Genomic DNA, 70,334 nt, shown 5'->3' with positions numbered 1-70,334 from the left:
TGTTTTGTGTTTAAAAGTTGGAGTTACTTCAAGCTTTTTTGTTTTAATTAGTTTCCAAGTTTAAGCTTTGAAACTCCTCTGCTAAAACTTTACACAAAGAGAAGCAAAACCAAGAGCAGCCACAATACACTGCCCCTGGACACGACTGGGAAAGGGACGCTAAGGACTTTGATCTGTACTTTTACATGAACTGTGAACATTTAAAAGGAATTTAGGGGTTGGGGTTGTCAAGATGGTTCTGAGAGTAAAGGCACTTGCCACCAGGCCTGGAGACCTCAGGCCAGTTCACAGAGCCACATGATGGAAAGAGAATACTGACTCTCAAAAGTTGTCCTCTTAACTAACACGGGGAGGGAGGGAGAGAAAGGGAGAGGGAGAGAGAGTGTGTGTAAATTAAATGTAATTAAAAATATTTATTTAAAATAGCAACTAAATGAAGCCAAAGAAAGACTAGTCTATAATGTGTTGACCTAAACTTGATCCTCCATAACCCTCACTTTAAAGAAGAAGAAGAAAAAGAAGAAGAGGAGGAGGAGGAAGAGGAAGAGGAAGGAGGAGGAGGAGGAAGAGAAAGAGGAGGGGAGGAAAAGGAAGAGGAAGAAGAGGAAGAAGAGGAAGAAGAGGAAGAAGAGGAAGAAGAAGAAGAAGAAGAAGAAGAAGAAGAAGAAGAAGAAGAAGAAGAAGAAGAAGAAGAAGAAGAAGAAGAAGAAGAAGAAGAAGAAGAAGAAGAAGAAGAAAGCTGGCCCCAGCAGTACTGGGGAGGTGGAGAAAAGAGGATCTCTAGAACTCTCTGGCGGGCTAGTCTAGCTGAATCAGTGAGTTTCAGGTTCAGTGAGAAACCATGTCTCAAAAAGTAAGGCGGGTAACAGTTGTGGAGGGCACCTGATGTGGGCCTGGCTGCCACACACACAGTATGCACCTGGACTCACACACGTATGTACGCATAAGTACACATACACACAAGGTGATAGGGAGATTACTATAAGTTATCCTATTTATTGATTTAGGGGAGATACAGCCTCCCTATATTGTCCAAAGTGATCTTGAACTTCTGGAATCAAGCCCTTCCCTGTCGCAGCCTTCTTGTGCTAATCCATGGGTACAAATCACAGCGCTCAGCCCGAACTGGCTCTTCAGAAAAAGGAAACGAATGCACTCTCGTCCTTTCTGTTCTTTCATATTAGACAGTTATATTCTTACTGATGCCAACGTGCGTCCTCTGGCCCAGTATTGTCGTACTGGTGGGAAATAGAAATGAAGGAATGAGGGCGTCTCCTCATGGGCTGTGGATGCAGAGTGAGCGGTGCTAAGGAGAGTCCAGGAGAAAATGGGGCCTTGGGCTACAAAAAGGCTTTTCATTTCGTAACAAAAGTCCAATTCAAGATACAAATTAACCTTTTCTTAGGCTAGGAAGTAAAAACCACTCAATTAAGAAATTAAAAATACCAATATGAACGAAGGACTTTCTGATGGTAACTGTATAATAGTTCCTTTGTTGGTTTGTAAAAATAAGTCCAGGAAATATTTTTGATAGATTAATACTCAAATGAGCAGCAACTTAAATTTTTCCCTCACAGTAATACAATCTGTTTTATTGAGCACCAAACAGAAAGTTGCAAAAAAAAATATCCACTGGAAAACAATCTCTACAGTGTTACAGCTCAGCAGGTGGAATTTCAGCTGGCCAGAGACTCCATATTGGGAAAGCAGTCTTCCAAGCATCTCCAGGCTGCTTCATTTTGTGAACGAAACACTGTGAGAAGACTGGTACTTAAGTACGCAATGGGACCCTGAAACCATCTTTTGTTTCCTGCCACATTCCAAGAAGTCTTTATGTGGGTAAATAGTTCGAGGGTACATTCTAAGCTGGATAGAGGAGAAACGACGGAATGTCAGTAAACACTTAATCTTGAGATTCATGGAGATTAAACCCCGCTTCTTCGCAGCCATCCCATTTATCTAAAAGGCAAAAATGAAAATTACTAGGCACATCAGAGAGAGGAGGGCCCCCTCATTGGAGAAAATAAAAATAACTAAGCAACAAATTTAGATTTTTTTTCCCCCTAAGACAGGTTTACGTGTTTTAATTCAAATGTTGCCTGCCACTAAATGATATCAAGAATCGTTTAACCCTCTTGGACACAAAAATACCCTCAAGGGCTGTAGAAATTCAGTGAACCAGGAAGAGATGAACTGGGAAAGAATTCTTATAAGATCACAGTGGTTATTCACAGCTGAATAATGAATTACATGTCATACAATATATGATAGCTATCTACATTTCTGAATTTATAGCTGAGGAATTATTGGCCTCCCTTATCTGAAAAACCAAACACAGTATGAGATCAAAGGAAGTAATAATGGTACAGGAAATATCTTTTTCAAAAAAAAATTCCTCTGAGGATGAGAAACTGATTTATAAATTTGAAGATTAGTAAGCACTTGTCTCATCTTAGATTTCCCAAGTTGAATGAAATATTTTTGGCAGTATTTTGAACAGACTACTTGCAGCGGAAAGGAGTTTAAGAAATCAAACTGGCAAACCAGAGATCCCTCCTGAGAAATGAGCAAACAAAACCAAAAGTACATGAAGTTATTTTTCAGATCCTTCTCTGGCATGGATTCTATATAATAAATTCACAATTGCATCGAGTCCTTCCATTGAGAGGAGAAAATGACCCTTGAAATCTTCCCCAGAAGCCCCCGCAGATGAATCAAGTTTCCATAGCCTCTACACCAGGCCAGTTCTGACCCTACCAGTTCATGACCTCGGAGTTTTATGAATCAGCGGTTCTGACAACTTCAATCGGAGCACAAGAAGGACTTGGAACAAACTGATGTGGAATTCAAATCAGTGAGTCCCTGCATCGAGCTAGATTAGTTTTCTTCCTTATCAAAGCACACCTACAAAGCACATTCGGAATTGGCTGGCACCTGATTGCATATCTCACCACTAGCCTTTGAGAACCACAAGGGCAGAAGATGTCATGTGAGTTTTCCCAAGGGCTTCATTAGAGAAATGTTTTCCCTCACAAAATCAGTTCACAGGCTAGAGAGATGACCAGGAGGCTGAGACCATGGGCTGCTCTTCCAGAAGACCTGGGTTTGCTTCCCAGTATCCAAGTTTGTTCACAACTGTCTGTAATTCGGGTCCAAAGGATCTGAATGTCCTATTCTGACCTTAGTGAGCACCAACTGTGCATGGTTTGCACAAGCATACAATGCAGGGAAAACACCCATACACATAAAATAAAATTTTTAATTAAAACACAATAATAAGACTCAAGGGTGCTGGTGAATGTCAAAAGTACCAGCACTTGAGATGCTGAAGCAGAAGGATGGGAGCTTTAAAGATATCCTGGGCAACATAGCAAATCCTTATCTCAAAATAAATAAATGTAAATAAGAAAAAACATCACTCAATGTTCTAACTAATATTAACTGGGTAAATAGCTTTAAAACTAGATATTTGCAAAAAGGAAAAAAAGGAGGTTTCACAATGGGGGTATAAGACAAAGATGTATTTTCAGTTCTTTTTCTTGGCCTAGATGGATACAAATACACATAATGAAGCCGGGTGGCGGTGGTGCATGTCTTTAATCCCAGCACTTGGGAGACAGAGGCAGGTGGATCTCTGTGAGTTTGAGGCCAGCCTGGTCTACAAGAGCTAGTTCCAGGACAGGCTCTAAAAGTACAGTGAAACCCTGTCTTGAGAAAAAGAAAGAAAGAAAGAAAGAAAGAAAGAAAGAAAGAAAGAAAGAAAGGAGAAGAAAAAATACACATAATGTAACTTCCCCTTATAAATGATAAAAGCTAAAAAAAAAAACATTATAACACATTCTCAAAAGGACTTCAAGTACAGATGAGAGGAAACCTCTTCCCCATTTTATTTCCGTCTATGCCTTCCTTACCAAACACAGACATGAGTCTAACACTTTCTGTTTCATTCTGTTGACTCTTTGGAATGTTCTATGAACACAAGACACTCATTTATCTAGACTAAACTGGGGGAAATATCTCTGGAGATCTGGTCATGCAGTACTAGGTTAAGGCTGCAGCAAGTCAAGTGAAACTCTGATCTCCCAGCTATCCTTAAAGAATTGTAGTAACTAGTTCCTTCCTCCTGATTCTTAACACGGTTGTTTACCTTTCTGTGGCTAAGAATCACAGTTTAATACAATTGAGCTTATTCAATTGCCAGCCTACAGGAAAACAATTCTGAAATGAAACTACTTTCTATTTATGTTTTACGACTTTAGACAAGATAGCTACGTAAATCAACATGTACAAATATAGAAAGCAAAAGTAAAAAATCAGCTATGGAGCGGGACGTGGTTGTTCACATCTATGATTCCAGCACTGACAGGTGCTGAGGCAGGAGAACTGTCAAGAACTTTAGGCCATCGTGGGATCCATGGTGGCCATGTAGATCATCCTGGATGACAGAATATCTCAAAAATTAGTCAACTAAGGGACTGCTTGTCTAATGCAGAGTGGTCAGCCTTGAAACTATATACAAACAACAAAAACAGCCTCAGCGGGTTGTATTTATGTCAAGTTGTGCATACACAATGCTGAACCATCTATTGCTCCAGTCCTTATACGAGACACTTTAATATAGAATGAGAACATAGGTCATGTCTTGGTTGATCCTCAGCTATAAAGGAGGGGGAGATTAAGCCTTGCTTTATCTCTGAGGCTCTCCCAGACAGCTTACCCTTAGCTGTTTCCTAAATTTTTACTGTTCAGTCTGAGGTCTGCTCACCTGGCCATATGGACTACTTTGTACCAACAACATATATACTTTATACTGGGGAGGGGAGCATGGTGAAGATATAGTTGTTCGTACAACCTACTTCTATTCTGTTTTCCCAAATAATCTGTAGGCCCTTTATGTCATTTTGAAAACCCTTCCCTCCAGAAACCTCCTTTCTGTTTTTGTCACCTTATACCATATCTAGCAAAGATCTCACAGACGGATGTTTTGTGGATCTATCTATGCATGGCTTTACCTTTTAAGCTACAAATCAACCATCTTTCACTGAGTCTAGCCACAGTCCTGCAGGCATAAGTGTGAAGGCAGGATAGCAGAATTGTGGTCATCCAGCAGAGAGTCAAAAGATGGCAAAGCCGAGCTCCTGTCTGCTTATTATTACGCATGTACTCTTGAATAAAGTCTTTCACTTTCTAGAATTTAGTCTCCTCACAGGTAAAATCACAGTGCCACACGTGGCAAACTTTAAGCTCTAGTCTAATGCTTAAATGCTATGATTCTGTTTGTTTCAAAAAAAAAGCTTCACTGAGCAGAAGCTAGTTCATATGGGTCACTTAAAGTCAAATCTAAGATATTTTAAATTAAACAAAATTTAAAGTCCACTTGCTCATTTGCATGATCTCCATTTCAAGTGCTCAGTGTCTACATGTGACTAGTGGCTACTATATTGGAATAACAGAATTATTTGGATTCAGATTTCTTTTTTAAAGAATATTTATTTATTATGTATACAATATTCTGTCTGTGTGTATGCCTGAAGTTCAGAAGAGGGCACCAGACCTCATTACAGATGGTTGTGAGCCACCATGTGGTTGCTGGGAATTGAACTCAGGACCTTTGAAAGAGCAGGCAATGCTCTTAACTGCTGAGCCATCTCTCCAGCCCCCTTGGGTTCAGATTTCTATTGATACCAAAGTTTAATTGAATAAAACTAGACTACAGTGATATCTTAAATACCAGCATTGTCCTTCTGAGATGTACCAATCAATCCAATTAGCTTCTATTAGACAGATTATTTTTATTGCATCACTAGTTTTAACTGTTATAATTCATATATGACACATAAAATGTGCATTTTTGAAAAAGTCACTTACAAATATTCTTTTCTCTAAAAAAAAAAAATACACCAAGTAGCATGATTACAAGCAGCAAACAGAAAACCAGAAGAGTGGGACCCACCCTTCCCATGGAAATTCCCATGAGGTGCACTGACCTTGTTCTGCGTTCCTCACTTGTTGAAGTGAGGTGCAGAGTAAGCTATGAACGGAAGAGCATTTGGAATACTAGCAAAGTGAAGAATCCATCCTTTGTGTCCATCTGGAGAGACACAGGTTACCTGCCCAACAGGCCACTCGCCACCAGTGGACAACGTGGAACCAGATTGTGTGGGGTGCAAGTTCTAGCCCTGTGCAAAGTTGGCAGGCAGTGTTCCCTTCGCCAGCTTCCGACTGACTGTTCCCTAAATGAAACCACCAACATTACCGCCCAATAAATCACCATATTAGGAACCAACTCTGTTATTATATTGCTTGTCTTGCTCCACTTGCTTTGTTCTCCAGGACAAATGCCATTGTCACTTACCTAATGAAAGCATGTTGCCCTCCCTTGAAGCTGCCAGGCACCTTATGTCAATCAAGAGGCAATCCGCCTACACTCCTACCCATTGATTAGTTCCTTTCCAAGATGATACGATACGACCTGTATCTTGTAGTTCATTTTCCAGCTGTTAGCACAATAAGTAGTATACTTATAGCCAAAACAGTATTACCTCTGACTAGGAATGAATAAACTAATAAAGTAAATAAATGTATTCATGAACAAACGAATAGATTTTTGGATGTATGCCTGAATAGCTTTACAATGAGCTACAACATCAAAAGCGGCAAATACTCATAGTGTCTCTCATTTACTCAGTCTTTCATCCAGGGCTCCCTTAAATCTCCTCTCATTAAAAGGAATTACCTGGTCACTTGTAGTAGTAAATGCCCAACGCTATGGTAACTTCAGAGCAAGGGAGAACTATTTTCAGCCATGCTTTTAGGCCATACTCTCTGGTGTGCCCCTTCTTTTCCATTTATTCGTCTACAATAAATCCTGCAATCCTTGATAACATATGTGACTGGATTCAAATACAATAATCTGTAAGTAGTACTTTCTGTACATTGTGTGTACCGATATGAATCAGCATTTTTATCACTAACTTACCTTCTCATAAGATTTCTATCATAGTGATAGAGCTTTTCCCCAAAATTAGCAAAGAATGTATCTGAAAATGACAACCGAAAACTGTTTACAACTGACTATTCCAGTTCAGTGTGTTCATGAACTCACATTTCCATGTCATTTTTCTATCATTACATCCAGGCAGCTTTAGCTCAGCATATTATTCACATTGCATTGCCAGTTTTAATTGTCATAATTCATATGTAGCACATAAAACATTGTAGTGGTTTGAAAGACAATGGCCCCAAAGGGAGTGGCACTATTAGAATGTATGGTTCTGTTATAGTAGGTATGGTCTTCTTGGAAGAAATGTGTTACTTTTGGGTGGGCTTTCAGGTCTCTTATGCTCAAGCTACACCCAGTGACTTCTTGCGACCTTCAGATTAAGATGTAGAATTCTCAGCTCCTTCTCCAGCACCATGCCGCCTGCACGTCTGCCTGCATGATACCATGTTCCAGTTTGATGATAATGAACTAACCCTCTAAACTGTAAGCCAGCCCCAATTAAATGTTTTCTTTTATAAGAGTTACCATGGTCATGGTGTCTTCACAGCAACAGAAACCCTAACTGAGACACATGTACATTTTAAAAAATTAATATTTTTCTTCTTAGAAAAATATAACAAGTAGTATGATTGCAGAAGCAAGCTGCTCCATCAGTAAGGGGATAAATAAATAAATCATGGTATCACTCAAAGGAATGCTATGCAAATATTTTGAAAGATAAAAATGCTTTCTATATATTCCAAAGAAATTAATTCTATCCCAAAGAAATTAATTATATTCTTTTCTACAGCAGAAAATACACCAAGGTTAATCATTAGGGAATCAAATAAGTTGTAGTCCATCAACTCAACAGAAGAACGTACAACTATGAAAATGAAGCCACTCTGTTCAATGAAAGATTTTCTAGTTATATAATTAAGTAGAAAAATAAAAGTTAAGAACTATGTGTGCAGTGTGTTCCTTCTATTAAAAGAGGAAAGAGGCTTTTGGCTCGTCAGCCGTCAGTGAGGCAACATGGGTCACCAGCTGCTCTACTGGAGTCACCCTAGGAAGTTCGGCCAGGGATCCCGCTCCTGCTGCGTCTGCTCAAACCACCACAGTCTGATCTGGAAATACAGGCTGAACATGTGCCGCCAGTGTTTCCAGCAGTACACGAAGGACAACGGTTTCATTAAGTTGGACTAAGCGACCTTGAATGGATTCTTCAAGATTCTACCCAGTGAAACAGATGAATGCCAGTCTTCCTACATAAGAATAAAAAAAAGTGAAGACCTTCAAAAAATAAAAATAAAATAAAAGAGAAAAGAGTTTAAGATATTTTGGGGGCAATTTTCTGGAATAAAATACAAAAAAATTAAAGTAAATGGCTGAATAGGAAGGTAGATAAAGTTGGATGTTGTAGGAGGCAGGAGAAGAAGCAATTTTTTTGACAATGTACCAATTTGCTTTCTTATTTTTTAACGCATATGACTAGATTACCTACAAAAGAATTTTTAAGATACATATCTCCACTCATGTGACTAAGATAGTTCATGAGTGATTTTTGGTGAATTTCCTTCTGCTCTCTGTCCTCCCCTTTTCCACATCAAATTACTTGTTCAGTTCTCAAAGAGACCCAGCTTCAGGAAACAGCTAAGGTAGTAGAGTTTGAAATAGAGTTGGTTTTGATCCAATTTGAAATCTAACAAACCTTAATGTTAACTAATGAAGTTGATAAAAAGGCATGTTCTCCAAAAAAATAAAAGCTAAATTCTGTTGTCTGAGTAATCACTAAAAATTTAGGGGGTTAGAATTAATTATATCTGTTCTGCTGGCCTGTGATGGCTTGATTAACAGAAAGTTCAATTAAAATTTTCATTTGGGGGTTGGAGAATGCAGCTCAGTGATGGACTACTTGCTAGGCATGCACGAGCACCTTAATTTGACCCTCAGCATCACAACAAAAGGAAACGCTTTCATTCCTAAACAAAATCAGTGGTTTTCAGCCACTGCCTGAAGAAGCAGTTTTGTTTTTATTTTTTCAATGTCACTGACCTGTTCATATTTGAAGAAAGAAGGAAAGTCATTATGTTGTCAGACTGAACTATCTTTTTATTAACATTAATCCAACATTTTAAATATTTATAAGTCATTAACCTATATATTGGAACCTGTATTCATCTCAGGACTTCTACAGCTTTTCATTTATTAGAAATGAATTCACACACACACAAACACACACATACACATGCGCAAATGCCCTTAACTTTGGCATTCAAAAGACCTCCTCAGCAAGAGGTAATAAAACGTCAACTTCATTTAAATGAAACATTATTGACCCCCATTAGCAGGACATGTGCTTGGCTTGGCTTTCCCTAATGCTGGCAATGGATTTGGTCTTGTCCATCCACACACGCCTGCCCTGTCCTCTTATGACCTGGGGCAGACATATGCTAGACAGCTGGCTGGACCAAGTCTGTGGCCACTGAACAAAGCAAGCCTTGCTGGCCCACACAAAGATTGAACCTGTGACCTTGCTCTCATTAGCTTGTGCCCTAACCACCTGAACTGAACAGCCGCCAAAAGAGAATAAATTGAGCTCGGTTTAGATCAATGTCTGTGTGCGGGCATCAAAGTCAGGTATAAAATCGTATATAACAACGGTCATAAAGCTGGTGTGTAGGAGGGTGTTACACCTTCCTCTTACATTGTGTCTTGAGCCCTAGACACCAATGACACCTTATAAGCTGATAACCAAAATATGATCACCTTAAAGAGCAATTTGAGTTCAATTCTGACTTATAACTGTGTGTGGCACTCACTCCGAAAAAAGAGAAATTAGGCACTGAAATTAGTGGTTGACCAATCCATGCTAAGAGTTTGTTATGTGTTCTGGGTTCTACTGACCTAATGGGGAAAGAAAAGAGAAGAATAGTTAGACCTAGAAGTGAAGACATGCAAGATGCAACTCCTGTGTGAGATCTAGAAACTGTCCGAATGGACCTTCATCAAAAAAAAAAAAAAAATGCCTATGTTCAGTCATTCAGTCTAGAACTTCGGGCATGTTTCCAGTGTTTTGTGTGTTTTAGGACCTCTGGTTGAAGAATTCTACCAACAAGGTAGGAATGTCTACTCACAGCTCATCATCAGAGCATCTCTGGTATAGAGACATCTAGATGTCCGTGTTGCCCCTGAGATTGGAATAAACAGTTATTGGAGTTCCACTTCCTAATGATCACCAAGCTGACCCCAAGGCGGTAGGGTGTATGGAAAATTCCAAACTAAATTAGAGATTCCACCGCAAGTGTGATAGTCGGTTCAAAGCCAGGGCTTTGTTTCAAGGGTTGAAACAAAAGCCTGCATGCAAGCCCCCTTCCACGTACAATTGAGTGGATTGTCTCCCACAGGAATGAGCTGCGAGATCTGATCACGCCCAGCATGGCATATATGCCCAGTCTCTAGGAGACAGCAAATGTTTCTATATTTTACATCATGAGAACAAAATCCTGGGCTAACCACTGAAAACTACCAAAACAAGTAGTCCCCCAGGCTCCTCCCTTCTTGAAGAATTGTTATGAGCATACAGTCCCAGTTTCTTGACACCTGACAGAATTTCAAGGCAATGTATTCCTTATTATACATTCACCTCTATGTATAGCAGAAGACTTTTGACATAAATAAGCTCAATATTAGTGAGGGGAAAAAAATGAATGATTTCAGCCAGAACTAGTTTATCTCTCTACATCATCAACTCTGTTTCTCTAGAACATTCCTTTCCTCCATACATAATCTTCTCACTATCCCATAAATACAGCCTATTCCCCCTTTCTTCTGTTTATTCAAAATGTTCTCTCAAATGGAAAAGGCTATCATTTATTGAACAACTACAATGTTACCATCTAGTATGTGCTACATCATTTAATACTGAAAGAAGGATTTTCACTGTTGTCTGCATTCATAGAAGGTGCTTACAGAATCTAAGTAACGCCCCCGGATTATAGAGCTGAGAACAGTGAAGACAAAATTTAAACAGAGATCTATCTGAATCAGGATGTTTTCTCAGAATTCCCCTATTGTGTGCCCGCAAATTCTACCTTTCCAAAATTGGTCTCTTTCAAAATTGCTTTATCACAGGCTCCCAGGAGAGAAACTTGTTCAGTCTATTCTGTAACACAGTGGGCTCTTTATTTTGTTAATTTAAAGTGCTTGACGTCTCAAAACATAATCATGACTGCCTATATGTTCTACCTCTCATCTCCTTCCTGGTAACTTCACTAATCCATTCCTTCTCGGCCTCAGCCAAGTGTAAGCACAGTAAGAGAAGACTCTACAGGTTGAAAATGGCTGTGCAATTAAACACTCTCTTAATATCAACAAAATCCATATTGACTGCTTCATAACTGCATTCAGACCCTTGAGTGTCAATTCCGAAAGTTACAAACAAATAATTTGTTTATCTCTTACGGTTTTTGAGATAAAAGGGAGAAACTGGAAAGCTTTGAAAATTAGCATATTTTAAATATTTTAAGGTGTTGGTTTCTGGGTTATAAATCAGTGGTAAAGCACATGTCTGAAATGCACAAGATCCTGTGTGTGATCCTGAATTATACTTCATTTCCATTTATCAAAGCCTGTAACTATTAAACTTCTAGAGCATCTTTGCTTAAGAGGAGTCCACCACACCAGTATCAGTGAGATCACCTTGAGTTTTCCCTTGTTTCAAGTACCCTCATTTTCACAGGTTAAATACATGGTTGTAAAAGTGCACTCCAGAAAGAAATTTAACCTGGGCTCTCCATCAGGAGTTGACTATTCTTGCCATTTTTTTCTCACAAGTAGAAAGCCATCTGTTTAACCAATTTAAATACATACTTACAGAGGAATTAGAAATTAGGAATACGAAGGTTGGTGGACTTTAAGCTCTTCTGAGTTATTTGTAAAACACATGAAGACTTTGAGGCTTAGAATAAAACATGAAGGCACGCTCTCTGCTGTAAATCAACACTAGCAGCTAAAACCAGGCGAGAAGAGGGGATATCCTTAGGATGAGACTGTGTTGATGATCTAAACTGTTGTTCATTTGTGTGCCTTAGAGAAGAAGGATTTATTGTTTCTAAACAGCTCTGCTTCTTAGAAAGATAAAGAGCATATACTTCAGAAAAAACATCAAACATCATACATTTTTTTTTAATGTTCTATATCCTTCCCTGAAAAACTTCACCAGGGTAACTCTCACTAGAACCGACTTGAACATGTTGACAGTGACACCATGCTAGGAAGGTGTTAGGCCAACGGTCTCTCCTTTTGAGAAGCTATAACATTGATTCGCTGTCACTTGACTAGTTTTTCTCCATGAAACAGACTCTGTTGGAGACAGACTCTGTTCTTCAGGGCTTGATCACACCGAAGTACCAACAACCAAAGACTCCTCAACAAACTCAACCCCTAAGCGGTCAGGCCCTCCTCAGTCATGGACTGGCTTGAGGCATGTCACTCACATTTTCATTGTGAAAATAAAAATCAGAAGAGGTTCGATTCCAGTGCTTGTGGTTTGGTATGCCCTCACAAAAATCAAACTGTGTTCATATATATCTCATATGCCTTGAACTGGGTATTTTCTGGGGAACAACGCATAATACATTAGAGGGGTTTTCCCCCTAAACAATCTTTGAATTAATTTTTGTCCTTGTCCTAAAAACTAGCATGACCCTAAGATTAGTATTTCCTTTGTAGAAATTTTTGAGAAATTCAGTGAGGAGTCTGTGACTCAGTGGCAGAATGTTTGGTTATCTAGCACTCATGAGACCCTGGTTTCGAAATCCAATGAAAAAGTGGGACCAGGGAGTGTAAGGAGAGAAGGGAGGGTGATATAAAGGAAGAGAGAAAAGAAAGGAGAGACTCAGTACACTCCAACATCCCGGGTATACTTTATTATAGATCTCCAGATACATTTATAGAAGAACTAACAAATATCAACTTTCTGAACTTGGGGGCTCAACACAGAACTATAAAAATGTTAAAGAAAATCACACTAAAGTCCTCTTTCTTTGGCGGAGGTGGATCGAAACAGGGTCTCTCTACATAGTCCTGACACTCACTCCGTAGACCAGCCTGGCTCCAAACTCACAGAGATCCCCCTGCCTCTAACTCTGCCTCTCAAGGCATTCACCACTGACCCTGCTCAAGATAAAAGTCTTAAACATAAGCTCATATCTACTTTATAGAGTTGAGTCCACTCAATTCTGAGTTTGATCTAGTAAAGAAATTGCCTGAAGTTTTTAAAAGCTCTAGACAGAATAAGTTAAGAAGAGATGTGAGCTATAGGTACAACTATTTCTCAGAAAAGGTTATTTGGCCCTTCTTTAGTATAAAAGAAGAAAGCTGCTGGGGCCACTTCCCAAATCCCTTCCTGAGTCCACGTGTCAGTTAGAGAACTCAGAATCATATTCCGGAGTTGTATAGCTACAGAATACCAACAGAGCCCCCTGAGACCACTATCCCTGACCGTCTTCCCCTACTGTCAATACGACTGCACTGTGTATAGTGATACCTGTTATTGATACAATTCTATCCATGCAAGAGACAAAAGAGAAGAAACTTCACCTGGAGAATTCATATGGAATAAATCAACCTTCCCACCTCCTCGTAATAGAGAGCAAACAAAAGGCTAGACAAGAGGGCTGCAGAGATGGCTCAGCATTTAAGAGCACTGGCTGTTTGTTCTTCCAGAAGTCTTGAGTTCAATTCCCAGCAACTACATGGTGGCTCACAACCAACTGTAACAGAATCTGATGCCCTCTTCAGGCATGCGGGTATACATGCAAAGCACTCATACATAAAATATAAATAAATAATTTTTTTAAAAAAGCCATATAAGATCCAGCTCTGGAATGTCCCAGGCTCCGAGGAAGACGAGTGTTCCTGCCCACACACAGCCCTGGCCTGGGCTTTGAGGAGAAAACACGGGCCCACCCGGTGCCAGGCAAATGGAGCACTGTTATGGTGAGCAAATGTACGATGTGTTATGAGACAGGCAGAGAGGCAGGCAGGCAGGCAGACAGACCGACAGAATGGCACATTTCCTGTGGACAGAGTCATAACCGAGGAAGAGAAAGCGGCGAGGAGCAGGCTGACATGGACATAGCGGCTTGATTGGCACTCAGTGACGTGGTGCTGTCTGAGCTTAGGCTGCTGATGGGGCCCATGTCTAGGTTCATGGCCCTGACACAGACGCAGACACGGTCTACATTAATGTCCGACATCCTTAACACCACCGAAGGCTGAGAGGATAGTTCCGTACAAAGCGGGCCCCACACCTCACTGACTGAAACCCTAGGGAAAACTGGCCCTGCCCCTCATCAACTGAAGCACTCAGGAAAGAGGGCCCTACACCTCACCTGGGCAGCGCAATAGAGCTGACCCTGTTGGCAGGGCCATAGGCGAGCTGGCCCTGGGGGTGTGAGAATGGGAGAAGCCGTGCCCCTCTTGTCTGCCATGTGGTAGCACGGGTGTGGGAAAGATGCCCTCCTCTGCTCTCCCTTCAACACCTGCAAGCAGGTAAGGGACCTGACCCAACCTCTCGCCTGCTGTAGCGCTTGAGACAATGGGCCCCATGCCTCACCGGGACAGCACGGTAGAGTTGACCCTGTAGACAGGAACACAGGTGAGCCAGCCCTCAGGGCATGAGAGGGGCATCCCTGGTACTGCCTTGGTGATGAACGCCTGGTACCAATAAAGGGGTTCACTGTGTGACTCACTATGTCACACTGCAGCTTCCGTGACAAGATTTTCCCCTTTTTCCTTTTTTTTCTTTTTTCCTTTTTTAATCTTAAATTTTATTTTGTTTTATTTGTGGGCGGGGGGAGGTTGCAGGGGCAGAGGGCGGATACAAGGGAATGGGAGAAAGGTGGAATCTGGATGCATGATGCCAAAGACACAGAGAATAAATTTAAAAAAAAAATCCAGTTCTGTGGTTTCATTCAGGAGTTATCTTGGGGTTTCTGTTGCTGTAATGAAACACCATGACCAAAAGCCAGCAGGAGAGGAAAGGGTTTATTTCGGCTTACACTTCCATATGGATGGCCATTAGCGAAGATAACCAGGACAGGAACTCAAATGGAAAGGGAGCCTGGTTGCAGGAGCTGATGCAGAGGCCATGGAGGAGTGCTGCTTACTGGCCTGCTTCCCCTGGCTTGTTCAACCTGCTTTCTTATAGTATGTAGGACCAGAAGGCCAAGGATGGAACAACTCACAAAGAGATGGCCCCTCCCCGGTCGATCGCTAATTAAGAAAATGCCTTCCAGCTGGATCTTATGGAAGCATCGTCTCAATTGAGGTTCTTTCCTTTGGATAACTCTAGTTCATGCCAAGTTGGCATACGATTAGCCAGCCTAGGGGCTTACATCAATACTAACTTACATACCATCATTGATTCATTTTCAATATCGTCTCATGAAACCCACTTATTACCTTTATGTTCAACAAGTTATGAGTTCAAAGAAAGTACAGATGGCTACCTAGATTCACTAACAGTTTATCTGAAATGTCTTTCATGTACTAGATGATTGTCTTAATTAAGGTTTCTAGTCCTGAGATGAAACACCATGACCAAAACAACTTGGAAAGGAAAGGGTTTATTCGACTTATAATTCCATATCATTGTTCAATGTTGAAGGAAGTCAGGACAGAAACTTAAACAAGGCAGGAACCTGGAGGCAGGAGCTGATGCAGAGGCCATGGAAGGGTGCTGCTTCCTGGCTTGCTCATCATAGCTTGTTCAGCCTGCTTTCTTATAGAATCCAGGATGCCCAGAATAAGCTTGGCTTTCCTACATAAATCACTAATTAAGAACCTTGCAGGGGCATTTTCTCTTCCTCTTTTCAGTTAACTCTAGCTTGTGCCAAGTTGACACAAAACTAGTCAGTACAATTGATTTCATGTCAGCTTAACACACAAACACATCACTGTTAAGATGCATCCCTTCTTTTCTTATTCTCTCCCCCAAGACCACACGTTAATATTAATGTTACAATATAAGCTTTCCAATTTTCAAAAATCTCACAGTCTTTAAAAACTCAGGCTCTTTAAAATAGCCTAAAAATTTTTTAAAGTGACAACTTTTAAAATCCAAAGTCTTTTAAAATTCAGAGTCTCTCAACTGTGGACTCCTGTCAAATCAACAATAAATTAAATACTTTCTTACTTTAAGAAGAAAGAACCACGGCACAGCTACAATCTGAACCAAGCAAAAGCAAACTCCAAAAGTGTAAAGAAATGTCCAGCTCTCTGGGATTCACTCACGATCTTCTGGGCTCCTCCAAGGGGGTTGGGTCACTTCTCCAGCTCTGCTTCTGCAACACACACAGCTTGTCTTCCAGTCTCTGGCTGGTCCCACTTGATTCTGTTCTTGAGGGCCATCCCCCGGTTCTGACATCTTAAAAACTGCTAGGGTTTCTCACTGCAACTAGGCTTGCACTTTTACCAATAGCCTCTTCTAGGTTCTCTTCAGGAACTCCAGCCCTGACACACAGTGCCGAGCTTCAACTGCTCTCCATGACCCCTTTTCATGTCTTCAACACCAATACCACCTGAGTGACTTATGCTACCAAGTTCGGCTGCCAACAGGAGGTACAAACTTGGCCAAGTCTAGAACACAGATTCTGTGTACTGACCCTGGGGTGTGGGGACACTTCCCAGAAGACTTCACCTCAGTGGTGCTGGTGTCTTCTTAATTACAGCGGATTGTCCATTTCCAGCTGGCCAGAACCCATTGTCCCAGTAAAGCGAGGCTTTGCTTTAGTAGTTCTGGTGTCCTATGAATCACAGCCACTTCTTCAGTTCTTCAGCTCCAAATGACCAGACACCACAGATTCTTCACACAAAAATCCTGGCACAGTCTTTTTTCACTCTGAAACTCCACAGACCAGGCCTCCACCATCTGCACAACCCTGGGCATTCTTGTCTTCCCAGCTCCCCCAAAACACCTCACTGTGCTCTTAATACTCAATAACTTCTCTAGCCCAAAGTTCCAAAGTTCTTTCACAATCCTTCCAAATACAATGTAACATGGTCAGATCTGCCACAACAATGCCCCATTATCCTGGTACCAACTTGTCTGTTAGGTGGGATTTCTATTGCTGGGATGAAACACTATGGCCAAAGCAACTTGGGGAGGAAAGCGTATATTTGGTTTACACTTCCGTATCACCATTCATCATCAAAAGAAGTCGGGACAGGAACTCAAACAGAGCAGGCACATGGAGACCATGGAGGACTGCTGCTTACTGGTTTGCTCTTTATGGCTTACTCAACCTTTCTTATAGAACCCAAGACCAGCAGCCCAGGGTTGGCACCACCCACAATGGACTGGGCCCCCTACATCAACCATTAATTAAGGAAAATCCCTACAGCCAGATATTATGGAGGCATTTTCTTAATGGAGGCTCTCTTCTTTCAGAGAACTCCAGCTAGTGTCAAGCTGACATAAAACTATCCATGTTCAATGAGTTATGTGCTGAATGAAAGAATGAAAGCAGATAAAACTCTATGGAGTCACTCTGTGCTTTCCAGTTCTGTGCGGCTTTTTGATTCTGGTTACACGTTTGTGCTTTGAGTGTTCTACAAAACAGGGGTAGTAGCAGCAGCTTTTGTGATGAATTGTGAAAAATAAGAATCCATATGAGAAGCACACTCAGAACAGAGCATATAATAAATGCAACTGTTGTTGTTGCTCTTATTATTATTATTATATTATTATTATTATTGTTATTATCCTTATCTCATTTCTGGTGTGGGGTAGAGCAGGGTTCAGTTAACATCCATAACTTTGTGCAAAACTACAGGTGCTCATTACCAATAAATCATATTTGGGATTTTTGTTTTGTTGCTTTGTTTTTGTTTCTTGAGAACAGGGTTTCTCTGTGAATTCCTGACTGTCCTGGAACTCATTCTGTAGACCAGACTGGCTTCTGCCTCTCAAATGCTGGGATTACAGGCATGCACCACCACTGCTCAGCTCCAATAAATCATTCTTTGTGAATGAAAGCATAAAACTCACCAAACAATAAAATGAGTTCCCCGAAAGACTTAAAGTTTCACAATAATCTAAAGACTGTCCAAGGCTGAGTGTGGTGACTCTTACTTATTCATACCTATTCCCAGTACTCAGAATTCAATGAATTTCAATGAATTTCCAGCCAGCCTAGGCTATGCAGTGAAGCCTATTCTTCTTTCTCTCTTTCTTTCTTTCTTTCTTTCTTTCTTTCTTTCTTTTTTCTTCCTTTCTTCTCTCTCTCTCTCTCTCTCTCTCTCTCTCTCTCTCTCTCTCTCTCGATTCTTCGGTAATTTCACATCATGCACCCCAATCTCACTCATTTTCCCGTCCTTTCATGTCCACCCTCCACCAATGTAGCCTCCACCGAAACAAATATAATTTTTAACAAGATCTCTCCCTTGTCTCTCCCACCTCTTTATCTCACATTCATTTGTTGTGGTGGCCTTGGGAGCTGCAGTGTGTCATGCAGTAGACCCTTTTGCCTGAACACCTTTACTTGCAAAAGTTCATTGCAATGAGTTGTTGATCTGGTTCAAGGTTTCTGGCGTCTAGTACACCATCAATACTGGACCCTCACCGAGACTCCTCTAGGGCATCCTGCTGTTGCCCTGAGTCATGGAGATCCTGTGACTACAGTTCCGCAGGACCAGTTCCTTTATGAGCTCCAGCAGATGGGGTCAATGTTGGAATGGACCAACTCCTTTAAAGTCCTGGATGTAGGTCTGAGTTTTAGCTGAGTTGGCCAGTCTGGGTGTCCACCAGGACTGCCTCCCTCAAGAGAGGGTCAGGATTAGCTCTTGAGTGCCTTCAGGGCCAGTTCTTCTAATTATATGGTAAGGGGTGGAGCCAACTCTCCCACTGTTGTGGTGGTGAAGGGAGGCAGTTCTCCCAGGGCCATTGAGGGTTGGGACCAGTTATCTGGTGCCAAGGTCACCGGGGTGGTAACACAGGCCAAGGACATCAGCACAGACCCCAGCTGCAGTAGGGCCATGAACCCAAACAAGGCCCTGGGCCCACAGTACCGTACCTCTGAGTGGTAGCACAGGCCTTCCAGATTGGTATGACCCTGGAGGCAGCAACGTCTGGACATGGACATCAACATGATCTCGGATGGTGGTCCAGACCATGGGCATCTGTATGTCCCTCGGCAGTAATGAGCCATGAGCATCAACACAGACCCCAGAGATGGCCCTCAGTGGACATCACACCACCCCACGTGGCAGCATAGACCATTCACATGAGCCTGTTCCTCACCGCTGTCGTATCTCAGTTCTGTGTCTCTCCACACACATGAACTACTCTGCTTCTCCGTCTCCCATTTCTCCACCGTGTACCTGTTCATCATAGTGGTGTCCACCCACCCAGGCCACAGGGTATGAAACTTATTCTTGCCCTTAAGTATTTTTTAAAAATAAATGAGCTAGGGAGGTAGGGGAGGGGAACAAATATGGTCAAAATATATTGTAAAAAGTCCTCAAAAAATAAATAAAAATATTTTAAAAATTGAAACGTTACATCCAAGCTACTACTCAGAATTTATTACTAATAAACATAAGAAGCAAACTTCCTTACATGCACAACTTGTACAAAATGCTGTTGGTGTGATTTCAGTACAAGAAGACTTCTGATATTGCTAATTTTTCACTGCTGTTGACCTCATCTGTATTATGTTGAATCTCCGCATTTCCACTTTGCCTGCTCTTCCATCACTCCCTAAGTGGTCTGGATTACCTAGCAGTGCCTCTGCAGATGCCTGGACTTGTGCATTCGGGTCACCGTCGACGGCTGGCTGGACCGGGAACAGGAGCATCTTAAAACAAAACAGCTGCATTCCAGGTGCTAAAGTCTCAGGTGCAATCTGATAGCAGTTATTAAACTCCTTTGAGCTTGTCCTGACTTTGATGATTTCCCTCTTCCTCTTCTTTCTCTAACTCCGACTTGATCTCGTAAAATCTCTCCGGTGTTTGTTTGGTTTTGTGCTAATGTTTTAGTTGTATTATTAATTTCAGGATTGTGGCCGGTTTCAGTCTTTTGCAGGGACTTTTCCCCCTTTGTCTTTTCTTATCTGGAGAAACTGTGAAGGGAGGGGAAAGTCCTGCTGAATTCTCCTCAGTGGACGTGGAAGAAGCAATGTCCCTAGAAGGGACCTAATTCAAAGGCCTTGCTCTCCAAAGCACTTCTGGGTAAATACCTACAGTGACCTTTACATATTGGAATGGTTTCTACACACTCTGTATTAGCAAGCTCCTTTCCCACCACTCTCTCCCCACTGCCCACCATGGGAGTGAAAACGCTTCCTTTCTACACTCACAAATGCATCCCTGAGTAACATCCATGGGTCACTGTTTTGGGAGAATGAGAGCTTGAATGCACTGTCGAAATGAATTTTTTTCATCTGAAGAGCTTACAGACAAGGCAATCCAATAGGAAGAAACACAGTCTCTTGGAAACCTGTTGCTTTCTGAAGAGGAAACAAAGGAGGAGTAAATCTGGGGAACAGAAGAAGTGGAAAGGGGAGCTGGGAGGAGTGAAGGGAGGGGATACTGTGGTTGGGATGTATTGTATGAAAGAATATTCTATTTTCAATTTGTTTTCAGAAAAGGAAGAACAGACTTTGTCTCAAGATTAAGATGCGAGTTTAAGGAGCAGTTAAGATGCAGCTCAGTTGGCAGAGTACTTGCTGACGCATGAAGAAGCCCTTCTTTCCATCAGCAATGTGTAAAAGGAAATGCAGTGGCCGGACAGTAATTCCAGCACCCAGAAAGTAGAGGAAGGAAGATCTAAACTCACAGTCATTCTTAGCTACCTAGTGAGTTCAAAGCCAGCGAAAGGGTTGGAAATGTAACTCAGTAGTGGAGCATTGCTTAGAAAGCTCAAGAGCCAAGATTTGATCCCCAAAACCAAAGAAGAAACAAAGAAAAAGAACAAAATGAAAATAAAATAGGATATAGTATACATTAGGCCAACTGAAGCAGTTTTAGAACCTTCTATGTCCTCCTACTGGGGAAATTATTTAAATGAAATGCTCTCTAAATTGGCCTAGCAAGGTGGTGGCACAAGTCTGTAATCACAGGACTCAGGAGGCAGTGGCAAGCAGCTCTCTGTGAGTTCAAGGCCAGCCTGGTCTACAAAGGGAGTTTCAGGACAGCCAAGGCTTTATAGAGACCCTGTCTCAAAAACAAAAAGAGAAAAGAAAAGAAAAAAGGAGAAAAAAGAGAGACCCTCTAAATTAATATATCTTTATTCTACCACTGTGTTGAATGTAATCATTTCTAATAAGCTGTCGCTTAAAGATTATCCACAGTGCTAAAATGAAGCTGAACTAACAGTCACCCAAGTCACAGGCACTTTTTCCAGCTCCCAATGGCCACCTGGGATTCATCTCAGTTCTCTGATTCTGTTTCAACTCAGCTGCTCAAAGATACTATTGCTGTCAGCAGGCCTTCTGATTTATTTAATCCTTCCCCAAAGCAGGTTCTGAAATTCTCACACTTTAACCCCTACTTGTTAAGCCAGCAGCTCCCTGCTTGGGTAGGTGTCTGCAGAGGGTTCCGTGGCACCACAGTAGCCTGGAGAAAGGAGGCCACCCTTTGGCCCTACTGTGGTTCTCATCCCCTCCACACAACCATCAATGAAGTCTTCAGCGTGCTTCCCACTGCTCCGTTCTGAGCATCGGAACAGGCAGGCACACTGTCTGCGAATTAGTTGGAACTCAATATATGCTTCGCCTTCACATCTGAACAATGTTCTTGTCTTGCTCGTTTAATCAGCGCTGAGAACACCTGTTCCAACTCACCATGGCCCACTGCTGCAATACCAACACCAGGAGGCTGAGGCAGAAGGATGGCAAGAAAAGGAAAACACTTACAGGATTTTTTAAAAGACAGTTTTAATACATTGTGTGCGCGGCTGGATAGGTGCCTGCAGCGGGTGCCACAGCGCACATGCGACCGTCTGAGGACAACCTTTCTGGAATTAGTTTTCTTTGTGTCATGTAGGCTCCAGGGACCATCAACCTCGGCAGCAAGCGCTCTCCCACCAGATCAGTGCACCATGGGAACATGGATCCAAAATAGAATAAAAGAAGGAAATCTAATAAGTCAGAAATAGATAAGAATAACAAAAACCATTTAGAAATAGATTTTGACAGTAGCGTCTAATGCAATCTAGTTTCGTCTTCTAATGTCTATAGCTCAATCGGCTAATCGATTTTAAGTTCTATGCAAAGCAGAAGTCCTGTCACAGAGGGAGCATCTTGTCTTTCCCTGAGTCTTGATTATTCCATACCATAATAAATATCAGAGAGAAATAAAATCAGAAGAGTTTGACAAATGATCTAAGACTCTTTCTTAAGAATATAAATCTTGGTGCTGGGGAGATGGCTCAGCGGTTAAGAGCACTGGTGGTTCTTCCAGAGGTCCTCAGTTAATTCCCAGCAACCACATAGGACTTCACAACCACCTGTAATAAGATCTGGTGCCAACTTCTGGCCTACATGAAGGCAGAACCTTGCATACATATTAGATAAATAAATCTTTTAAAAATGGAAATCTTAAGATTTATTCACAATCCCATCTCTCCCCTAGTGTGGGTTCAGTTCTAGAAAGTATGGAATTGACCTCCTAGAATATCCACTGACCTTTTACTGGCTTTTTGTGGTCATTTTAAGTTCTTGTACAGTGGTAAAGGAAACAATAGCGATCCTTTTCTCCTTTACTGAGTTTCTCCAGCGCTGTCTTACGATATCACAGCTAGGATACTGAAACTTAGACAGGTAAGTACGCGCTGTGTCCTTTGTGATGAGGACCCTTTCTTTGTTCTTCTGCAGCCACACTTTCTTCCCTTTTGCCTCCACTGTTCTTCGACGCTTGGTAACACTAATCTTTCAGCCATTTCTCAATTTTTGTTATTTCAATATTACTACATAAATATGTGCAGGGGAGATGAATCAGTGGTTAAAATGTGTGACTCACAAGAATGAGGAGTCAGATCCCCAGAACCTCCATTTATGAATGATCCCTAGACCAAACTGGCTAGCAAGCCTAGCCACATCCAATAGCTCTGAGTTTGACTAAGAGACTCTGACACAAAGAATATTGTAGAATAACAACCAACCATGATTTCTGACATCAACCTTGGACCCCTATATACAAGTGCACAACAACATACATTAACTTAGATATCCATGCCACACTCAAAAGAAAATGGAGAAAGAAAGAAGAATGTTAAGTGGAACTTGGGGGTTGACTTTTTTTTTTACCCAGTCTAATTCTCTAAATATTCAGGCTTTGTGCATATCAATGATTTGCCACCTCTAATTGTTAAGTTTTATTCCATGGTATATGACCCCATCGTGACTGATAGTTACTTAAATGTCAGTAGAATGGCTAATAGTTTATTTGCCCACTGAAGGACATCTGGGTTGTTTCCAGTTGCTGACTATTGAGAATAAAGCTGCTATAAACATTCTGAGTGAGCTTAAGTATTTATTTATCTGGGATAAATGCTCAGAAGCACAATGTGCGTCCTGTAGTTGTCCATGTTTAGTTTTTTTAGAAACCACCGAACTAAACTATCTTCCAGAAGATATCATAACTTTAATCTCCACTAGTATTGTATGAGTATAGTATTGTATAGTATTGCAATCCAGATTCTTTTCATATTTGCTAGTGCTCAGTTTTATTGTGGCTAATTTTTAGCCAAATCTAGAAATAGAATTTGGGACAAAAATTTGCAAGAAGGGTTTAATATTAAATTTGCGATGTTCTGTTAACAGCACTTAGACATGCATTTTAATGTCAGTTCCCTTTATTTCAAACTCCACAAGCTAATAACAATGTATTTGGGAAAGTTACTCAACAACTCTGAACCTCAATTTCTTTATATGTGAAACATGTCAAGAACTATGTTAAAAGAATAATCATGTAAAGAATGGAGGATATAATATGCACTCAACAAGTATGAATTCCTTTTCTTCACAGTTTGAGTTTGTGTTGTTTTGGCTTTGTCCTAGAGATTGAGCCCAGAGTCTCATGCACGCTCAACAAAGGCTACACCATTGATCTAACACTCTTCCATATTTGAACAGATGTGCGTTCTTTTAATTCATTCCCAGGATCTCTAGGAATCACCGCTTCCCTACAGTTTTATTGCTATTTCTCCCTTCAGCTCAGGTGTTATTTTAAAAATTAACAACACAAAGTAGAATGAAATTATTTTCAAACTTTTTAACTCAGATTGTCTACTTACCGACTGTATGGACTCGGGTGATTGCTTGTTATCTCAGTCAACACTAACAATGGCTCGTCTCCAACTCTGTCTTTGGAATAAATAAAATCTGACCTGCCTTAGAAAGTGAGAGATGGAGAGGGCAATGAGAAATTTGTGGATAATTTGTAAACATAAAAAGAATGGTACTACAATGTGGAAATAGAAAAAGGCAAGAAAAAGGAATTATATCCAGTGTACCTAAAGGTCTTGCTCATTTTGCCAGAGAATTTCAAGTTAGAGAAATGACAGGAAACATAATGACTGCTGACTATAGCATAATAGCGAACAAAGAAAGAAATACCATAACTATATTAGATATTCCACTTACATTTGCTTTACTGTCAAAAAATTAGAAATTATACACTACTATTAAATATAACCATTGCCACTAACATCCTCAGTGGGTCCTGTGTCAGCAGATGCTCTAGGCACATAAGGTCTCACTTGAAAAGAAATGACCCCAAGATGGGCTACCAGTGGCTTTTTAAGAGCAGAGAGTGGGGTTTGTTACCATCCATCTGCCTTCATTATGTAGAAGGAGATTATATAATCCAAACCTTCATCATGAACAAAGGGCTTGAAGGATTCCTTCAGTGATCCTCCCGAGTAACACCATGCAAAGAACTTGGGCAGAAACCATCTACAAAGGATGGCAGAAGACTGTCACCTCCCACTTAAGAGCTAAAGTCAGCCACAGAACAAGGCAGCAGCTCACCATGTCAGTCTAACCATGTATTTTTAAACAGACAAGACTGAAATTTACGCTAAAATACTTGTCTATTACCTGATTCTTCTCTATCTTAGCCCCTGTTTATTTTTTCCTTTTTTGGGGGCGGGGGGGTGGAGACAGAGTTTCTCTGTAGTTTTGGAGCCTGTCCTGGAACTAGCTCTTGTTGACCAGGCTGTCCTTGAACTCACAGAGATCCATCTGCCTCTGCCTCCCGAGTGCTGGGATTAAAGGCATGTGCCACCACTGTCTGGCTCCTGTTTATTCTGCATGGGTTTATTATATATACTATATATTCATAAAATAGTTTAGTTAATTTTCAAAAGACTATGCATAAAATTTATTATTGCAAAGATTTGAGATTAAATAAATAAATAAATAAGAAAACCATTCACTGGAGTGTTTTATTTCCCTAATGTGTTATTTTCCCCAGTTAGATCTTTATGTTAGGCACCAATAGAGCATTATAGCACTGCTGAAGATAACACAAGGGTAGCTTTCATAGGACCATCTCCCCGTATCGTCTCTTTCTTGTTTGAGACTACATCATCAGTCATATAGGCTGGCCTTGAACTCATGTAGACCCTCTGGACTCAGTTTTATGAGTTGCTAGGATCGTAAGCATGCTCCATTACACCCAGTTGCTATGTCTTTCTTGAACCTCTGAAGACACCAGAAACTTTCTTTCCTTCTCTCAGCTTGGGGACTGGCAACCACAGCAGGCCCCTCACAGAGAGTCTGTGAGGTTTGCAAACAACCCGCATCCTCATGCTCTGACTGTCAAGCCACCCATTGTAGAGTCAGGCTGAGGAAAATGGCTGACGTTTATGAAGTACTTATCATATATACACTAGACCTCCAAAGAACCTCATCCGTGTAGTCTCACTAATGTTCCTCACATAATGACTGAAATTCTTATCTATGTTTTACAGATGGACCCACTGAGGCAGACAAGGGCTACCTGAGTTTTCCAAGGCCACACAGTTGATGGCTGTTCTCAGGGTTCACACTATCCATGATAACCTGTTCCCTGGACCCCGCTGTTTCTCATAGTGCTCTACAGCACTGTGCTTGGCATGTCTAACAAATCCTCTCCAGGAATCGCTGAGATTTGTCTTTGAGCAACAACATGAATGTTTTAAGACAGGTTGCAGCCCAATTGTGATTTTGTTTCTCTCTGGGATCAAAATAATTGTCAGAATACATCACTGACCTTGACCTAAATATCAAAAGTAAATAGTAATCATATTTTCATGAATTAGTCTCACAAACAGATTTTGGGGGGATAATAGCAACTCATCAATTCTTGAAACAAATGCGTTAAGTCCCTTCTAACACTAAGCGGAGCAAAGATAACAACATAAGAAAGTGTATACAGCTTCTTATTTCTTCCACAATTTAAATTTCTACCCTCTAATATAATGAGAAAGAGACAGCATGTGACTCAGTTACTTCCAAGTATCAGAGTTATTGATGGGGGAAAAAAAGACAGGAGAGCTGAGCAAACTTGTCAATCGTGAGTTGTCAGTTCAGCTAAATTGGTGCCTTGTGATAGTAAGATGTCTAAGCAAAGAAAAGCCCAGTGAGTTGGAACATCCATCCCTTCCTCATTCTGGAACTTTCTATTTAAAATACAAGTAGAAGTGTGGGGTTAGGAAAAGAATTGAAAATATCTGATGTCTGTAGAGAAGCGCTTCTGAGGAAAGGTTCCTACCATAATTATATGTTCTTAGTTGTGCAAATGAAGGACTCCTTAGATGCCCCCATGGTAAATACCAAAGTCGTGATTTTAAATGCAGTATAATTCACAAAGCCCAATCAACACCAGACAGACTTAAATGCTGCTTTGTTACAGTGACTGTTTTCAGCTTTGATGCCCCTCACAGCTATCTTTGCAAGTAGAAGTGGCGTTAGAAAAATGTTCAATATCTAAAATGAAAAAAAAATCAACAGTAAAGCAACTAAGCAATTCAGTAGTCCAAGATGATGCATAAATTTTGTAATAAAGCAAAAATACTTACTTGATTAGATTCTGTAATTTGATTAATGACATCATCTTGACTTGAATAACACAAGATGCATAGAACCTAACAATGTTCGAGAAAGTAGAAAGAATTACCAGGAATGTAAGAAGACAGCTTCCTTATTTATTTGTCCCTGATTAATAACAATTAAACTGCCGGCTTTTTCCAGATAAAACTTTGTCACATTTTGCTCAGCAATTAGGAATTTATAGAAATCTTCTCACAGATATATTTTTAATCAGTACTTTATAACATGTAACATACCGTGTATTGGGCTAGAAAGGATGGTGGTAGCCTACTTTAAAGGTCTATATTTCAACATAACGTGTAAAACCACAGGAAGCTAGCATTTGCATATATACAAGAATTTACGTGTATTTTCTTGATTGGATTTCTTCATCCACGGGGAGTGGACAATTTTAAAAACCACTGAATTGAAGAGAACAGTAATCTTGGATTTAGCTTCTCAGCCTCCTGTTTATGAACAAAAACAGATCTCATTCTAGCAAAATCTCTTTTTCATGCCTTACTTTTCTGTATCCTCGGTCTTGTCTGTTCTGCACCGCATTAAGCCGTCACTTCAAAACTGTAGCTGAGAAAGCACTTGCTTATTTTTTCTGATTTCACATTTAACAGAATTTTTGTTTTTAGATGGATCACAAGATATCTCTTGGTAGGGGGGAGATGTTATGGTAGCTTCAGCAAAGGGTGAGCAGCCTGTCCAGTGTACTGTCTGTCTGTCACTCAGCAGGAAGGAAGAATCCTGTTACCTACAAAAGTATTAGGAACGTGCTCCTAGCTGAAAGCATTTGCCCAATTCCAATTGTTCGAAAGTCGAAAATACTAAGAAAGATACTGTTCCAGGAGCTACTGTTTAAAACAATGCAATCCCTGTTCAGAGTGAAATCTCGGTATTTAGAAATCTGAGTTAGTTTTTAAAAGAATAACTGTGTATCCAAAAAGGAATTCCAAAGAAGCATTCTTTATGCCAAACACGTGTTTCCAATTTTAATAGCATTGGCTTACCTAATATGTAGACCCTAATAATTGTGCCTTACATGTTGATAGTTTTGAATATTATTTTTGGTTTAGTTTGCAAAAAGATTGCTGAACAATAATGTAGAAATGCAGTATCTGTCAGTATCAAATTGCTGTGGTTTATTGGAATTGCAAAATACTGTGGTTTAAAAAAAAAAGTTCTGTTGAAAACTAATAATTGAAAACTGCCCTGATTTTAAAAGAAATTAATATAGCCATATCCTTATAGGATAATGTCAAATAGAAAGAAATCATGTTCCCATACAATCGTGTTTGTTGGCATTTATATGAGAATAATAATGCCTTACAGCTATTTTCATAGTTGTTCACTTAAAGTGGGGTTAACTTCAACATCTTCATAATTATCTGAGATGACCCAATTGAAAGTGGTATGGTAAAAACATGTTCATGGTTACAACACTCTCACCATCTTAATACCAAACAGATTAACACACATGAAAGTAATAGTATAATTTGGACATGGGGTAATATGCCAGACCGATTCTGATAGTGAAAAGAGAATTCTTATAAAATGGCACTCTTTCCAACTACTGCTTCCTATTCCTTGGGATATTAAAGCGATCAGCTGCCTGGTTAGTGATACAGGAAACGTGCATGGGTACATGTGCCTCTGAGGATTCAGATGCAGCAATTCTTCCATTTTTCTACTCCGGAATTTATGAAGGCATCAGTCCTAAGATTTGCTTTAGTTAAAACTGAGAGCTACAGTAGAAGATAAACTCTAACTGGGATCATAAACTAAAAATGGGGAAAAGTGTTTTTAACTGTGGGGAGAAAAAGATTAGTTATTGACCATAGTGACCATGAATTTAGTTTATGATCAACAAACAAAAACAGACTGCACCTTACACGTTTTTAAATAGCATAGTTCATGTCAGTATGGACTCCAGAGTGTCAGACAAGAATTCTCTTCCTCAGCTTCCCCTACTGTGAAAGCCGAATGGAAGAAAAATAGCCATCTGTTTGCAAAGTGACATGAAGCCACAGCTCCTCCAGTCACGCCCATCTTTCTTGCATCCACAGAAAAAGTAAACTGTATCCAAGACCGTACTATTTAATAATCCTTGTTGCACGTGATAAACACCAGAATGGAGCGTGAAATCTCGGATGCAGGTGTCTCCCCATCAGAGATGGAAGTACTACCTGACAGCGCCTTCCAGTTCCAGCCGGCCTCGAAAAGGGGGGGGGGGGGGAGTGCAGAGACTTAAATCATGTTGTTTCCACTTATGCAGGGAGAATCCATAAAAAGAGATTTATTATTGTATTTTCTGTTTGAAATGTAATATTTGCTATTTTTTTCCTCCAAAAGTGCTCCTCAGTATAGGACAGAGTAAATATTACAATTTCGTTAAACAGCAGCCAAGATTTAATTGTCTGTGAAATACAAGGCTTAGGAACTGACTTAACTACTGTTCTGCTGACACAAACGAGGCTCCCAGCACCGAAGGAAAGGCTACCACAGAAAGAAAGAAAAGTGAGCTAGCCGCCCCCAACCACACGTGTGGGAAAGCCTGTCCTAGGACAGGGGTTTGGTTCTTTCAGCAGATTTAAAGTAACTATGTACAAAAAGTCAAGCAGGAGCAGCTATGGCGAAGACAACATGCTAACAGTTTACCAGCAAGGAAGCAGGGAGAACTCCAGAACCACTAACCCGTACTGTAGAAAAGTTAGGAGAGAAGGGAAGAGAAACTGGGGACAGAAAGGAAGCTGAAGACACAGCCCTGGCTTCGATGTGTGGATTTTACGTTTTATTATTGTCGCATATACTTCGGTGGCTCCACCAGGAACCTGGAAAGTCACGGTCTACCCACACTCTCACGGTCTACCCACACTCTGCGCGCCCTTTGCACAGGGGTCTAGGCTAGGGCTCCGCCAAGCCCTAGCTGGGTCACCCCTGTCCAAGCCGCCCCCGCCTCTCCCAGTAGTGACTCCCGGGTCGCTTCCTCCAGCCGCTCGGGGTGCAGAGAAGTCAGCGGACCGCAGCGAATTTGTCCCGGTGGCACCAGAGGCACAAGCCCAAGCCCGTAATTGCAAAGCAAACAAGGTTGAAATGTTGGATTCGCCTCCATCGTGACAAGATCTACGCTTTTGCCGCCAATTTGTTTGTGCAGCTCTATTTCAGGGCACTTGATTGAGGAAATGTTGAAAATAGCGGTGAGGGTTTCCCTAATGAGACCGGGTTGGGGGGAGGTAGGGGGAGCGGTGGCCTTCCCTCGGCACCAGGGGCTCTGGGGTGAGCCAGAGAGGCAGCGCGGTTAACCCCTTCCTGCCCGCATCGGGCGAAAAGTTCTCGGAGACGCCTGGGGAAAGATGAGGGCCCACGGTTCCCAGCAGTGACCTCTCCTAACCTGAACGTGGCGAATTGGTCTCCTCCTACCCTCCCCAGAAAGGGGCTTTGAGATCGACCGAGAATTTGACTAGAATGGATGGGGAGAGTGGGAGAGAACCCAGGACTCAGTTCAGGCAAGTACGCCTGTACCCCAGGAGGTCTATAAGCCGGTAGTACCCCCACCCCACCCCACCCCCGCCGCCGCAGGTTCCCCTGCCCCGGGGCTGCAGCAGGTCCTCGAGGACAGCAGCGATCTCCCAGAAGACCAGGTTTTGTGCTGCTGGAGGCCGACGAGGCAGGATGCAGCGAGTCGAGTAGGCAGACCAGACGCCCTGAGTTAGGCCGCACCGGAAGGGCGCACTTGGCCCGCTGACGCCCAAGGCTGTCGCGCTGGATTTGGGGGGCGGCTAGATCCAGAGGGAAATTTAAAATAAAAATAAATAAATAAAAATTAGAAAAAAAATTAAAATAAACGAAGAGGAGGGAGAAAATAGGCGAATAATTATTGAGAGCAGCCTGGTATCAAGCAACACTCTCCAGGGCGCCTTGCTCTTTTTAATCTTGCTCACAACCCCCAGGCCTGTTTCGTTCCCACCACTGTTTCAATGAAGAGAGAAACTAAGGTACTAACCGAGGTGGTGGAGTGTTAAGGCCACCTTGGCTACCTCCAACTCTTTGGAGTTTGGGGTACTTGGAATGGGTACCAGAGAAGCCAAGCCAAGTTGGTCGTGCAGCCTGCCTGCAGGCCAGACTGATCTAGAAGACACTTTTCCCAGTGCCTGCAAAGGCTTGAGGTTGGAGGTCTTGTTCCTTCATAAATGGCTTCCAAGTCGCTTACCAGCTCTAATAGCCTTCAACGTAGAATAAAACAACCTGATTGCAATTAGAACGTCCGGGTTTCTCTAAGTTGCCTGCCCACCAGTTGTTGAGGCATCTTTTTGTGCAAAACATTAAATGCGTTTTGTTTTGTTTCGTTTTTAAACAGGATAGGAGAACAGCAAGGGTGTTGCTCAGAGAACAGCAGGGGTGTATGTGCTGCCCCACCAGAAAGGAGTTCAGAGAATGGGGCTTGACTTGGGCGCAGAAAGAAAATCTGTAATCAGAAGGCCTCCCGCTTTGTGGAAGAACTCTGGAAGGACTGAGGGGCAACGGTCAAGTGTGGTTTCTTCGCTAACTTGGGAAGGTGGGCCTTTTGTCAAGGAGGTTGGCAAGTCAAAAGGTGCCAGACCCACATTTGGCAACAATGTTGAGCGGCTGTCCACCGCCAGCATCCTTCTCTCACTGTCCTTGTAACTCGGAGAATGTCAGGCTGAGCTAGTCCTGAGCCCAAATCCCAACCTGGTTTAAGATTGAAAGCCGGGTTGGAATTTGGTAGTTTGGGAAGTTGGTAGTCTTTGCCCAGCTTAGTAGCCTCTCTCAAAGGGAACTGTGAAGGACAGATACAGTAAGATGACACTAGGGGCGCTCTCACCAGACAACCTGACTGCCTGAGCCCTTGAATGTTTGCTCTTTTCCCTGGGGTCTAATCCGAGATGTACCTTGGCCAATCTGAAGTTTCTTTCTGAAGTCACACTCTTCTGTAGATGGCAAGAGAAAAACCCCAGGAGGTGCAGAAGGCTGGTTTCGTTGTTCTTGCTCGAGAATGCACTGTGCCTTCTGTCAAAAAAAAAAAAAAAAAGCACCAGTCACAACGGGTTTCCTGAAGTATCCAAATGCATTCTCAATGGAATTCTGCTTTTCCTGGATGCAAATAACTGCCTCGTTTGAAGTTGGATGCTTTGCAAGAAAAATGCAGTTCCACTTTTTCATTCCTCGAGTTTAGGGCCTGTGCGGACTTAAATGGGCACTCATACAAGTATTAAAAAGAAAACCATTCTCTTTTGGAAAAAAAATGGAACAAAGTAGCGCTTCTCCAATCAGAGCGCAGATACATAATCGGTAACAACAAATTTGCCTCCTAGTGCTGCGCATTTCCAGCAAGCATCCTGACTTCTCTGTTTATATTATGACTTTGCTGCCTGCAATCATTTTTATTTTAATTTTCTGTCACTTTAACAGAAACCAGACCCTTTCCTTTTAATGTTTTGTACACAGCATGTTCATTTTGATAAGATGTTCTTTCCTATCCTCTCTTGGTTTGCCTTTCCTTGTTTAGAGTTCTATATCAGAAGTTTCTAATATTTCTGCCTCTTTTTTTTTAAGAATTTGTCCCTGTCTTGCTTTATTTGTTTGTGTGAAATTTAGTTTGAAAGGAGATCAGAGAGAGCAGTAGGGGTTTGTAATAAGAGAATGACCAAATGACCTAAAGGCTGATTATCTATCATTAACTGGAGACTCGGTGTACCCAAATTACCAGGAAGACCTCAGTCTGCCGGATCCTTACCCGGCCAGAAAGGCAACCGTGGAATGCACACACTGAAAAAGACCCATGACATTGCAAGTGAGGACATTGCTTAAACATAGTTTTCTTGAAGGAATTCTTCAAAACTCAGCTCCAGCTGAAGGAATAAATCACTAAGTCATAATATGTCATGTACAGGTAAAAATCGGCACTCAAATACTAACTTTCGAGTTTTTTTGCAACTACCTTTCTCGCATTGTTTCATTAGAACCAAAATTGCAGGTAATTGTCTAAGCGCCAGAGAATATTGAGAAATCAAGACAAGCTGCTTTTGATCTGCTCAACCCCAGGCTTGTAAAAATCGAAGTTTGCCATTAATATTGACAATAAAAGTGTTTCTTTTTGTTAACCTGAAACCTAACCATCCTGGCTCAAGTCCCTTCCTTGTCTATAAGCACAGACTGCAGAAGAATGCAGAAAGAGCTTGTAAGGAACTGTCCGAGCTCAAGCAATCCGTCTCTGTGCTTCTGCAAGTGAAGCCACATTGTGGAGACTTCCCTGAAGTGACTCCAATATGGCCTTTAGGGCTGGGAAGAAACCGGACTCAAGTAAGAAGTAAATTCTCCAGCTCCACAGATGATGCATCAGAAGCCCCACGTGTTAAGCAGCCATTTCATTTCTGTTTTATTCTGGACCCCAGACTGGATGGCGTGCTAGCTTAAATTCGTCGCTGGCGAGTTCAGAGAGGGGGAAACCAAAATCGCATTCACATTTTCATCGGAATTCTAAATGGTTTCTTTACAGCTCAGAAAAAAAAAAGAATTATTTTTATCTTTCATTTTTATTTTATTATGTTGTTGTTTGATTGTGTTTCTTTCTTTATTTGTTAAGTGCTGGGAGTGTAAACCAGGGTCTACCTCTCAAATATTTATCCAGCCTCGAAATATATCTATGTGTATGCAGTTCTTAAAGTATGTTGTATAAATCCTGAGGGATGTATTGTCTTGTAACACTTTTATTCTAAGACCAGGATTTTACTACAAAGCAGGAAAGGTCAGATTTATCATACTTCTTGAGACTACTATAATAACAACTCATATGTTAAGTATAATATTATTATATGCAATACTATCTTTTGCAATGCCTGTTCACAGCACGTTTTATGTTGCCTTTAGTCTGAATGAGTTATTTTTAATTTACGGATACCTGTCAAAGTACCAAATCCTTCTTCATCAATGAGAGCTCTCCACAGCAGCAATCATCTCGTTAATGCAAAAATGCAGTCATGGGTTATTGAAGAAAATGGAAGATCTACTCCCGGTCATAATGGATAGTAGGATTTTTCCATAGAGAATTTAAGGATAAACTAGTACCTCATTCTTCCATGAGTCTCGGGTTCAGTGACAAGGGCAAGTAATATATAAGCCCCAACACTTCTGGGGAGGAGGTTAAGTTATGGAAGAAGAAAGAAGGGGGAAGGGGAGGTGGAAGGAGAAGAAAAATAAGGGAGAAATGTCTAGGCACTTGGCAAGTCCTGGCTTTACTGTTTGCTAGCCACACGTGAACTAAAGAATTCATTTTTTAAATTCAACCTCTCCATAGTCATCCCTGCCTTTGAACCAGCCCCTCCCTCCTCCATCTGTAACAGATCTGTTTTGAATGGAGAACTAAGAGGAAGAGGGTCTACTCTCCAAATGCCCCACCCTCCCCCAAAATCCAAGAAGAAATTGTTCAGAAGAAAGGAAAGCCACATAAGAGTCAAGGGCACCTTCTCCTGCCCTTTGCTTTTTTGAAGCAGACGTAAAAGTTCAATCGCTAGGATTCCTACTTTGTGGCTGCCTACTTTGAAACATTGTTGCCATGCCTGTAGACAACCACCACAAAAGGAAAAGACAAAAGCCCTATCAGAGGGCGACCTTTGCTGCCACTCAGCTGGGAGGCCTTGTTCTGGACGTCCTAAAACATGGAGGAACAAAGTGGCTAACATCTAATGTGACACAGTGCCCCCCAGTAGAGAAAAGGCCTGCAGAGCGATTAGAGTGTATAAGAAACTGTGTCTTTGGAGCAGGTGAGGCAGAGTTGTGAGGCAGAGTTTATCAGGATTCCTTTTCCTGACACCTTCTGGACTTGGAACTCCTTTGGGGATCTTAGGATGTTCTGGAGTTCACCGTGTTAGAGATATTTAAAGGGATGTTCACGATCAATTCTCGGCTCCTTTAGTTAGGAAAGGAAGGTAAGAAGAGGTCTGAAAGATGATGAAGGGAATTGAACCATAATTCCTGTAAATATAAAATGTGTGTTTATGACCTTCTGGCCTGGTTCTTCTCAGACCCAGTTTATTTTGAGTATTCCTGAGCAAAGCACAAGATACAAAACTGTCCTTGCCTTTGAAATAATAAATACCTCGAAAAGATCTGAATTCCCCCCAAAAAGAGACTGAAGTTTAAAAAAATATTTGCTTAAACAAAGCTTAAAAGAAATATCTCACAGGGGCAAAATGCTTGCGGGGGGGGGGTCCCCCAGCCTTTTTCTTGCTCTTTGATTTCTTTTTCAGAGAAAGAAGATGCTAGTAAAAGAAAGGAGACAAGTGACAGAGGTGCAAAATAAATGTTTGAAACCAGCCTTGCTTGTTTGGCTGAAAGAAGATGCACCGTGCAACACTGTGGATACACTATCAGCGGCAGAGAAGTCCACACGGAATCTCCAACACTACCCTGAACCTGGGCTGCCTTCATGTGATGGTGTGTAGACCCAGGACCGCTGAGCCCTGGGTCTCCCAGGAGACAGATGACCCTCTGTAAGGTTCCTCCAGGCACCCAGAATGGCCCACGGCCAGCATCATCGCAGTTGCTTGGTCTTTGGGGATTTTAAAGGTGTACCCTAAGGAAGTAGTTCTCCAGAGGCCTTAATGGTACAGCCCAAGAATGAGGGAGTTGACATCTAAGCTGGCAACTCTACACTTGCCTTCTCAGCCCACCTTCTTCCTGATCACCAGTGCCAATCTCTCCACCACATCACTCTTAGTTATCTCAGGACCACCCTTGCATGGGGGTAGGCCACATAAAATGGGGACAAATTTAAAACAGCATCTTAGCTTGGTAGTTTGCAAAGCACCAAGCTAACCCCGCATCCTAAGCTTCCTGAGTAAAACGGGTCCAAAGATACTAAAATGAAAAGGTGAACAAACCTATTAAGGACACCACTCGGTTAGAGCCAGCCAGCTACTACATGGGAGAAACCACCAAAACTTACCCATTTGTGCCCTCTCTCCAGCTACCTCCAGACTGCCTTTCTGAAGCTCTAGTCTCTGCATTAGGGTTTCTGAGATACACGAAGCTTCAACCCCCTGGTTTGTAGCTTAGCCGATAATGGTGCTGTCAGTGCAGAAAGATGGTCAGATTAGCCTCTTTTACGGCCCCTTTTCTGCCCCCTTGCTATCCACTTCTTTTATCACTTGTGAGGATGCTATCTGGACCCATGCTTTTTGTTGTTATTGGTTTCAATTTAAAAAGCATGAAAGGGGGCTAAAAGTAGCAAGTTCTGGTCCCTAGATTCCAGGGCCACTGGGAGCCAGACAGCTTATCCATCCTTAGCCCTATCTTCCTCTGGATTCTTTTTCTATCTCCCAAGGCCCTAAAAGTCGATTTTCTAAGGCAGCCAAGAAATTCACTTGCTTAATTTTTTCTTTTATCTGTTGCTGGCCACGGTACATTCATCTTAATTGGTCTACCTGCTCCCAAGGCCTACATGTTTTTATAAACAGACTTTTTTTTTTTTGAAGTGTATCAAATGTCAGAGGACTGAACTCCCAGTATTTACTGGTTCAGGGTACCCTCCCGGTGAAAATGGAAACAGAATCCTCCACCATACTGCCTCTGTTCTTTCCTTGAAGAAATGGTTCTCTTGAAAACTCTCACCATACCCCAACTACAGATCCACCCGAGTTGGGTCATTATTTTTATCCTGCTACCAAATGCAATCCTCTGGGTTCACCAGCAAGACTGGTTCCAGCTATTTCCCAACCAGAATTTGTTCTCTGTCTTAGGACCCTCAACTGGGAACTGAAAGGAAAACTGTCCCGATGGACAGAAGATAGGCCCCAGTCTTTGAGTTTCCCCCTTCTCCACCACCTAGCTCCATATGTCTATATTTTTAAAACTCTCAGTGAGACTACCACAATGCAGTTGCCAGCAAGGTCTCAGGCGGGAGACCATGGGAGCAACCAGTTGGGCCCCCTCCAATTCCTGTTGACCTGGCCTTCCAGACAGAACCATAGCCAGCCAGGGGCACGGAAAGGACTACCCATGCGGAATCCTTAGCCTGGGTTCTCTTTGATGTCTGGAGCCAGACTGCCCCTGCCTCCAAAGAAGATGCCCAAGGTGGAGTCACTGGTGTGCCCTCTGCCTGCCTACTTAGTTCTCAAGGCCAGCCCTAAACTTGATCGAAATTACAGCCTACGGGCATCTGCTGCACACCCCGCTGCACACCGACCTCCAGCGTGCGAGTGAGCAGAAGGAATCTTCACACACTGTTGGCCTCTCCAGGCATCTGCGGCCAAGGCCACAGGGTGATTTCAGCTTCTTCCACTGGCCGCCTCCACCCACCCGTGCTGCTAGGGGTCTGCCTGGGTGCCCCGCGGCCGGCTCACTTACAAGTAGAGATCCATTTTCCGTTCTAATGCGTTCAAGATCGCCAAGGCAAGCAGTCTAAACATCCACGAGCCTTCCTCCCTGCCTGCCTCTTAAACAGCCATTTAATGGCTCCCCTCCGATAACTAAACCTGGTTTCCACAGATGCCCGCTTTTATGGGGGAGGCAGGAATGCAGAGATATATTTATATGTTTGTTCATAAAAACCAGAAAATAAGCTCCGAACACGCTGTAAAAACTATTCAGTTACTTACCAAACAGGCTAGTTAAAACAGCGGAACACGGGTACTCGCCACACCACAGATCCGAGAAATCGAGGTGCCCCACTTTGAAAGCCTCCAAAGTCTGTCTTGGGGTTGCTGCACCAGAAGAATATGCAAATGAGAGCATCTACAAACCGAAGTCCCATCCACCATCTCTGCAAGTTGTCACTAGAACCCGAGTCATCCAAATCAGTTCCTAAGCAAAAGAGCCACTGAATTTTTTCCAACGTCTGCGGGGTCAAAAGAGCGCTGGGTACCAGTCCGGTCAAAGAGAGTCGGCTGCACCCAACTGCACCTTAATGGGGATCCGTACCGCCGCCACCAGACTCTTGTCGCCACCACACGCCCCCCCCCCTTCTCCGGCTCGGCACGAAACTACAGGAAGCTGCCTGCTCGGTTTTGTGCCTCAGTTACCTTCCTCCCACTTCCCCCCAAAAAAAAATACTTGACAAAAGCATTATCTGCTTTCTTTCTTCCCTTCACCCCAACCCTTGTAACCAGAAAAGAAAGTGAAATGATACTGTACCTGGTTTGAGATTCTTCAATATTGGGGGGGGGGGTTGTATTTTAATAGTGAAGCATCTGTTAAACACTTGAATTAACGTATGGCTGATAAAAAGTTTTTTTAACCCTGCACCCCCCCCGTTTTAATTATCTTATAGTTATGAGTGGACAGCCAATCCTAGAAGAGGACCTCAGCAATTAGCAACGTGAACATCAAAAAGTTTTATTGCGGAGTGCGCGAGGCGCCGCCCCCGCCGCCCCGGGATTGGCGTGAGGAGCCTCTGACGACATATATTAACCCGAGCGGCCCTAAAGATGTAGCTGTACATGGAGATCTTGCTGGGAAAATCGGCTTCCTCCCCTCATCGAGTCCAGCCCAGAAGAACCGCCGCCGCCACCCGGGAGCTCCTACGGCCACTGTGCACACCCCTCCGAGAGCCCAGTCGCCGCTTCTCAGCTCCAAGGCGCCTTCAGGGGCCCCAAATTCCTGTCGCGAGAGGAGAGGATCTTAGAAAATGGATGCGCTGAGACCTCTCTGCAAAGCCTCCGAGAGAGCCTGAGAGGAGCGAGAACAGACACGTTACTCGCAGCTTTTAAAAACAAATCACACTCAAGGACCAAAACAACCAAAAATTTTATTAAAACAATAAGCGCCCAAGAACCCAGAACGGGCTGGTGGGGGAGGGGAAGGGGCGGGAAGGGGAGGGTCGCACCGAGGTAACTCCACGCTGAGCAGCGACCCCGCAGCCTCCCGGCACAGCCGGGCCGGCTCCTCCAGTCCCGGTTTGGACTCTTCCCCGGATTCCAGGTCAGCTTCGGAGTCAGGAGTTCCGTGCCCCGGCAACTGCGGGACAGCCTCGCGGGAGCCGGCAGGCACTTTTGCATGAGCACCGGAGCGCTCTGCCTAGACGCTGCAGCCGGGAAAGCGGGAGCCGGCGCGCGGGCTGTAGAGCCGGGCAGGCAGCGGCGGCGGCCAGGGGCGCACCGTGCCGGGACCAGCTCGCCGCGCCCCATGGGGAGCCGGCGGCCGCGGCGCAGCTGAGGCGGGCCCGGCGGGCCAGGCGCGGGCCCCGGGCTGCAGCGGCCCCCTCTGCGGCTGCCGGGCCGGCCCGGGAGCCCGGGGGTTGGGGGGTGGGGGGTGGGGGAGGCCGCCGATCGTCGAGGCCGGGGCCCGGGCGGAGGGCGCGGCGGGTCTGCGCGCACGCTGGGGCGCGTGGAGGGCCACGGAAGGCGAGATGAGTCTGGTGGGGGGCTTTCCCCACCACCCCGTGGTGCACCATGAGGGCTATCCGTTCGCCGCCGCCGCCGCCGCCGCTGCCGCCGCCGCCGCCAGCCGCTGCAGCCACGAGGAGAACCCCTACTTCCACGGTTGGCTTATTGGCCATCCGGAGATGTCGCCCCCCGACTACAGCATGGCCCTGTCCTACAGCCCAGAGTATGCCAGCGGCGCCGCCGGCCTGGACCACTCCCATTATGGGGGAGTGCCGCCCGGTGCGGGGCCTCCGGGCCTGGGGGGGCCGCGCCCGGTGAAGCGCCGGGGTACCGCCAACCGCAAGGAGCGGCGCAGGACTCAGAGCATCAACAGCGCCTTCGCCGAGCTGCGGGAGTGCATCCCCAACGTGCCTGCCGACACCAAACTCTCCAAAATCAAGACACTGCGCCTGGCCACCAGCTACATCGCCTACCTCATGGATCTGCTGGCCAAGGACGACCAGAACGGAGAGGCGGAGGCCTTCAAGGCGGAGATCAAGAAGACCGACGTGAAAGAGGAGAAGAGGAAGAAAGAGCTGGTCAGTACTGGGGCACAGGGGCGGTGAGGGGCTCGGGGTTCGTGGGACCGCTGTTCGGGTCTTCCCAGTAAAGTTAAGAAATTGCAGACCGCATTCTTTCGGTGCGCTGTGCGCCAGTTTGTTTTCACCAGGTTGTGGTGGGGATGGTTTCCTGCAAAAGGTGGGAAGACGAGAGGATGTCAGCGTCAGCGGCCGGAGGAGAAAGGTTTAGATGCTTGCTCGCAGTATCTGGTCTTACCTTGAGGTTCTCTATTCCTCTAGCCATTTAGAACCGGCCTCCTAAACTGTAGGGACTGACCCATCTCCCAGTCGCACCGACCCGGTCCCCTCATTCTGAGGCCATTAGAGCTATCTTTTGGTTCCAATTCAAGCATTCTTTTAAATATTTCTATAATAAGTTGTCAATGATCTCTGGGTTCCAATTATTTCACTATTGATCACATTCCCCTCTCTAAAACGAAGGCTGCCTCTGGCTCCAACACTAAGAAAATGTTATGCTTAGTCACACTACTATGGCACGGGAGAGGTGACAGTAAACATTAGGTACCTTGAACGTAAAAATGCAACTTAATTTCTCTTTGATTGTAATGTTAAACCGTAATTCCCCAAGCGCTGTACGGCACGAGTATTTCTTACTTTATTTGGATGAGTATTTTAAGAGTTAAAAAAAGGAGGCACTGTGGTCATTGTTATTAACACTAACACGAATTTATGCTAGACATTTAAAGTGTTCTCATGTTCTTACCAACTGCCTGGAAATGGTGCTGGGGATAGGTCTCCGGTCAGTTAGTAGGAACCTGGGAAACAATTCCATTTGTGGAGGTTTTCTCCTTTGTGGCTCGAAGCCCTCTAATTGCTGCGTAATGGAATGACCTTCCAAATAACCAGAGCTTTCAAGGGCCTTGGAGACGAACTGCAGAGGGCACAGAAACGTTGCTGCCTGGCGGGAGAGGCCCAGGCCAGAATGTGGGGTGCTTTGAAAGTAGGATCGCTATTGAAAATGCAAGGCAGATTTAGCACCGGCCCCTGCCTCCTCTCCTTCCCTAGCAGTCAAAAGGAAAATAAGACCCTAGACTTCCCTGCAAACGACTAGAAATCGGGCGTTGTTTATAAACTTGCGACTGGGCCCTTGAGCATTGCGAGTGGAGGCCTGGGATGTAGCTCGAACACAGGAAACCTGCCTAACTTCTGCTGGGGCCGGTACCCGGAGTCACCCCTTCTTAAGTTCTTGGACTTGTGTCCTCCAGCCTGGGAAAGGCTAAGGTAACAAGGACCAGGTATCCTCCCTGACCTCTTTCCATTTCTCTCCCCTCTTTCTGTTTAGAACGAAATCTTGAAAAGCACAGTGAGCAGCAACGATAAGAAAACCAAAGGCCGGACAGGCTGGCCGCAGCACGTCTGGGCCCTGGAACTCAAGCAGTGAAGAGGAGGAAGAGAGCTGGGGAGCCCCGGGTCAAGGCGCCAGATGCAGACCCAGGACTCTCTGAAAGACCTCGGACTCCCTTCTGAGGACTTCCAGCAGTTGGATCATCCGGTTTATTTATGTGCAATTTCCTTCCCCCATTTTTTGCCCCCTTTGAGACATCCGCTCCCCAACTCCCTCTCCAAAAAAAGTGGATATTTGAAGAAAAGCATTCCATATTTTAATATGAAGAGGACACTCCCGTGTGGTAAGGGACCCCGTCCTTCTGTGTGTGAATGTTCCCTCTTGGCTGTGTAGACACCAGCGTTGTCCCCTCCCCCACTTACCCAACTCCCTCCAGATAAAGAAGTGGACACTCGTGCATATGTGAAGTGTATCTTTAATACTCGGCCTTTGGATATAAATATTCCTGGGGGTTATAAAGTTTTATTTGGAAGCAGAAAGCAGGGCCGCTAACATTTCTGTTGCGGGTCAGTTATCTAGTGCTGTCGTTTCAAATGTCGCTGTTCCCCATTCGAAGATGTTTCCACCAGCTACTTGTTTTGTGCACTTCCGTCCTCTAAAACTAAGTGGAATTTAATTAATATTGAAGGTGTAAACGTTGTGAGTATTCAATAAACCACTGTGTGTTTTTTTTACAAAAAAAAAAACAACCTAATCTTTAGATGGGTGATACCTCAAAAGAATTTTGAAAACAAAGCTGTTATACTTGTTTTCATAATATTTAAAATATTCAGAAGTAAACTAAATTATCGTAATTGCCTCCAACTTCATTTGAAAGAGTCAGTGGTTCTAATCAATCAATGTGACCTGAGGCTTCCTATATGAAGGAGCGCTGATTAAAGTGAAGTGTCCCGGTGAAAAGCCAGACCAAAGGCCTGGTCTTCCATCCAGTGGTATCTCTTTTCTCCTTCCTGAGCCTCTCAGAAGACCTCTGAGCGGTCTTTAGGAGTGTCTGGCTGGGAGAAGGGCCTGTGCTTGGTGCAGAAGGTGGAAGGGTGCCCTTGTTTTATAGGTATCAATCGGAAGCCCTGTGCCTGGTGCTTCGTTTTGTGTTTGGGGAGCGTGTTTTTTTTCTGTGGAGGTGTGAGGAGTATCCCAGGCCTTATTACAGGCACAGGAAATAGTCTGGGGCGTTTAGTTCAAAATATAGGGCTTTCATCCAAGATTTTTTTTTAAGAGAGAAAAAAGGAGAGGAGGGGGTTTTGCTTGCCGTCCAGATCAGAAGATTCTCATCTGCGTGGTGGCGATGGGGGAGGGGAGTCTTTTGAAAAAGAGTCTATGATTAGGTAACAAGGAATTTTACGTCAAGTAAGAAATCGCGAACAAGACCACAGATTTAAAGGGGGGCGAGAGGTTGGGTTAGATTTACAAGGAGCTACAGGGAACTCAATATTAACTGCTCGGTGTCTGAAGTCTTCGGTGCTGCAGCCAGAGCAAGTGGCGACCTCCCCTTGTCTAAAAGCCGTCGGGAACTTCACCCTGTCCCGGGCTTTGCTGTGTCCGGGTCCTGTACCCCAGAAGAAAGTCCCTGCGGCCTGCTTTTCCCAGCGAGGGCTTGGCTAGACAGAGCTTCGCTCTTAGCTCTAGAAATCAAAGAAACTAGAGTACTATTAAGAAGGGGCTCTTAGGGGTGGAGAGCTGGGGAGGAGGGGAAGGATTTCGGGGAGGGAGACGGAAGATGAAACGCATTAAACCGGTTGGTTTCATGAAACTCGTGTGTATAAATCCGGTGCTGTAGAGCCTTGCCAAAGGGTCTCCGTCTTTAGCCATCCCTGAGGTGATGTTCACACCTTGCCTTTGGGCACAGACCTTTGAGCGTTCCCATGGCTCTCTGACCGGGGGTGGTCTGCAGTTAGCCTGACCAGACCTTCGTGGGTGAGGGTGGGGGGCGGGTTGAGTGGTGTTTCGGACTTCTGCGGATGGCTGACAACACAAGGGCGAAGGGTTAGAACAACTAGGCCAAAGCGATCTGAACTTTCTCCCCTTAGGTCAGCCGGCGCTGGGCCGACCTGGTGGGCGAGGGGCTGTGTTTACAGACACTTGCCTTTGTTTATAAGGGGGGGGGGATAGCCCAGGTTTTCTGTAGCTCTTGACTGTTTGGCCAAGTGACTCTTTCCTTTTGCTTGCAAAGGTCTACAGCATCTTTACTTTTAGCAGCTCAGAAGGAAGATTACAGGTTCTAGAGGTAGAAGAAAGGAGACTAAGAGAGTGGCCAGCGAAGGAACGGGTGGTGGTTTAAAGACATTTATCTTCACCGGGGGCCTGGGTCTGGGCCTGCTTGGGGCTTCTCTTTGGGTCTTAATGTTTTCCTGGTTTGCTCACATTTTCTGTTTTACTAAATACCAGCTCAGGGAACTAGAAGATCCTGGTGTGCTGTCAGGTGTTCCTGTTTTACTAATCCCCCTCTGTTTAGATGGCCACCCTAGGTATCCACCCTCTTTGACTCTCCAAGGCCACTGAGCTGCAGGACCTTCTCTCCCTCCAGCCTGCCAGTCCTAGGCCCTGGCACGGAATGCATGCTCCCATTTCAACCTGTCAGGAAATCCCAGCGGGCTAGAAATCCAGCTGACTTAATACTTCAGCCAGCAGAAAGCCCTCCTGGGTGCTCCAGCACCTCAGCTGAGTTGTGGCTCCTCTAAGGAGCCACAGTTCTGAACTAGGAGGACACTTCAACCTGCAGAACACAGATTATTCCTTCCCTCAGACCCGAATCTCAATTGTTCCCAGCATCCCTAACCGCCCAATAAACCTGCCTTGCCTTGTCAGACCCTGATGAAGCGATGAAGTGAGCAGGATTTCTGCTGTACTTCCCATGTTTCTCTCTACAAAACGCCTCTTTTTCTCCTTTGTTTAAAAGCAGTAGAGGGCAAAGACCCCAAGCTCCTGCTTGTGGGACGGGCTAAAAGGCCTCTGTTTTAATTGCTCTGATAATGTGTTTGCTGCCATTTTGTTAAGAGCAATCACTCCTGCAGCGAATTCACAAGCGTTCTAGACAGACCGGAGCCGACAAAAATGTAGGATTTGACGTTAAAAGCTAAATGGGAAGCTGGGGCGCGGAAGGTGAATTGATGGTCGATCTGGCTGTCAGGGTTTGGCCCCAGACCTCCACGCAGGACGAAAGTCTGATAACCCTGGAGCGTCTGCAAGCAAGGGATTCTCTCTCTCTCTCTCTCTCTCTCTCTCTCTCTCTCTCTCTCTCTTTCTCTCTTGGAGTCTCAGAGTGGACCTCAGTATTCTCCTCAGCTCAGTCTTCCAGGACTTTTTCCAAGAGAGGAGCATTGACAGCAGCTTCCAGAGCGCAAGGGTAACAAATGACAGCTAGGTCACTGGGGGTGGGGGGACTTTGCCTGCCTCCTCCGCCCCAGGGCCACACTAAGGAAGTAGGGAGTCAGGGAGCTCTGGTTAGGCCCTTGGCTGCAGCATTTTCGTTGTGGGCCTCGGGTCTTAGGCTGCCTTTCTGGGCGGTAAAAGGCTTTCGATTTCACGGATGAAAATGGATGCAGCAGTCTCATGAATGAAGACACTCTTGGGGACCCTCCGAAAATGTGTCTGCTGGAATCCCACGTGGAGAGGTGGCCCAGTCCCCGCCCCTCACCTGTGGCCTTGCTGGCTGTTGCCCCAAAGCTAGAATCTCAGAACTAGCCACCTGCACTTGCAAAGTAGGTGGAGAGAAGCAGAGGGCAGTTAAGGATTTCAGATTTTGCAGAAGAGGTGTGGAAATTGAGAACGACTTCAAATGCAAAATTACAAACTGCAGGGGGTGGGGACTCTTCTTGAGAGATTTTGAGCGGGAGAACCTGGGCCAGATACGAGGGCCTGAAGTGTGCTCAAAAGAACAGCAAACTGTAAGGGATACCACAAAAGTCTGGACTTGCATTGTAACAGAGGGTCTCCAAACTGCAGGGATCAGCTCCTTTATTCCTGTGTCTTTAAACCTGTGCTATTTCTAAAGTCGTTTGCACGGGTACTGGGTTTCTCTTCGACCGTCGCTTCACATGCGCCTTGCTTCTCCCTGTGCGTGAGCTATGTCTACGTACTCGGAGTTGGAAGAAAGTTTGACCGGTGGATGCAAAACGGAGTTGGCTTTAGAAGGAAGTTTGTGGTGGCATAAGCCCCATAGACTGCTGAATCTGGGCCCAAGCCGCTACCCATCCAGTCACGCTATCTTAACTGGGGAGAACCGGTGCCTCTGGGAGTCAGATCCTCCGGCCCAGATCTCCGCACGAGGAGAGGGCGCTAACGAGTCTTCCGAACACGCGAGAATTCTCTCCAGTCCAGTCCCAGCCCTTGGATCTCTAGAACAGAAAGAAAAATCCCAGAAACCGCTCTCAGACTGGGGTTCAGAAATCGGAGACCCCAACAATCGAAAAGGTTCGCGACGAGGCAATGAATTGCTGTTGTGGAGATTATCGGGGGGCGGGGGGCATTAGGTATTTTTAACTGTTTAAAAGAGGAAGAAGGGGGCCGCTCCAAAAGAGGAAACCAATCCCACGTTTCCGGGGGCCGGACAGTTCTAAAAGCGCCGCCTCACCACCCAGCCGGTGTGCTACATTGCACAGTAACTGTCTGCCCCAGTTCTAATTAGCCTATGACGGCTGAGCTGCTTTGGCCGGCCGGCCTTCTAGAGAAGTTAACAGTAACAGAATCCCGGACTCCTGCGCAGTTCTAAATTTCTTCTCGGGTTCTCAACGTTCCACCCTGGCCAGGCCAGTTCTCCTCCAGGAGCGCGAGCATCCAATCCCCTGCACACACATTCCCTCCAAATTTCTCCCGGCATTTCGGCCGCTTTGATGATCAGATGGTAGAGCCCTGATTACAAATTTATTCCCGGCCTCTCTGTCCGTCTTTATCTCTGCTATTAGGGACATCTGGGAGTGATTAGTGCCGCGCCTGCGCCCGGCTGCGCTCTCCTATCTCGCCACAGCGGGGCCCAGAGCCTCGCTGACGTCAGGGCAGACGGCTCGGAGCCATCCCAACAGAGCTGGGTGTAATCGGCTGCTGCGCGGCCAAGTTCTCCCGGGGCCAGGCAGGCAGCTGGAAAACTCCATCCGCCTGCGCGAAGAGACCTTCTAAATACATATATTTTTAGCCTAAAACACTTTTTTGTTTTCCTTGTTTGGGGTGAGAAGGGGCCAGTTGGCGATGCTTACTTGAAACCTTCCAACCCTGTCCGTCATGAGCATTCTTTAGTAAAGCCTTCTTCGATTGGTCCCCACCAACCTTAGCTCTTTGACTACCCCTGAGCCAAGCGCTGCTTCCCTTCTCGAACAGAGCCAGGAAAGTAACGTCAGTGCAAAATGAAAACTCACGTGGATGCGAGAGGCTCTTATGTAACCTAGGGACTCTCAAGAAACTTCTTAGAGGTAGTTAGTGCCCCGCCCACGGCCTCTGCCTGAGCTATAGTCCCCAGGACCAAATGATGGAAATTTTAGCCTAAGGAAGGGGACGACCTGGCAAAAGTTGATTACAGAGCATGACTTCTCTTGAGGCTGCCACCTCTGCACCTGCTTTTGCAGTCAAACGAGGGATCTAGTGAGCTGCCCGGTTAGCTCCTAAGCAGGCCACGCGACTAGCGTGGCAGCTTTATCCTGTATTATGTTGCAGTGTGCAAAGCAGAGGAGTGAAATCTGTGTGTGAATCCTAGAAGCTCAAGACCCCTGACCCTGCGGAGCTGCTGCCTGACGGACAGGTGCGGTGATGAACTCAGTATCCAAACTCTTCAGGATGGGGCTTTTCATTCCCCAGAGAACTGACAAAATTACAAACCGACCCCTGTTTCATCCAAACTTCCAAAAATTCTGATTGGCCAGGCCATGGGCTTCATTTTAGAGCTTGCAATTCTTAGAACACTCTCAGAGAACTCTGGAAACATGGCCTGGGGCCACACCAACCACCATAATTAGTCCAGGGTCTTAGAAATGTCTTCTTTGACCCCCCAGAAACACTTCCTGGTGTGGGTAAGGGTGACATCACATGTGAGAAAAGAGGAAGGCAGGGCCTCTATTATCGAAGTCTGCACTCTGCAAGAGAGAATTCACCAGGACCTGTATCCTTCTACAGCTCGATTTAACTTCATCAATAATAGATGCTTTCGTAGAATGGGGTTTATTTCCTCATACACCTAACAGAGCAAGCTGCATATTCGGTCAGAGGCTTACAATTCGGAGGGGAAAGAAGACAGCCTTGGTTTGAGTAAAGTGATAAAGTGACGAAATCCACTAAGGGAACCAAAAATATAAAAACAATTGAAAAATCCAGAACCCCCCAAAAGTTCTTCACAATCAGGTGGAGCTACTCTATAGAGCAGACTCTATGTCTTCACATAATCTAGGATGGAAATGGGGAATTATCTCCTTTAGAGAAAATGACTTACCATTCTAATTCTTAGTGGTGGGGGGACCTCTGAAGTATGTGGTTTGAAGAATCCACCCTTGCAGACTTATTAGACTTATTACTCTGGCCTGGCTAAGAAGAAAAGGCAGTGAGTACAAAGCACCGAGTTTTACAGTGTGGTGGGTGAGTTCTTCACAGTGTGCCTTTATGTTGAAATCTGGTTGGTGCAGTCAGCCAGATTTCTAAGTTTTGATTTGGTTTGGTTGGGGGGGGGGGCGGTTGCTTGTTTTGTTGGTTGGTTAGTTGGTTAGTTTGGTTTGGTTTTTTTCAAGACAGGAATTCGCTCTGTAGACCAGGCTAGCCTCAAACTCACAGATCCGCCTGTCTCTGCCTCCCAAGGTCTGGGGCCAAAGATGTGCCCCACTACCGCCTGGCCAGATTTCTGAATCAGGTCACTCAAAACCACAAAAATCCCCATTATTCTGACCTACAGTGTTTTCTTGCTCTGGGTATAAATTGCGTGAGGCTGGGATGAAATTAAGTGAGTCACTGGTCAGAGAGTCTCTGTCTATGACCCCAAGCAGAGAATCTAGATTCATAGGAAGCTGAACCTTTTGGGTAATAATCAGGGGGTACTTGACAATTCTGTCCTCCAACCAGTACCTCAGCTGCTTTCTCAAGTAATTTTTCCTCTTCAAAGTGTGTTTGTGGCTGACAAGATCTTACTAAGATAGCTCAAACTAACCCAGAACTCTATGTGGATTATGCTAGTGTCAGATGATGGTAATCCTCCTGCTTCTGCCTTCCAAGCACTGGGATTACAGGTATGTGCCATTATGATCAAGGTCTAATAGTATTAATACACAAACCATCAGAAGTGACAAGACCCAATAATCTAGTGCTCTCCTATGACCAGATGGAGTGTTTCAAGATATCACTCTGTGTTGTCACACCAAGGCATCTTCCAGCCACTGGTGACCAAGAACTGAAGAGTCAGGGAGACCTGTCGAAACACATCACTTATTCCCCTGATGCTTGCTGCTTAGCAAGCTAAAAATCACTTAGATCAAAAAGTGCATTTAATCAAGGGTAGAGAGTTCTCAACCTTCATTAAGCATATTGCCTGGAGGAGGCCAAAAATGATACTATTCTAAACCAAGACGGCAGCAAATCCCCTTCTTTGTGAAAATATGGTCGCCAATGACCACTGATGTTTGGACCTTCTTTATAAGGTGGGTTGATATATTGTTGCTTGGAACGCTCTCTCTCTCTCTCTCTCTCTCTCTCTCTCTCTCTCTCTCTCTGTGTGTGTGTGTGTGTGTGTGTGTGTGTGTGTGTGCCTCCTCACTTGTGGCTTTTGTTTTAAAAAAAACAAAAATCTAAGTTTGTAGCTAGTAGTGGGGCAGAAGAAAACCTGATGCAGTTTTAATGGGGGAAAGTGGCGGTCAGACCGCCTGACCATCGCCTTCCTTGCAAATCTGGTTTTCATATTCTCGCTCAGTAATCACCTCAAACCATAACTGTCTCTGAAATTATTCATTAAAGTCATTTTTAGGGATTCTCACAGGATGACTCTAACGTTTATGATCTGAGAGCAATGACATCAGTCTCTGTCTTTTTTCCGCTTTTAATTAATGCTCTGGAAGACGGGATTGGGGAGGCTGAGAGCATGGGGAGGGGGGCGGGCGGGGTGGAACCCGCAGGCCTCTCTGCTCCAGCGGTCAGCTGAGCGCCGGCGCGCAGACATCCTTTGATTAAGGAGGGTATTTCGGGGAGTGCAGGCTGTGCAGAAGATCACGGCTGTGCCCTGTGGTGCTGTCAGCAGTGACAGATCCCAGATGGAGCCGCTACTGTGTGGCAGATTGAGTTTCTCAACAGAAAACTCACCCTTCGTCCTATACGTCTTCAAAAACCTTCCCCGGATACTCCATCCATCCAGGTCGCGTCGTTTGAAATAGAAACAGTCCAACCCCAAAGTTGGTTTTGAGTGCATGCTTGTAGGCTAGGTTTATTTTCCCCTCTTCCTCTTTGCTCTGTACTTCCTCTCCTTTGTGTATCTTCAACTCGCGAGGGTCACTCATAGAGTAGATGCGGTGGGTCTGGGGGTTCCTGTTCACCCGGCTCACCGCACCAAGCGAGCATTGAGGGCCTCCGAAGGCAAGGCAATCCAGTGGGTAGAAGCTGTCGTCGTCGACAATACGGAGTGAGTCTGTGGCATGCGAGGGGAAGTCAAGGTGGACCCCGTGAGTCACACACTCTGGAATAGAGAAACTGGAGGCGGGGAGGGTGGGAGATAAAGGAGGAAACTGAAAATACCTTGTCCTTGCTCCCGCCGGCAGTGCGGAGTCCGTGATAAGGGAGGCTGGGTGTTAACGTTGTGGTTGGAGTCGGTGAAGGATGGATGAGAGTCTGCAGGAGCCAACAACCCTTAGGAAGAAGGAAAGAGTAGATCCGAGCTGCGTGGATCCGAGCTGCGATCTGAGCGGTGAGACTGGTGGACTCCGGCCTTCTCAAGGTGAGAGGGGACGCGTGGAAGCCCAAGTCTCTACCCGATACTCCCCCCACCCCGCATTCCCGGGCGTTTTGGGGGATGGAAATTGGGTTGCAGAAATAGGGTTTATTATAAACTGTTCTTTATAAGTGACTTTAAATATCTTGAACCTTTGCTCACCGGAAGCAACAGAGATTCCTCTCTTATCCCCACCCCCAACCCCTGTCCTTCTCAGGAAGAGCTGCTCTGCCCAGCTCTGGGCTAGTGGCCGAGGCAGAAAAGAGAGGGAAGAAAAGTTGAGAGCCCCGGACTCCCAGTACTGCGGGAAGAGCGGTTTCTAGGCCCCACCCATCTGCCCCCCCCACACACACTCCAAGGTTTTCTTATTAGTGAATCTTGGAGCATTTTTTCAGAGGAAACATTTGAAATGAGAGAGCGCATTTTATTCTATTTTGCTTTAATAATAAGCAGTGTGTCCTTTTAAACACTCTGGCAGTCCCCACCGTCCTTCTCCCACAACCTCTCTGTATAAGACACAGCTGGAGCGTCCAGGAAACTAAAAATACCGAGATGACACGCTCAAAGTCCAAGAATCCACCCGCCGCACTTCTGCAGGGCGGAGACCCTGCGGGTGAGGAATCGTCACTTTCCTCACCCGGACAACCTGGCAGCAAGGCCGCCAGGTAGCTGGCTCTTTCTTCCTTTTGAGCCAAGGACCCAAGTCCGAGTTAGGTGGGGAGGACCCACCCTGCAGCCGTGGAGAGAAAGCGGCTCCTCATGACCTGTGGGATCAAACATGGTGTCTACACTTTTCAAGTAGACCCTTTGGTCAAATCTAGATGACACTTTTAATGCCTTCCAATCTGCTCCCTTTAGAGTCTAATCTTTGGAAAGAAACGAGAAATGGGCCACTAGACCCTGTTAATGTCACTGTCATCTGGTATGCAAGCATTCTCCAACTTGTGTTGAGTATTTACGTGCCTTCTTATGGGGAATCTATGAACCCCACCCCACCCACATCCACCAATGTATTAGTATGTGTCCGTGTCCCCCCCCTCCAACACACACACACACACACACTTCCAGCCTCAATTGTCGGGTAAAACCGAAAAACTCTATATGAAAACAAAACACGCTGAATTTCAAATCTCCCGCCCACCTCAAGAAGGCAGCTTTTATTTTCATTGCCCATGATGGATGAAAGTAGTTTATTTTGATTTTGTTTTCTTGTACCCACATGTCTTGTAAAAGGTTCCTGTGCACGGGCCTGGCCCCCCTCTGATGACCGCGGGGGCCTTGCTTCCAGACTGCAGTCCCCACCACTCGGTTTTAAGTCCTCGCCTGGAGCCGAGGTGTAATTGTGACCCGCCCTAACTCCGATTCTCCCGGGGGTACGGTTGGCCTGGCCAGACTGAGGCCGGGACCTCCCAAGTGGCGGCCTAGGCTCTTGAGCCTCGAGGTCCGCGCCCCCCAGCCTCCTCCCCCTTTCCTTCCTCTGCGGACTTAGCTAGCCTTTTCACTGGGTTCTGTACTTTGTCCATACCCCAGCTCAGAAATGGTAAACCTTTTCTCCCTTTGTGTTTGCTTTATTTGTGTATCTTTTACCTGTCCAGCATCTTACAAGAGCTCTTTGGGTCGCCTTCTCATTGAATTTCCAAGTCCGGAGAATTAACGGTCTTGATGGGAATCTGGGGCAAAGAACTGGGAGCCTCTAGCCCCCTCCGCACCGCCGCTGAGTCGGAACACGGAGCGCTTCTGCGTAACGTCAGCGCGCCGGGTAATTTACCTTTCCTGCGCGTCTGTCAATATGACTAATTTCCACCCGGGTCAAAAAGCCTTTCTCCGGCAGTCCATCTTGGAGCGCTCTCTTAACGCGGTAGACGGGGGTTGTTTTGTTTCCACCCTAGAAATAAATACTCTTGGGGCGTCCCTGCCAGGGCAGCCCTGAGACGAACAGGGGAATATACACTGTGTCAATTAAAGGCAGTTTGCCTTGAACTACGAACTGCGATTGGGCCTCAACGACAGCGACCTGCTTGCCTTTTAATACACATTACCTAACTCGTCCTTGATTCCAATGCTTTCTTTAGAAACAGATATTTTTTTTCCAAGAAGGAAGTAATTATTGCTCCCATTCTTCTCCATTGGGTGCAGTTCCCTAATGAAACAGAGCCACAATTCAGGGTGTGTTTTAAACATAGGATATGGTTGCTAATCTGGCCTAGACAATATATCATCCAGGTGATGTTTTACAATAACTTTTAAACTGCTACCGACCTCTAAGTGCTGTGGAGTCAACCGCTCTCCCAGAGGCCGCCCACGGATGCTGATAGGAGCAACGCCCTGACTCTAAGGAACTTGCCTGAAAAAGTTAGCAGTGACCAGGGAGGCTGGACGATTCTCCGGTGGCAGAAACAAAGGAGCTCTGAGGGCATCCAGTTAGGTCCCTTAGGCTTTGGAGGATTTTACCTCACCGATCCATGGACCAAGGTGCAGCAGGCATTGAAAAATCCTCAACAGCACATTTTCTTTGCACCCAAGCTCAGAGAGTGAGGACACAACTAATAAAATTAAAATTGTTACAAACTTGAAAATATATGCCTACACACACACACACACACACACACACACACGAGATGGGGTGAGGAGGAGACTAGTAGACTTAGGGAAATTTGGCACTTCTGTCAAAACTGGGAAATACCACCCAGAGAGGTGGTTGGCACACCCTACACCGTGATGCCACCTATATCTCAACCCACACACATGCCTCAGCCCTCACACCTGTCTCTGATGAACACACACACACACACACACACACACACACACACACCTCTTTCCCTTTCTCATCTGCTGGTGCATTTATGGCCTAATGAAAGTATATCCTTTAGGGAAAAGACTGTCTATAAAACTTGAAATATGGAGATCCCACTCACACTGGCCTGGTCTTGAAGTTTTGTTGTGTTTTGTTTTGTTTGTTTGTTTTTGCACAAATACCTTGACTCCTTCTGTTGTTTCCATAATCTTGTTATTTTTACTAAACTCCGGACATTTTTTTCTTCCCAACCTCTGTTCACTCCTCGTGGGAGGGGAACCAGTTTCAGCCTGAAGACTTATCTTTATTTGTGGGAAAGGCATTCTTTAGGGGAAAAAGGAATTATACTACCTATTCTCTGTCGTCTTTGAAAAACCCTGGCACCACAAGTTCCAACAGCTGGGGGAAAACCAGGGGTTCTTTCAACCCCTTTTCATTCCCTTCCTACCCCAACTGTCTCCCTCCATCCCTACCTTTTGGGGTCTCAGGCCCATTCTTTCTCCTGGCCACTATATGAAACTCCCTCCCAGCATACTATGGGAATCACATAAACACCTGTCTAGTGGGGGAAAGATAACCGAATTTTAGGTGTGGGGCAGAATCTATGGATGAACACAAAACGGATGGAGCAGAGATCATTCCCAGTTTACTTTCCTATATACTGTACATTTAAATAAGACAGTTTCTCTGTAAGCCCTTTCATTTTGCAACTTGACCTTTGCCACTAGAGCAGATTAGGTTGTTTACAAGCCTGGACTGTACAACATGAAAACCTCCTAGAGACGTAAACATCAGAGGGAGTTGCGGAGCGGTGTCCTTCAGCGGGGTGGATTTGTTTATTTGCACATTCTTGAAGACCACAGCAGTTCTAAATTAAAATATTTTGGGCTTGCAAGAACTCTTTAATTACCTGGAAGTAATGAAAGTGAGTGATTATCCAACCCCAAACATACACGGTTCCTTTGATTTCTGAGTTCACCCTGAGTTTTGATGCTTCCATTAAAAGAAGAAGAAGAAGAAGAAGAAGAAGGTTTGAACAAGGCATGGTTTCTACCCTAAAATCTGAACACTTGGAACATGGGTACAGGAGATCACCAAAAGTTGCAAGTCAAGTTGGTCTTCACAGCAAATTCCAGACCAGCCAGGACTATATAGCAAGACTCTCTTTCCCAAAACAAAACAAAATGAAACACACACACACACAAGTTTAAAGCATTGTGTTTTTCTTCCTAAGTCATAGTTGTTTATCTCCTACCCCTTTAGTGTCCTGGCAAAGAAGCAAAGTACACAGCCCACTCTGAGATGTGTAATTGGGTGTATGTGGAAGAAAGGAAGCCATTTCTAGGTAAGGATCTTCTCCCTGGGTGGGGGGGGGGGGAAGGAATGTCCAGTACAAAACATCTGCTAGAAACTATCTTTCTGGTTATACTGTAGCTTAGTCTTACCCGGTGGTGCTAAAGGCTCTCGCTCCTTCAAATCTATGTTCCCAGTGACCTAACTGGAGTTGTGAGTGGCTTTAAACTGACTGGTTCCCCTCTTTGGGAGGATGAAAGGAGAGCACCTAAAATGCTTTTCTTCTCATAAAAATAGCATTTCCTGGTCATATTTCCAATTTAGGACCTATTAAACACAACAAAAAGCAAATTATGTGTTTTTAAATCCTAGATTCTCAGCAGATAGCAACAAGTACTTCCTCTCAATATGTGACAGATGCTAAATATGCTGCATCAGGATTTCTTCCTTGGCTTTGTTTGTTTGTAAAGATAGGTCCACCTTTAATCTAGACTAGCCATGAACTAAGTAAGCATCCCTCCTCATACGTCCATCTCTCAAGTGCTGGGATTACAAATTTGCACCATCTCACCTCATGAGATATATTCCTAAGGAAAAGGCATGTTGTTCTTGTGAGCCAAAAATATCGACAAAATAGACAGGCAACAAGGCTTTCCAGCTATTTCCTACCCACTGTTCTTCATTGCTTCTCATCTTCTCTAAGCTCTCTAATATATGGCAATGCCAAAAGTCTTTTCCATGGTTCTAGCGTTGCAAGTCACCATCGACTATGTCTGTTCAGCTGGAGGAAATGGGAGGGGATGGGGAAGCTCCTTGGAGGCTTTGAAGAGGCTCACACAACACATGAAAGTTGTGGTGTAAGATACATCCTAATTGTAACTTAAATTTTACAACTAGGGATATACCAGAACAAATGATCACTTAGGCTCCATATTTGACTGTCTTTACTCTGTGACTGATGCCACAGAATCAGGAGAGGGAGGAAAGAAAGCGAAGAAAGGGAAAGCAGCTAGAAAGATAGAAATTATACAATTTTATCTAGAGTTGTGGAAGTGGCTTTTTGCGTTTTAGTGTGACCTTTCTTCCAACTCAAGTTGATCTTGTTTTTGTGTTCTTTTGGGTGCTTAGGATTGAGTCTCAGGCCATGCACAAGTTAAGAAGTCCCTTTTCCACCAATCCGTCCCTTCATCCCTCCAAATTGAAAACAGCTAAATTGCTATGCATCAAATAAGTCATGAATAAATTTTCTCTTACTATAAGAGAGTTCCTACAGTGTTCCTCATATGCAATTAATTTATGCAGGTTCTAAATGGATAGGCAAAGGATTAGATGAAACATATTCACTATAAAAATAAGTGAGATAAATTCTGAGATGTCATGGCCCATGCAGACTTAGGCCTCTCGGGTATTTTGTTATTTATAATTCAACAAATGATGAAAGCATGCTCAGAGGCAAAGAAAGGTGCTAGAGTACTTGCCCAGTGTGCTTGAGGCACTAGGTTTGACCTCCAGCGATATGGAGTCCATACACCCAACACATGAGATGAAGATAAGGCCAGAAGTAATTGGTTTTTATAAAAAACAAACAAAAAAATGCTTTTGTTTCTCTTAAGATCACCCAAATCTTTCAACTTCTGCAGAACAAATAACACCTTTATCTACATCTTTGTGGTCTTGGGAAAAGTTTAAGGGGCTTATGCCTGAGTTTAGCCTAGACAGTAGCTTATCCTTATTGTTGTTTATATGAAAGACATAGATGAAGAAGACTTTTTTTTTTTTTAGAGAAAAAGGTGTCATTTGTAGGAAACAAGAGATGAAGTAGTTCTGTTTTCTGGTTATTCTTTGGCTTCCAGTACTTGAGCAGGATTGTAGTTAAGTTGACTCAAGCCCAAGCTCTTCTCCACCACACCATTCTTTCCTCACCCCTGTAAATGATGTTAGAAGCAGTTTCAGTCCCTGGTAAGACTCTAGTCACTTGGTGTAGGAGGAGGGCTGCTAAGTATCTACACACTTATTAATAACGAAAATATGTCCGTTTCACTTTGGATTCTCTCGCAACCCCTGCATTAAAATACTACTAGAATTAGAAAAAAAACAACCAAAGTTTTTGTTTCTTTCTATGAGTAGGTTTTTGCCTACTCTTAGGGACCCAGTGGCAGAGTTTGCCTTAAATGCTGAGGGTAAGCTGGCCAGTAAAGTGGACTAGTTTTCAGCTCATGTATTGTGGTCCAGTGATGCCTTGGTGGAACCAAAGGGCAGTTGGTGGTGAAAGGGACCTGAAACCTTCTGCCCCTCTGCAGCCCTGACGCTGTTCATCTGACTAGAAACCAAAGAACAATGTCACTCTAATTTAACATGTGCATATGTTGGCCAGCATCTTGGCCAGTTTTATGAGGTTTTACTGGCAGGGTCAGCAGGTCTGATGCTAGTGTTCTCATGAGGATTAAGGATTCTAATGAATCATGTGACTGTGAATAGACCTGGATGATGGCAGCATTTAGGAGACCCACTTACCCACTCTCTGGCTTTCCACTTTGGAGGTCTTTTTCCATCCCCAGAAGGGGAGACTGATCTCTAAAGACCCACCAAAGAAGAGGCCCTCAGAATTTTAAAATATTCTCCTCTTCTGCTTCTCAGCACAGACTATTATAAATGTTATATGTACACATGGGGTATAAGTGTATATTTCTGAAAATGTGTACTTGCATGCACATATAATATTGAATACAGAAGACGAGAACTAAATTCAGCAGCTGATGTGGACCCGCAGAGTTCATCTGGTCCGGCCACTTCCATGTATGTGATATGTTGGAAGATGCTCTCATGGTACTAGGAAATCGGGTCTCATTAACTAGAGAAAAAAACGGGAGTGATGGGTTTCTCTTCCTTCTGTGGGTGGTTATTTCCAGGGATCTCTTGTTTATTTAAAATAAATAAGAGGAAGTTTCGGCAGGAAATGTTTTAAAGGGGAGGCATCGTAGAGACCTAGGTGGGAAGACAGAAATTCTCATCTGGTGGTCGGATGATTAAAGAGACCTATCTCCACCATTTCCTGACCATCTTCATTCTGTTCCAAGAGGGCTGTTGGAGGCTGTCATTTCCACACTACAGATACTTCTTGCTGGTTAATATTTTCCTAAGTCAGTCAGAAGAATGGATTGGTCTCTCCTGGGGAAAGGGAATGGTATTCCTAAAAAAGACAGCAGTTCTAATTCAAAGGTGGAGAGGTTCTGGTGGCCACACAAGTATGAGGTTCCTTTATAGCCAAGGGTCGCTGAGGTGGAGTTGGGACCATAGGTTCAGGAGACTGCTAGGCTAAGCTCTCTCCTAGGGTGGGGAGAGACTATAGGCCTGCTAGGGGACTGCAGTGGATCAACAAGAAATCTCTAAGAGAGGTAAAAGTAAGAAATGACAAAGAGCAGAGCGCTGGAGATTGCTTAGGTCTGAACCGAGGCTTCTCAGTTTCTAGGGTACTTCTGGGGAGTACTCGATGTGCCTGGCTGTGCAGTCTGTATATTAGGAGGAGCCTCCCAAGTTTCTCTGGTCTTTACACACATATTTTTATCCGTGGGTAGGAACAAAGAGTGCAGGTGCTGTGGCTTTGGGGGGGGGAAAAGGGGCACTCACTATCAACAAGACAGGGCAAAAATTAAAATCAACCAAGGAAACCAAACAGCCTCTGCACGCCAGCTTTCCATTATTGGAAAGCCTTGTTCTGGCCTCAGTGCTCAGTTTTGAAATACGAATAAATGAAGTCGAATCCCATATTACACTCCGGGGAAAGAGTTTTAATGTAAACGTAAAATATGCTTGTAATAATCACTTGTGGGCCCTCAAGCGCCACTAGAATCTCTGTTTAATTATAGGGCGTAAGAGGAGTATTACCAGGTAATTAAACCCCATCCTATTTGTAATTCCCCCTTTGCTTCTGTCGACTTTTAAACGCGAAATTGCTCTTTTTAATATGAATTTTTAAAACACGAATGAGCTAAAGTGAGAAACAGGGTGAAAGGGGGCGGGGCAGAAAGGGAGAAAGCAAGAAAAGAGCCTCAGGCTCTGGCCCAGAGTCAAATGGGCATCTAGGAGAACCTAGGCCTGGCTTTCAGCGGGAGCTGCGAGAAACCGCTTCCTCTGACTTCCGAGGTTTCTACTTCCGCTTTCTTCCACGAGGAATTGCACCCGGCTCCAGGGCGGGGGTCCAACAAGCCCCTAGGGCGGGAAAGGAGCGAGGGGGAGGCCGGGCTGAGAGGCTGTGCTGGCCGGGCAGCCGCGGGAGGCCGGAGCGGGTCCCAGCCGGGGGGAATGGAGCGGCGCGGGAGGAAGTGAGCTCACCCGGGAAGGGAGGGAAGCGAGGAGCCCGGGCCGCGCGGCTTCCAGGCCCCACGCGCGCAGCGGGGAGACCTGGAGGAGACTGGGGAAGAAGCTGCGAGCTCCCGACCCGCGCGGCCTCGGCCCTCCGAGGAGGCCCGTGTGCCCAGGGCCGCCGACTCCCTCGGACTTGCACCGTCGGTCCTTCGTGCGCCCCGGGGGCAGGAGCGCCAGGTGTGACTTCTGCAGCTTCGGGCCTGAAGGAGGATTGGAGGTCAGCACGACACTCGAAGTCGGAGCTTTGTTTCCTATCCTCCTCGCGCAGCCCCCCATCTCGCCCTTTCTGGTTTTCTTCTCAGTGCGGGTCCTGCAGCCTCGGTTTGCTGTTAGAACGGGGCCGAGTTGTTTGCGAGAGAAAGCCAATGACTAGCGCGCGTTTGAATAGTGACTGAGAACTTGTAAGATAGAATACGATGCGCTCTGGGGCTGTTTTCTAACTTGGAACCAGCTATAACTTATATTCTGGCCTGGCTGCTGCGACGCAGCCTGATGAAGTCCTGTGCTGCGAAAGCGCTGGACAAGCTCTTCAAACGGGTCGAGGAACGAAGAGTACCGGGCTGGTGCCTGTCTCTTAGGGAGGAATTCACTTTCTGCTTTCTCAACTGTACGTGGAGTAGTTGCCTTCAAGACCCCTTGAGTGCATTCGTGTCTAGGAAGAGTCAGGAATGTCCAGGGATGCAGGGATTAAGGTTAATTCTACTTTGCTCTAAGGGAATCCAGTCTAGACCTTATTTCTCTGCTCTTCCACGCGGGGGTGGGGAGGAAAGTGGTGTGCCTTTACCCACCTCCCGCCACAAACTCAAAAAAAAAAAAAAAAAAAGTCGCACCTCTCAAGGATTGTTGAAAAGGTGGGAGGTCTGGCTCCCTCTATTGCCTGAGATGGGGTTTGCTGAGGCCCAAGGTGGTCAGAACCCCCCTCTCTGTCTGTATATTGTTGTCAGAATGTGAAGGAGCCTCTACAGGACACAGCCTGGGCAGTCAGTCTTGGGTACTCTAGCTCTGGGTTTGATGTGAGACATTTCCATCACTTTAGAGTCTTGGCATCCAGCTCTCGCCCCCACCTCTTGAGGAAGCCCCCACATACTTTCTGGCCCTTGCAGGTTTTGGCAGGATGCTTAATAAGATGGATCAGATATTGTTTTCATCTTTTATACGCATACATGCATAGCATAAGATGGAGTTGAGGAGGAGAGGAAGCTGGGCTTTACCCCCAGTTGTCAGCTGGGTCCCCATCTGCCACCAGAGTGCTCCTAGTGTGCCCCTCTCCTCTCTTCTCTCCCATTTCATACCCCCCTCCCCATTTGCCTTCCTGTTCACAACTCCTGGAGCTCCACAAAGGGGCTTAGGGATTCTGGGTCTTCCAGGCCAGCCAGAGGGGCCTTGTTGCCTGCTTGGAAGCTCTCCATTTTCCCACAGTATTTCACGTTCATATTCCTTTCCACACCCTGTTAGGCAGTAATGGCACTGAACCTGCTAAACACTTCCATGCTCCAAGCCAGGCCTCCCACAGCCCTCCAGATCTGAGGAGTGTTCTTTCAGCCTTGGAGATTGCTGCCTTCCTCTCTCCTCCTCGGATTGACCACCCTACCCTGGCTTAGTAACACGACTTGAGGTTGGGCACTTAGGTCTATTGAGAGTTTTTCAAGGGGTTCAGGGGGACAGACATAGGAAGAGGAGGCATGGGGACAAGCGTGGCTTCTCAGAATAGCTGACATTAGATTGCTGATTACAAAAAGTAATGGCACTTGATTGGTATGAGCAAAATCTTGGCTTCTCTCCCCAGAGGAAACAAACAAACAAGCAGGCCATGCTCCAGTCTTTGTTCAGGGAATGGAATCTGAGCATCTTAATTACCAGTGTGTGGCCACCCTTTCCCTTCATGGGCACCAGACCCAATGAGTAGCATTTGAACACAAAGGGTACAGGATGCAATGTTCCTAAACCCTTATTCTGATCTCCATCAGCTATAGCCTAGAGGGCTACAGGAAAAGGGGTGGGGCTGCTCTATAAACTTGGAGGGGGGGGTGCTGAGGAATAGGTAGTGGAATTCTGGGAGCCCACCTGTGGTGCAATGGGCCTGGAATGGAGCTCTCTGTTGCAGCTCTCAGGCCTGAGTTGGCTTTCTTGATAAGTCTGGTGGTCCCTGGGCTTCAGTGCAAGAAGTTCAGGGATGTTAATGTTCCTCCCCAGCTCCTCCACAACCCCACCTCAGTTCTTCCATCTGGAGGAGCAATAAAATGTGCCCACCCCCTACCTCCAGGACATAGAGGAAAGGAACTAACTTTTAATGAGTGCCTATTAAGTGCCAAACATTTTATAGGCTCACGTTGTTCCATCTTCACAAGCTCCAAAGAAGACATTTCTAAATCCTTTATGCCTAAAAGGACACTACGGTCTAAAGAGGACAGCCCTAACTGTGCCTTCAAATAAACTCCCAGCCTCCTAGGTCAGGATGGCTCTGAGAGCCCTGTCGGCTAGATCTCCTAATGGCAGACATGCAGAGGAACTTGAAATGCCTGCCATGAGCATCTTCTGCACACTCTTGGAGTGTGGCTTAGGTGGTGGAAAATACTCTCCTAAGCGCTTGAAGATTTGTGGAGCATCTTAAGCTGTAGTCCCCACATACTGTCTGAAACTCTGGTGGCAGAGTCATCTGCTCATATATCTCATCAACCAAAGGAACCCAGAGTACAATGACTCCCTAAAAGTTACTCATGTTACCTCCCCCCCCCCCCGCCTCCATGTTGTTAGGATTTGAGAAGATATAAACTCAAATTACTGGACTTGAGTTTTTATTCCTGGTGTTTAAACTGAACCCAAAGCTCCCTCTTCAGTCTGGGGTAGGAACAGCTCAAAACTAGGGAGGCCTATAATGCAATTAACTTGATTCTAACGCACGCACACATACTGCCTCAACATTGCTTCACTTCTCAGGGCCTGGAGTTTGCTTGGTAAGCAGAAGGGATTGCCTCCCTCCATGCTGAAAGAGGGCAGAGTGCTGCATGTGGGCTTCTGGAAGCAAAGCTCAAGGATCCCTTCCCATAGGTCTTGATCTGCAAAGTTACCTGCCAGCCTTCAGCTAGCAGTGGTCTCAGGGTGCTTCAGACATCTTTCTTCTCTAAAGAGGCTATCTCTGAAGATAATGCCTTAGGTTCTGGGCCTGAGGACTCTGCTGTGAGAAGAAGTAGGGCCTGAAAAGCTGGGAAGCAAAGCAAATCTATAGGCCTTCAGAGGGACGCAGTGTAACATGGGTATTTTTCTCTTTTCTTTTCTTTCCTTTCCTTTTCTTTTCTTTTCTTTTCCTTTCTTCTTTCATATGCTACTTCCCAAATAGAGTTTCCCTCCTTCCACTACTCCAAGTCCCTCCCCACCTTCCCTTTCCCCCAGATCCACTCCTCCTCCCTTTCCCTGTAGAAAAGAGCAGACCTCCCAGGAATATCGACTGAGCACAAGCACAGCACAGCAAAACAAGATACAATAAGACTAGACACAAACCCTCATATCAAGGCTAGGTGAGGCAACCCGGTAGGAGGAAAAAAGTCCCAAGAGTAGCCACAAGAGTCAGAGACACCCCTCCTCCCACTGTTAGGAGTGCCACAAAAAAAAACACCAAGCCAACAACCATAACATATTTGCAGAGGACCTAGTACAGATCCTTGCCATGATTGCTTCTCTTGAGCCTCTATGAGCCCCATTTAGTTGATCCTGTGGACCTTGTTCTCCTGGTGGGCGACAGGGAAACTTCTTGAGGGAAATTATTCCCTCTTATTTTCATCCTATAAAGATGCAGTCCCTGCACAGACCTTCTCCATTCTCTAGCCATCAGCAGGCACGTCTTGCCCTTTGAGACAAGACAGTGTAGCCCAAGTGGGTGATGTGGCAGAGGATGACTAGCGAACCTCCTGCTTCCCCTGTCGGTTTTTGGGAGGGGTCGTTTACAGGTGTGCATCGAGGTGGCCAGCCCCACTCCTGTTCTTCTCTTCCCTGATGCTGATGTTGAGGACGAGTCCCAAAGAAAAGGGGACTGCAGAGGGGGAGAGGAATAAAGCAGCTGGGGAACAGAAGAGAGGAACCCACAGTCTCCTTTTTAGTCTGGAAATGAACAGTCCCGGGAGCCATACTCATCCAGGTTGAACAACCACTTTCCCCTGTGTAAAGAAGTGTGTGGGGGGGCTGGAGAGATGGCTCAGAGGTTAAGAGCATTGCCTGCTCGTCCAAAGGTCCTGAGTTCAATTCCCAGCAACCACATGGTGGCTCACAACCATCTGTAATGGGGTCTGGTGCCCTCTTCTGGCCTGCAGGCATACACACAGACAGAATATTGTATACATAATAAAATAAATAAATATTTTTTTAAAAAAAGAAGTGTGTGTGGGGGGGGCATTTCATACATTTGTGACTAATTTAAACACTCTGGGCCTGATTTATTCCCATAGCATTAAGCCAAACCTAGAGGAGACTAGATGAGTGGTTATTTAATGGGACTTCTTAATCACACAGGGCTATATTAATTCATTTTATAGTTGCCATGGTGAGAAGAGAGAATATTGTGATTTATTTTCCTCAGTTCACAGATGATGGTACTCTGTCTAACTCCGCTGTGACAGTTAAGGCTAACTGGCAGACAGGTGGGGACATAGTTCAGGAAACTCCTCCTTCACCTCTCCTGTGGGGGGGTTCTGCTGCTATCTGGTGGTGGAGACAGCAGAGGCAGAAGACCCTAGGTCTTGAGATTGGAATTAGGTTGTTGATTTAAACTAAACTCCCTGCTCTTCCCTTCTCTTCCCTCCTCTCAGATAGGCTTCCTACGGAGACTCCAAGTGTCTGGAAACTAAAACCCAAGACCACCAAGAGGGAGATTTAAAGGAGAGCAAAAAACCATGGAGAAAGAAACAGAAAAGAAAAAAATTGTTCCCCGCTTTTGAAGGACGGGCGGATTTTTTCCCAAAGTACGTTCTGACTTTTCTCAACGTACTTCCTAGAACCCATTTTCCTTGTTCTTATTCTGAAGGTTTTGTTTTGTTTTGTTTTCTGGGAACTGCATGTTTGCATATTCCTGCAAGCCTTTCGGATTGGCAGTGGAGGGGGAAATCAGCAGCCCCACGAGACTTGGGTGGGGGAAATAAAGCCCTGGCGGCTCCCGCCTGGGGTCCAGTCTAAGGCACTCCCCTCTCTGCTACCGCAGGAGCAGGCTGAGCCGCCGCCTCCGCCGGTCCAAGGCTGAGCCCCTGGGCTGCTGGCCACGGGGTGATCTGGGCCAGAGTGATCGTACTGCATTTATTAACGACTAGACAGATTACTTAAGCCAAGTCCCCAAAGAAAGGGATCCAAATGAGTAAAACAGTTGCAGCTCTGGCTCTAGCCAAAGCTGCGAGTAGGGGAATCCCGCCTGTTGACAGAGTTGCAGCTTCTTAGGCTTCTCCCGGTTTTAGGACGAGGTGATGATCCTTGGGGAGCTGTGTGCTCAGGGGCTTGCGGTCGTGCGAGGCTGAAAAGAACTATTAGACTATTGGAACTATTAGACTATGCTACACCTGGCTGTTGGAATTTGAAGACACGTCTGGTGTACTTCAGAAAACATTGCGGGGCTTTTTTTTTTCCTCAACAAATTTAGTGTCTATCTTTTACTAATAATGACACAGTCCTAAAAGCCGTCAGATTCGCAAAGGCGAACGGGTGGATGCAGTCAGGAGTTGCACACTTTGGTTTCTGGGCTGACATGTGGCCCTCCTTATCTTTGTGTTTGCAAAACCAGAATATTAAAGTGCGGCCTCTGGACTGCTGACTATCCTCACCAATGTACAGTTCCTTCAAGTCTTCAAGGAAAATTTCTCATCTCTTGTTAGGTGTGGCCTGCCAGACCGGCAGTCCCCCTTTCCTTCCCCGTGCATGCGACCCTGGGCTACGAATTTCAGTCCTTTCTTGGGTTCTCATTAGCGTGTTCATCAACATGCCTTCACATACATTTTCCCAACCTTGTTGGGCAAGGTTTGATCTTCTAAGGAGTCCGCATTCTGCTCCTCCCACCCCAGGCTGGTTCCTGGAAGTTAGGAGCACAGAGTTCTCTTCTCTGCCTAAGGATTGAGAGAGGTCTGGAGTTGAGCTGGCCACAGAAATCAAGCCCTGAGGATAGGACACCTATGGAGTTGTCCCCTCGGGAGCCCAGGGCTGCACCCAGAAATACAGGCCAAGAGACAACACCTAGATGAGAGTTCATCCTCCCCTCCTCCAGCCCTGGCGGACTTGGGGAAAGAGTTTAAAGCCACAGGTATTGTGTCCTTTTGATGCTTCATAAGGAGTCCGGCTTTGAAACCAGGCCTCCTTTTTATGTATTTATTTTCTCTTGGTAAGGAAAGTAAACATCTTGTTTATATTTCCATAGTGGTCAGGCCCTAATTATGCATGATTCCAGCCACATGACTGCTGCAGCCGGAAGGCGCCGGCCTCAGAAGAAGCCTGGAATTTCACATAGATTTTTTTTTTTTCTTTTTTAAAGTTTAGACCGTTTGTGGAGGGTCAAGAACTGACAGGCTGATGATTGGAAAGTGAACAGCCAGGATTCCCCATTTCGGGGATAGAAAAAAAAAAAGCCTTTGTGATACTTGCAGGGGAGGCCCAAGAAGGCAACCCATTAGCGAGCTTGCCCCTGCCTCTGCCTGCCTGCGCCACGAAGGCGGTCTCTGCATCAAGGACAGCTCCCCTAGGTCCACATCTGGTCAGCACCACCATTCAGCCAGGACCCAGTAAAATCTCCTGAGCATGTAGGACACGAAGAGAGGGAGGGAAGGAACCCAGCAATGAGGGAATATCAGAAACATCTTTCTGGTCATGTGAACTTTATTGCAAATCAGAAAGTTATCCGAAGGCTGCCTCAAACTTCTGACTCCATTGCTCCAAATGCTGACTTGTTCCTCACACCTCACCACCCGCTGCAGCCTGCTGACTTGGGGCTTTTCGGCTTTCCTCTTCTCTCTCTCCAGCTTCTACCCCCACCTGGCCGGTTGCATTTGGAGATGATTTTCCTTTTCTCAGTTCGCCAGACCATGTGGCTCCCATGCTCACCTGGGCTGGTGCCTTCCCCAACCTTTCTTCCTGATGGGAATTCCAAATCTCCTCCTGCAGAAGGGAAGCCAGGTGGAGGGAAGGTCAGAGAAAGGAAGTCAAGCTGGAGGCCCAGGCATATAGTATTGCATTCTCTGGGTGCCTTTGATTCATTCCAGAAAAAAAAAAAAAGGCATCTGAGAAAAAAAAATTATTTGAATGGATGACCACCTGTCCTTCCCCCTAACTCACTAATTCCCAGGACTGAGCCCAGTTCATGCACTGGGAGCATGACCTTGTTTCCCTAAAAGGCCACACAAAGATCTGGGTACACAGTAGGCTACAACAATGATCCTGGTTGACAAATTGAAGTTCTGAGGGAGAAGGAACAGTTATTGTAATTGTTATTAAGCAAAGCCCCCCCCACACACATTGCCCATCAGTTTCTGTGCTGTTCATTTCATGGTCAGAAAAGAGACTGTGATTATCTCCGGAGGACCCACTCCCACCTTCCACTTGATGCCTCCCCAAACATCTGAACAACCTGTTTCCTCTGAGTAACCCACATCAAGATTTGGAGGGACTCCGCTCTAGCTGGCTGGTTTAACTGGCAAGACATTACTGTGACCCCGGTGCGCATTTCCTGACCCCTAGAGGTCAGAGTGAGCAGGGCCCGCGAAGGGTCCCAATCTAAGTAATCCAAATGTCTAGGAATGGGGACTTCTCCAAGGTCTGTTTATAGAAAGACCATTCATCTTGGGCCCAGTGAATTTAACTCTGTGTCAAGACAGTCCAAGATACGCCCCAGCGAGGAAGGGAGCAGTTTCAGGAAGGCTGAGGCCCTGTCCTGGCTGTGCAGCTCCAAAAAGTGCTTGATCCCGGGAGCATCTTCTGGATTAAAGGATACTCGCTCTGGTGTCACCCACCGGGACAGTATTGGGACACAATGGTCATCAAGCCCTCTGAAAGCAAAATCCTTCACTACGTGGGATAATCCAACCACAGCTCTGTGGCTAACCAGGGTGGCGCACACAGCCCGGAAGTGCTTGCTTAGACCCGGAAGCACCTGGAGCTGGCTGCCCCCTCTTCTAGAAGACCTGGGTGGCCATAGTGCAGAAAGCCGAGTTTGTGACCCCCATGCTGTTCCTGTCCCATCCACTTCTGGAATCTACACTGACTGAGGGAAGGGAAAGGGCAACCAGGAGTGGAGTTAGTCTTTGGTTTTAGTTAAGCTGCCGGTCTACCCTACGGTGGGATAGAAGAATGGAAAGAATTTATAATGGGAGCCCGATGACTAAAAAGCCTCACCAAACAATATAGAGTGGATGTACTAGAGATCTTCGGGTGGGATTCAAAATTCCACACATAATAAAACGTCCCCTGTGTTCCCGCCCTCTTCGTCCCTCTCTGCAGGAAGCTCCCAGTGATGTGCGGAAGACTTGGGCGAGCAGAAGTTAGGGCGCACCCTGCAGTTCGCAGAGGAGTCGGACTCACGGGGTGACTGGCGGGCCTTATGACCTGCCGCCGTTCGGTTGTAAGAAAAATGTTTCAGATCCAACCTGGACTGCTTTCCGTAGCACAGGAAACATCTGGGAAGTTTTCTCCTGGCGCTTGGGAAAGTACTCACTTCCGAAGTTGGCGCTAAGGTGTTCTAGGACCCAGACAAACCTGGGTCTGAAGTCGGGCGCAGAGGTTGGCAGGCCTGCCTGCTGCCTGGTGCCTACTGGAGGGCTAGCTGGTGGCAGGCACTTGGGTGAAGGACGAATTAAACACTTAGTCCCGCGTCTGCGCCTTCTGGCCTCATTGTTTTAACGTCTGTACTACTTAGCCACAGTTTGAGAAAGAATAATGCTTTTACATTCAGAAAAACTTCAAAGACCTGGGCTTGCTCAATGTGGAGCGCACATGGTAGTCTCCGAAGGCCTTGTCTGCCAAAACATGTTTCTCAGTATTTTTTCTCTTTTCTTTCGATCTCCCACCGCCCCGCTTTTCTTTTCCTCCCCAGATGGGAGGGAACTGCTGACTCGGGTTACCGAGGAGGGCATTTTGCCTTCACAGGAGGCAGTTAGGGCTATGCCAAGGCATTTCAAAAACAAAATCTCCACCGGGAAGGGACTTTGAGGATGGGCTGGCTCTCCTTACAAGGACAAGATAGAGAGGTTGTAACTTGATCAAGACCCAGAAGGGGCTGTGGCAGAGCGGGGGGGGGGGGGGGGGGGGCGCATTACCAGAGTTACAGATGCCCGTCTCCTGCAGATACACACTTTCCTGTTGCCAGTCACTCTTTAAACAAAGGTCAAGATACACTGGCTGTGCCTCTGTACCATAGCACATGACTCTCAATGTAGAAGGTCTTTCTGTTTATCGAATAAATACTGAATTAACCAAATGAAGGCAACAATCTGTCAACCCACTTTTACATTTTTGTCTAAGCAATATCAGTACAAAATCTTTTTTTTATTTCTATTATCTAGACAATTATCCCGATTTTCTTCATTCCGTCCTCCTTTCCTTCCTTTCTTTTTAAACTATCCAGCAGAGAGAAGCAGATAGTTGGCTAAAAGTTCAGGTAAATTGCTTCAGGGATTGGGTCAAGGAAAATCCCAGAACAGTAAGATTTACTAAATTGATCCACTTCAATTTCTGACATTTCTTGCAGAAGCTGAGACCCAAGAAGGCAGCTATTTGCCCAGGGTTCGTAGATAGGCTGGAGCTGGGAACTCCTCCTTCCCAGTTCTGCGTGTGAGGCTCATCATCCCACAGCAGCTCAGTGGGAGAAGTCAGAGAGCTTCCTCTCCTTTAGCCCCTTCCATTAAATGGGTTCCTTTCAACACCTCTGAAAAATGATCTCAGGATATTATCCTTTCACGAATTTACATGCAGAGTTAGTATTAAAGGCAGGGGGTGAGTTCTTAGGACTCCCATTTAAAAGAAGATTCAGGCTGTCGCCAGAACATACAGGTTTTTTTGTAACACAATATTGACGGTGGTGGGGGAAAGGAAGCACCGCACACATGGAGCTGATTAGCCATGAATCTTATCAAATCTCCCAGCTCTCTAGTGGCACAGAAGATATACACAGGGCCAGTGGGCAAATTACCCTGCCAGGAGTTAGAAAACCTCTGCTTTAGACCTGTATTTGTCATTGATCTGTTGCGTTCCGTGGCCAGCCACTTTCTTCAGGTTCTTGTTTCTCTAGATATATGCATACATGTATTATAGATACATATAAAATATATTACACATTTAAACATAAATATTAATTTTTAATCTCAGTGACCTCTTTGGCCCATAAACCTGAATACTCTTCTCATTTTCTCGGATATTCTGTTTATCTATATTTAATAAACCGTGTACTCATACCTGATGGAAGTTAGAGTTTTTTCCTATGGGAAGAACGGAGCATGGAAAGCCTGGGAGGGGTCTAGAGCTGCTTCAGTTCCTTCTTCCTGCAGATAAGATATGGGCCCCGAAGAGGCTTCCTCAGGTCACCCAGCTGGAAAGCCCAGGTTGGCTTCTTACAGTGTCACATTCTTTCCAGAAATTTATTACAGAAATGGGGCCTTCAGGTCTCTGCAGTAGGCTTATGTTAGCACAGATCACATCTTGGGCTACCTCTGCCTGCCACTCCAATGATCTGCAGGCCTTACGTGGCTTTCTATTTCAGGTTATAAATAATGAGGCTAGAATGCAATGGTTTTCGATTCAGGAGCATGAACTTAAAGCAGAGCTCAATGAGAGTACCAGTACCTTTGAGTGGAATACGCTTCTTTTCTTTTCTCTCTCTCTCTCTCTCTCTCTCTCTCTCTCTCTCTCTCTCTGTGTGTGTGTGTGTGTGTGTGTGTGTGTGTGTGTGTGTGTGTGTTTAGTTTTGAGACAGTTAGTGTCTCACTGTACAGACCAAGCTGGTCTGGAACTCAGAGACACCTACCTACCTCTGCCTCCTGAGTATGGTATTTAAATGTGTATGCTACCATGCTCAACTAGAATGGTATTTTTTTAAAATATACTAGCCCTACTGTGTAAAACTATTCAAGACCTCCTTAGGACACACTTATGGGTTCTCTAGTGACAAGTACTGCAGCAACTCTTCTTGTTGTTAAGACCGAAGTCTGAGGTAAGAAAGATGAAAATCTGTGGTCAAACCAAATAAGGGGGGGGGGACGGTAAGTAAAGCAACGTTCATGATATTATTCAATTGACCTTTTCCAGCACACAACAGACACCCAAATTACAACACTGGGGGCAAACGGAGGAGCTAACCAGGGTGATCCACCATAGGATAAGGTCATCAGGATAAGGTTGCTTGCACTGAGAGGCTACCTTCTCCAGTGAGAGCAGGGCTCAGGGAATTGTCTTCCCACTTCCTCTTTCCCACCCATCTTGCCCTGGTTGACCTTGACTAAGAAGGACTGACTCTTAACTGCTTGGCTGAAATCCAAACTGTTTCGGGGGATCTGTTGGGATGTGTAAAGGACAAGCTAGCTTCTCTGCTCTGAAGTTGTGCTTTCCTTTAGGCAGGAGACATGGACATCTTGGAGACTGAAAGAACCCCAAACAGGACCAGGTTTTAGAGAAT

The 70,334-nt window shown here is 45.1% G+C and overlaps 2 protein-coding genes, 2 long non-coding RNA genes and 1 pseudogene across 18 annotated transcripts; 3 read left to right on the top strand and 2 right to left on the bottom strand.

Annotated features, from left to right (window-relative positions):
• Positions 1-8,007: 8,007 nt before the first annotated feature.
• LOC125414023 (small ribosomal subunit protein uS14 pseudogene) lies at positions 8,008-8,188 on the top strand (annotated as a pseudogene).
• Positions 8,189-19,551: 11,363 nt separating this feature from the next.
• Positions 19,552-38,664, bottom strand: LOC125414007 (uncharacterized). 13 transcript variants are annotated; one of them, XR_015736251.1, is made up of 8 exons: positions 38,224-38,426; positions 37,689-37,793; positions 36,038-36,159; positions 31,983-32,100; positions 27,054-27,119; positions 24,285-24,381; positions 21,904-22,127; positions 19,552-20,109 (listed from the first exon to the last, which is right to left on the bottom strand). XR_015736251.1 is itself a non-coding variant. In XM_085680318.2 (3 exons), exons 1-3 carry the CDS (start codon positions 37,497-37,499, stop codon positions 30,570-30,572), a joined length of 462 nt encoding a protein of 153 aa, XP_085536444.2. In that variant the 5' UTR covers positions 37,500-37,579; the 3' UTR covers positions 29,459-30,569. The 13 variants fall into 13 exon arrangements, 1 of the variants encoding a protein (XP_085536444.2); XR_015736247.1 differs by lacking the exon at positions 36,038-36,159 and having other exon boundaries at positions 37,689-37,893; positions 38,224-38,422; XR_015736248.1 differs by lacking the exon at positions 36,038-36,159 and having other exon boundaries at positions 37,689-37,865; positions 38,224-38,422.
• A 700-nt stretch (positions 38,665-39,364) lies between these two features.
• Hand2 (heart and neural crest derivatives expressed 2) lies at positions 39,365-41,779 on the top strand. The gene is made up of 2 exons (XM_048455746.3): positions 39,365-39,991; positions 41,316-41,779. Exons 1-2 carry the CDS (start codon positions 39,437-39,439, stop codon positions 41,412-41,414), a joined length of 654 nt encoding a protein of 217 aa, XP_048311703.1. The 5' UTR covers positions 39,365-39,436; the 3' UTR covers positions 41,415-41,779.
• An 8,036-nt stretch (positions 41,780-49,815) lies between these two features.
• Positions 49,816-67,539, top strand: LOC146890623 (uncharacterized). Of its 3 annotated transcripts, XR_014998529.2 has the most exons (5): positions 49,816-49,953; positions 50,090-50,265; positions 54,317-54,398; positions 63,511-63,663; positions 67,169-67,539. It is a non-coding gene; the product is annotated as an uncharacterized LOC146890623 (long non-coding RNA). The 3 variants fall into 3 exon arrangements; XR_014998527.2 differs by lacking the exon at positions 67,169-67,539 and having other exon boundaries at positions 63,511-64,508; XR_014998528.2 differs by lacking the exon at positions 67,169-67,539 and having other exon boundaries at positions 49,852-49,993; positions 63,511-64,508.
• LOC148118313 (uncharacterized) lies at positions 49,820-52,196 on the bottom strand. Its single transcript, XR_015736136.1, has 3 exons — positions 51,847-52,196; positions 50,067-50,177; positions 49,820-49,959 (listed from the first exon to the last, which is right to left on the bottom strand). It is a non-coding gene; the product is annotated as an uncharacterized LOC148118313 (long non-coding RNA).
• Positions 67,540-70,334: the final 2,795 nt, after the last annotated feature.

The sequence above is a fragment of the Myodes glareolus genome, chromosome 23 (genome assembly GCF_982192425.1).
Source record: "Myodes glareolus chromosome 23, mMyoGla1.1, whole genome shotgun sequence".
Classification (NCBI taxonomy): Eukaryota; Metazoa; Chordata; class Mammalia; order Rodentia; family Cricetidae; genus Myodes; species Myodes glareolus.
Note: the sequence above shows the minus strand (reverse complement) of the source record. Positions and strands in the feature narration are given on the sequence as shown.

Bases quoted from the DNA above. Each gene is read 5' to 3' on its own strand.
- LOC125414007 (XM_085680318.2), bottom strand. From the start codon at position 37,499: ATGTTTAGACTGCTTGCCTTGGCGATCTTGAACGCATTAGAACGGAAA. The intron at 32,101-37,437 runs GTAAGTGAGCCG...TTTTTTTGACAG, and splicing joins CGGAAAATGGATCTCTACTT to AAGGCACAGTGCATTCTCGA. The intron at 30,852-31,982 runs GTACATCTCGGA...CTCTGGATCTAG, and splicing joins GAAACTTCAGATTGGCCAAG to CCGCCCCCCAAATCCAGCGC.
- Hand2 (XM_048455746.3), top strand. From the start codon at position 39,437: ATGAGTCTGGTGGGGGGCTTTCCCCACCACCCCGTGGTGCACCATGAG. The intron at 39,992-41,315 runs GTCAGTACTGGG...CTTTCTGTTTAG, and splicing joins AGAAGAGGAAGAAAGAGCTG to AACGAAATCTTGAAAAGCAC.